Here is a 71,326-nt window from a genome sequence, read left to right on the forward strand (position 1 = left end):
ATCAGTGTGACTGTTCTTCCCAAGCTATAACCTATCTATGGCTTCTCATATTACACAACTCTTGCTTATATTTTCCAAGAAATCCACCAGAGTGGGAGTGGGGCAGGGTGGGTGGACACCCATACAGTGTACTGGGGGCCTTCATCTCCTAAAACTGGTGGCGTACACAGGCAGTTTGTTATCCCTTGCTCCTTCCACTTTATTTTCTTTTCTGGCTATGCATCTCTCTGGGGAACCTCCCTTAAGCTGCTTTTCTCATTTGATAGGAGAAGCATTGATGTTACTTGCCATATTGATAAGCTCAAAACAATGCTTGGCAAATCAAAAGTGACTTCAAAAGGTTTGACTGAAAGATAAATTGAAGGAAAGGAATAGTACACTTTTGTAAAGACCCTTGTGATCAATTTTTTGAGAAATTAAAATTTTCCTATTTTGCTTTGGGCAGCACTTCTTGTGGTACCAAAGAACCAGAAACCAAATAGATTTTTATTGATCAAAGAATGGCAAAACAAATTGTAGTACATGGATTTAATTGATTATGACTGTACTGTACAAAATGATGAAAATGGAGAAGCATGGAAAGACATAAACTGATACAAAATAAGTAGAATCATGAAAACAATATGTATAATGATTACAAGGTAAAAAGAAAGAACAAGAATCATGAAATAATAAAATCTGAATGTGGTGAAATTATAGTGACTAAGCTTGACCCATGGAAAAGATAAGATACTTCTCTCCACTCCTTGTGATAGAAAATCCCTGGGTACAAAAGACTACATACAACAAAAGACTTTTTTTTTTTAACAAGTTGATTGGTTTTGCTAATTTTTTGGTTTTTCCATTCTTTCTTTAAAAAAATTCTTTATTATAAGTGATGACTCTTTTGGAGAAGGTAAGAGGAGGGACAGAAGGAAGAAATGCAGGTGCATATTTTTTTTGAAAAAAAGAAACTGATGTTGGAGATTTGTTAATTTTGCAATGCTACATCAAGAAAAAATTTCAATTAAATTGACAGGTTTTAACATTATACTGCCTCTAAGATACTCCCTAAGTTGACACTCACATTTATAGGCTGGGTCACAAGAGGGTGAATACCTCAGGTTCTAGGGGCTACCATTTAGGTAACCAAACTAAAACTATAGTTCACAAGCCCCCATTGGTCTGTTTATCAATTAGCTCAAAGCAATGACACATACTAGATATAGTTAGAACAGCATCTACAAAGCATCCCTACCACCCGCAAACATGAGTCACACTCTTCCACCAAAACATACAAAGTGCATGGGAATAATGAGCACAGATTTGGGGTACAGCAGTATCAAGGTACACATGAAAGGAACACGTGTCCAAGGTTCTTCTCTCTTCTTTTACTGGTGTCTGAGTCCTTTCTTTCCTCTCACAATCTTCACAAAAATCCTCTGTTGGGTCAGTGTCTCTGCTGGGTGGGTTGTTCAGCTGGGATCACAGCATTTATCTCTTTCTGTACCCTGAATTTCAATTACTAGGGCTAGCTCTCTTGAGTAAAGAACTAGTTACATTTCTATTGTCAGAGGACCCCTTATTTGAAGCTATTTACTGCCTTCAATGACTGTCTGTCTTTCTGCTTCTGCGTTTGTACCTCATCTGTGTGTGTAACTCTCTAGAACTGCCTCTACAGTTGCTGGACCTAGCGTCTCCTTCTGTGGGAGTGGTTCTACTGCTAGATACCAAGGTAAATGTGAGAGAAGGGAAAGATAATATCCTCCTGCCCCAAGGCGGTGGAGTTGCATCCTTCACTCAAAAGATGGACCCTGCCTCAACTCTCTCTAAATGACTGAACTGTATTTTTTAAGGGTTACTGGATAGCATGCTCAATCATTGTTTATCCAATGACATGGTTCCTTTCTGATTCACTTGAGAGACCTTGTTTATTTTTTTTAAGAGAAATCTCATAAAGTGATCACCTGATTAGGCTGCTTTTTCTTTTTTGACTAGGACTTCCTAACATGTACAACCTGGCTATTGGTGGGCCTGATCCCCCCTAACTGGCATGGAAGTTTTGGTCTACTCCATTTCTGACCCAGGACAGTTCATCTTCCTTAGGCAACAATCAACTATCTCTTCCTGGGGGCTCACCATGTTGGTGCCAGATAGTGTAGACGTTCAATTGATTTTAACCTTATTGTAGTTTAGAACCCATGAACTCAAGAAATCCACGAGCCTCACCCTCCCCAGCAGCAGGGACTTCAGATGTGAGCCACTGTCTGGTGCTGTAACAGCATTTTTACAGTTAGTTATCATTCTCTTTTCTGTTATTTGGTCCTGGGTCAAGAACCAATTCCTCTTCATTAAAATGAAAATTATATAATGTGGGAAAAGTATATTGGACTCTGCCTTGATGGAGATCCATTGATGTCAGAAAGTCTACATACACTAGTTTAAAAAATATGTTTTCTCCTGCAATTTGGACACATTGCATCTTTCACAATCACCTAAATCAAGATATATGAATGAAGAGTTACATATGCAATTATTTTTGATGTAATGGTGAGCCTCCTTTGGATTTCAGAAAAGCTGAAGGTCAGAAGAGGCAAACAGAGAGACAACATAATGGAAGCATTCCTCTCTCAAGGCCAATAATGACAATGAACTTGTTCCATGGTACTAACTGCCTCTAAACTTTTGTTCCCCAGCCACTCATCTACGTAATCCCCCAACAAGAATTTGGAAAATATAACTGTCTGATCACCAAAAGTAAGGGTAGGACTCTTTACTGAAGGAATGATTCTCTGAACAATAAAGAATTATTAAATAGGAAAGACTAGACTTCTTCCATGTCCTGTTTGGAGGTGACAATCCTTAGAGCCAAAGGCCCAGGGGAATCATTGACAGGGGTTTCTGACAATCCTAGACCAAGGGTCACTGCCCTTCCTAAAAGAGAAAAAGGCAATCTAGTTAAAAGAGTCCAGTAATACCCAGCTAAGTCTGAAGTCAGAGATAATGGAGACTACAGTTTCCCTTGAAGACTAAGCCCAGGAAGTTAAGCTAATCAGCAGAGATAACCTGGGAAGAGTATGTAGTGTGGCAGCATCAGTTGAAAGATCTGCTTGGACCGACCTGATAACGGATTCTCTCCTCTAGTGGAGATATGGGGAGAACTCATGAGGACACTCCTGAGAAAAAAAGGATGTTAGGACCCAGCTGTTTCACAGTTGTGAGTTGCTTGGCAACACATGTTCCCTACATGTGTGTACTACTGATTGCACTAAATCTGTGGCCCTCCCCCAGACTCCATGTGTATTTGTGGAGACTGCAATCCAGAATTTAAGAGGAAAATTTTTGTATTTATTGTTTTTGAAATGCCAGTTGAATAAATGCCTTTTCTTAAAGTTAATTGAGTCTATTATCTAACTGTTAAAGGGAAGCATAGCAATGAGAATTTGAGAGTTATAGGAAGACATTACAAAATTGTGTACTGACATAGAAGCAGAACATAGAGTAATTCTATATTACTAGGAAATATGCCAGCTTTCTTGCATCCAAGTGCATGGAAGGTATACTTGAACTAAAGGAAGAAAACATTATTTTTCTTAATGCTAAGAACAGAGGTAAAGCAATTCATTTTATAACAGTTTTTCCCTTGAAGCTTATATATTTGATGGATTTGTTTTTAAAAAGCTGAATACATAAAACAACTGTTGTAGTTCATTTGTCTTTCAGTCATGTCCAACTCTTCTTGACCTCATTTGGGGTTTTCTTGGCAAAGATACTGTAGTGTTTTCCATTTCCTTCTCTAGCTCATTTTACAGATGAGGAAGCTCAGGCAAACAGGGTGAAGTGACTTGGTCAGGGTCACAGAGCTAGTAAGTGTCTGAGTACAGATACGAACTCATGAAGATGAATCTTCCTGACTCTAGGCCTGGCTCTCTATCCACTACACCACCTAGGTGACTATAAAAAAATACAACATTTTAAAATTCATACTCTGCCTGAGAAAAACAATAACAGTTAATGAAAAAGAGCTAAGGATAAAAAAATCTGTAAAATAGTATTTTTGATATGTTTCCCAAATTTAAAAATGCCTCACTGGTCAACAGAGGCAATCCTCATCTTATTTTAAAGACCTTGATATGCATAAGGGAAGTAGGGGGGGAAAGAACAAAGTAAAAAGTTATACAGCAAAGAACAAGAGAAAACCTATAAGGAAGCAAAGAAAAGATGGACAGCTCTCAATATAACATGTAATATTTATTATACAGGCATTCTTGAAATGGAAATTTATTGCTGCATATTTTGAATCCTCCCTTACGTTCTACTGTGTACATGACATTTTTTCTTTCCTTATTTTGTATTTAATATTTAAGTTTATAATAGATTTTTTCTTTTCTCATTATATATTTAAGTTTCAGCATTGAAGCCTAAAATAAAAAAAAGATTAAAAAAAATAAAGACCTTGATTTGTCCAAATGAAATCCATTTGCCATTAACAAACATGATACATTTGTTTTTCCTTTATCTGTTCAAGAATAGTTAATAGATTGATCTTGTTATATAATTTTTATTTGAATCTAGATATCTCATAGTTAAGGCAAAGTTAGTTATATAGTTATAGGCAAAGAATTCAATGGTTTATCAAATGAAGTGATAAAACTTTTATTAATTTTTATAACCTATTTATGAAATGGGGTTTTGCGGCTTTATCTGTCTATAAAGACAAAACATAGATTTCCATTTATGGCTACTGAAATAAGGAGTAGTAATATCAATGACATTTTGGAAACTTTTCCCTGAGGGACAAGCCCTCCCATCATATTAAATATTATTAATTTTAGGGATCGAGATTGGACCTGTGACTTCATCATCATGGAGATCTCCCAGGTGAATAAAGGTCAGCACCTTCTCTGAAATTTAAATCCAAAAAATAGCCTTAGGGCACTGAAAGGTTAGGCGACTTGCCCAAGGTTACAATGTAGCCGTGGGAAACCGCAAGGGGAAGGACTTAGCCCAGGTCTTGGAAGCAGGCATCGCACGGAAATTGGAATAGATTTTTTAAACGGTCACTGTCTATGACATTGTTTTATTGCGGTTAAAAACGATTCTCCGTTATTTTAAAAGCATAATAAATTCTTGATTTTATTTGGATACATGTGAGATAAATTATCTGTGAGGATGACTTTTTCCGAAAGGCCAGGGGAGCGCCGGCGCTCCCCTTTTTTGTTTCAAAGGTGGGCATCACCGCAGAACGTTTGGAAATGACTGGATGCGACGCCCCCGGGGCCCCCAGACGTCTGAGCCGTGACCCCAGCCGTTCGCAAGAAGGGGGCGCCGAGCCCTAAGGCGTCACCGGCTTCGTGCGGGCCCCCCGGGCTTGGCCGAGGAAGAGAACGACATGGTCATGTTCAGCAGCCTCTCAACTGCATTTTCTGTTATTACGAATTTAAATTAAAAAGCTCCGCAAAACCAGAACATTCCAGACGAAGGTGACATTAAAGGGATCACTGACAGCCAAAGACGGTCCTCACCTGACTCTCGTGCCCAAAGGGTCCACGCGTGGAAGAGGCTCTCGTTAGCCCCCTTCTTTGGACAGACCGGGAAGCTGAGGCTTTGAGGCGGGGTGGGCCTTGCCCCGGGGGCCCGTGCCCTAATTCCTCTGCTAGCAAAAGGCACCCCCCACCCCCCGCCTCGCGCCCGCCCCGCGCCGGGAGCGAGGCGCGCGCACACCTCCTCTGCGCAGGGAGACTCGCGCCAGCTCCGGGCCCTTTAAGAGCGAGGGCCGTCCGGCCTCGTCCCGGGCACGCAGGCGCGCGCACGCGGCTCCCTCCCCCGGCCCCACCCCCTCCCGCCCGGCCCTGGCGAGGCTCTAGCGGCACCTGCGGGGGCAGGCGGGGGCGCGAGCCCCGGGCCGGCGGCGGAGCGCGCGGGGCCAGAGACAGGCGCGCGGGCGCGGTAGGGGGCGGGGGCGGGCGCTGTGGCCCGGGAGGAGGAGGCAGGGGCTGCCCCGGCGGGCTGGAGGCCTCCCCAGCATCACCATCCGGAGCAGGGGGGCAGCGCGGCCTGAGGAGGGCAGGGGGCCCCGGGCCCCGTGGGGGGGGCTCCCGAGCGCGGGGGGGCTCCCGAGCGCCGAGGGGCTGAGCGCCGCCCTGCCGGAGCAGCCGCGGCTCAGCCGGCGCGGGCTGCTCAGCTGGGAGCCGCAGCAGAGGCGGGGGCTGAGGCCCGGCGTGCAGGAGCAGGGGGGCGTGAGCTCAGGGGTGCAGGAGCAGGGCGGGGTGGGCGCGGGGGTGCAGGAGCAGGGCGCCCCCCGGCGGCGCCCCAGCCTGCCGCTTTGGGGCCGCTCCGGGAGCTGGCCGGCGGTGCAGGAGGTGGGCTTGGGTCCCAGGAAGCAGCACCAGGAGAAGGGAGGAGGGAGCCCCGCGGTCCAGGAGCGCGGGGAGGCCAGGGCCGGGGTGCAGGAGCGGGGCGAGGGAGCGGGGCTGCTGAGACAGCCGGCGGAGCCGGAGGCCGGGGGCGGCCCCAGCGAGCAGGGAGAGGAGTGCGGGGGGAGCCCCGGGGAGCCAGCGCTGTGGTGGGAGGGTAGCCCTGGGGAGCAGGGGGGGCCGCTGGGGAGGAGCTCCGGCAAGCAGGCGGGGCAGTTGGGGGGAAGGCCCCCCGAGCGCTTTAGGGAGAGCTCCGGCAAGCACAGGAGGGGGGAAGTGACCCAGCGGATCTGGAGAGGCTTAGAGCTGCTGGGGGGAGCCCGCCTGGTAGGACCCCAGGGACCTGAAGGAGAAGGGCGGCTTGGGGTGCAGGAGGCAAATTGGAGGCCGGGGGTGCAGGAGGGAGAGGTGAGGTTCTCTGTCCAGGAAACTTATTTCGAGAGAAAGGGGCAGGGCCTTGCCCAGGGCGCAGAGGCCACCCCAGAGGGGCACAGGGTCAGGAGGAGGAGGAGGAGGAGGAGGAGGAGGTGGTGAGCCAGCTTTGGGGGGCAAGGAGCTTGCTGGGGAACCATAGGATGTAGTGGAGTGGGGTGGGGGAGAAGGGGGGTATGAATCAGAGAGAGTTTGGACACTGGAGTCCAGAAGCAGAGTGTATCCTGTTTGACCCTCTCCTCTCACCACTTTTTGGGGAGCCTGGAAGCTAGTGTGGTTTGGGGACATTCCTCCCCATACCCCTCTCTCCCCACATCCTTCAGGGGCAAGGCGGCAGAAGGCTGCAGGTAAGGGCATTACCTAGATCTCAGTTCTAACTTGGACACCTGGGTCCCTTTGTTGGTGAGGCTTCTTACAGCCAGTGGGAAATGACTACAGTCCTATAAGGTCAAGGGTCTCCACTCTGACCCTGATATATTTTTTATTTGGTTTCTCTCTTTACCTTCCAGTTTAACTGGTCAAGGTTGGGGGTGAAAGATACTCAGTAATTGCCTGATGAATCTTGGACCATTTGCCCAACAGACTTGGGGAAGGCTGACACAGATAAGGCCATGAGTATAATCCACAAAACCAAGAGATGATCACACAGCCTTCTGTTTTGTATCTTTTGTTGGAATGTATTTCACTGTCTTGCGGAAAAACAAAATGTTTCACACCTGGCAAAAGGACAGCAGAGGGATAGCCTTCCCTCTCTTCACTTCCCCTTTCAAGAGGCCTTTTATGGGAGATGGTGATGGGTGTCAGTTTGTAACCAGTCCACAGAATTAGAAATCCTTTGATGCTACAGTTGCTAGAGCATATTAAAAGGAAAGCAATGGGATTCCAGGCCAAGCTATTATGGATTAAAAGAACTTCAATATTAGTAGTGTCATATTTATATGGTGCTTTAAGGTTTGCAAAGGAGATTCCTGCCCTTCCTGTGGTAGGGAGAAGTAGGTTTGGACCAGCAAGCACCTGGCATCTTCAGGACTGTGAGGTCAGTGATGGACTTGATGCCTCATCCAGGGAGAGAGAAAAGTTCAGTCCAAATGTGATTTGCTCAGAAAGCAGAAAACTTACCCTGTGACTTTGCCATGTGGGCCAGAGGTATGAATGTAGCACCTGCCCTCTCTCCACCACCCCACCCCCCATGACAGGAATCTCATTATTATTAGCCCTTGGGTAAAAGGATGAGAAGTAGGCGGAAGGGTGGTAGGTATAGATAGTGAGAATCTTACTTGGGTCTAGGCGAGACTGCAGATAAGGTTGCAAGAATTGAGTAGCTCACAATTTTCTTGTTTTTTAAAATTAACAAAACATTTTGCTCACAGTCCTGTATAAGACTTATAATTAATGCAAGTGTTATTATCCCATACTTGGAACATAGGAAGCACTTAACCAATGCTTATTAATAGATTATCCTAGTTTTTACATTTGAGAAAACTGAGACCTATGGGTCAAATGAATTGCCCAGGAGGGTTATATAGCTAAAAAGTATGAGAATTTGGAATTTGAACTCAGGTCTTAGAGTTTCCAAGACCCATGCTGTCCTCTTGGAGTAGGGGAATAGCTCTTCTATTTCTTATCTGTGGCTGCCCTCAGGGGAGTCCTAACACAGAGGCTAAATTTACACCAGGATGAGCTTCGGGTATTGAGCCAGTATCAAAACTGTAGTTCCCTGTCAATAGGTGAGGCTTGTGCCACTTCAGCTTTTATCTCTCTTTGGCTCTGTTCCACCTGGGGGAGAAGGCAGCCAGACAAAAATTCTGGCATTGGGGGTGTCTCCTTCTGCAGCCACACCCAGAGCTTGGTTGGAGGTGATCTCTAGCCTCCAAAGATGTTGTATGATAGGGGAGAAGGACTTGGGAGAATTAGATTTTTGAGGTCTGTTACTTCCATCTGACTGGTGGCCAGGATCTGCCTCAGTTTCCTCCCACATCGCCTGTGTTATGCTGCAGCACTTCTTTTCCTTAGCTGACCATAGAACAACCATGGAAGGGAGGTCAGAAACATTAGAGTTCTTGCTTCCCAGCTTCCTTGATTGGAGAGATGGGGAGAGATGGGGTAAGGAAGGTGGAGTCTCTATTTCTTCCTAGTTATAAACAAGACACATTGTGGTCTTTTCTGTCTCAGGGAGGATCTGTAGCCTTGTCTCCTGTTATGACCTGTTGGGACCCCTCTACTGCTGTAGTATTGCTATACTACAAGCCAATGATGGGACATCCTCTTTGGGACTTGATCCCTAGAGGGAGGGGAATGAGCTGCCCAAAGGAGCTCCTCCCTATTTCTTCCCCTGTAGAGCAGAAGGGCAGCCAGCTGTGCCTGAGCCGGTTAGCCCGCTCCAAACCCAAACCCGTCTGTCTGCTTCCCATCCCACGCCTGCCAGGCTACGGTTGGAGAACCGTAATTCTACAGTGATGACGTGCCACCCCTTAGAACCCACACCCCAGAAACCTGGCACCAGTGAGTGACCCTGCGTGGCTCCTGTGCCCTCCATGTTGGCTTTGGGTGATACTTGTGGCCGTGGGGGTGGGGACTTTTGGAGAAAAGAGGTTTGAATGGTAAACTAGTAGCTTTCTTGTTAGCTCTGAGCGAAGTCCCTGGTTACTAAACACAGCCCTGTCTGAATCTGCCCTCTGCCATCCTGTGTGTGCTATAAGGATGAGTGTAGTGTAGTATGGGAAAGAAAAACTGAACAGTCAGCTTTGGATTTGGTACCAGAAGACCTGGCTTCAAATCTCTGGTCTGTGACATTCAGTTTCTTTTTCCCCACCTGTCAAACTGAAGAGTTGGAGTAGGAAAAGGAAACGTCACTGTCTCTGTCTCTGTGTTTGGTTTGTTCCCTTCCTCCTCCCCAACAACTTGCTGGACTGGACAGGCCTCGTAGCAGAGTGTGATGGGAAGATGGAAGGAAGGAAGGAAGGAAGGAAGGATGGATGGATTCAGTTGTGAGTGTGGGCTTTGGAGCTTAGAACTCTTGAAGGGGCTGGCCTGATACTCTTTAAGTGGAAGTGTGTAGGCTGGGATTTTAAATGCCATCTCAGGGATGTCAGTCAGTGAGCATTTATGAAGCATTTACTTTGTGCAAGTCATTGTGCTGAATGCTGGGGATGTAAAGAATGGGGGGTGGGGGGAAGACATGGCCCTTAAGAAAGTAATGTTTTAATAGGGGAAAATAACTGTGCATACAAGGTATGTACAGTATAAAGGGAAGATTAGGCACTGGAGCTGGAAAGGGGCTTGGGGAGAGAACTTGGAAAGCCCCCCAGAGGATGGGATTTGAGCTGAGTCCTAAAGGAACAGAGGGAGAGTGAAAAAGCGTTCTAGGCATGGGGTGTCAGGAGTTTCCTGTGGGCAATAGGAAGACCAGTGTAATGTATAGTAAGGTCTTGGAAGGGGCAAGGTTGTGAAGGCCTGTAAATGCTGATGAGATTATAATAATAGGTAATAGCTAGCATTGATATCATTCTTTAAAATTTACTTTACATTTGTTATCTCGTTTAGTCCTTGGCGAGATGGGTACTGTTAGTATCCCATTGTGCAGAAGAGGAAACTAAGGAAGAGGGAGGTTATTTAACTCAGGTCAGGGATCTGAATATGACCTTTTTGTGTCACTGTCTGGTTATCCGTTTTCTCCACCCTCTCAATATTCCCGATTTCCTCTGTTATTAGTTGTGGCTATACCATTGGGGAGAAAGGAGTAACTGCATAGGTGAGGTGTATGTTAAAGATAGTTAGTATTCTTTTCCATCTTGAGTTGCTAGTTTTTGGTGATGGGCATGTATTAGAAGTGACTAAATTTAAAAACAACAACAAAAAAACATTTAGCCGTCTAAGAAAGAACCTCCTACATTTCATTTCTATCAATATTTTTTTTAAAACTGCATTTATGTTCTATGGAGTGCTGCATTTATTCCTTTTTAAAAATTAGTATTTTATTTTCCCTCAATTACATGTGAAAGCAATTTTCTTTCTTTTTTTTTTATTATTTTTTAATGTTTAACAATCACTGCCATACAATTGAGATTTTATCCCCCCCACACCTACCCCCCACTACCCCCCTCCCTCCCCACGACTGCATACAATTCTGTATAGGTTCTACATATACTTTCCTATTGAGTATATTTTCACTATAGTCATGCTATGTAGTCAGACTAAAATAAATGAAAGAAATCATATAACAAATCAAAACATGATACACAAACACATACACATACACAAACATGATCTGCTACATTTTGTGAATGACTTCCATATTTCTTTCTCTGAGTGTGGAAGGCATTTTGCCTTGAGGACCATCTTTGGGATTTTTTTTTTTATAAGAAGTTTTTGTGTTATTACAAAATTCCAAGTCTACCAGAAAAAACTCTCGCACACTGTGGTCGTTGCTGTGCACAAAGTTCTCCTGGTTCTGCTCCTGAAAGCAATTTTCAACATTCATTTTAAAAACTGAGTCCCAAATTCTCTCCCTCTCTCCACTCTCTTATTGAGAAGGAAAGCAATTTGACATAGTTTATATTTATGTAGTCATGTGGCATTTATTTCTAAGCTGAATATCAGTTACTTTTTAAATCAGAAGAAACCAGAAAAGGAACTCTGGAACAATATTTTTAATAATAATAACTAATTCTAGTTAGTGCACGGTTATGTTTAAGGTTTATAAAGTAATTTCTTCACTGAAGCCTTTGAAATAGGTTGTGCAATGCAAATATTGTTATCCATTTATTGAGGGGAAAACTGAGACTCAGAGGACTTGCCCAGGGTTTCACAACTAATAAGTTATAGAGCTGTTGTTCAAACCTAGTCTTAAAATTTTCTAAATTCAAGACCAGGTCACTTTTTGGCAGCTAGGTGATGTGGTGGGTAGAGTGCTGGGAAAGGAGTCAGGAAGACCTAAGTTCCAATTAGACCAGTTACTTGTTAGCTGTGTGTACTTGGACATCTCATTTAAACCTCTTTCTGCTTGTTTCCTTAACTGTAAAATGGGGATAATATTAGTACCTACCTGCAACTGGTAGTGTTGTGGGGATCAAATGAGATATTTGTAAAGTACTTAATGCAGTGCCTGACATTTCATTTATAAATGTCAGTGAAACATTTGTTAATCCTCAGACATATGGAGAGTATTATGCTAGGAAGGTTGCAAAGTTTAGTCAAATTTAAGATCTCTGACTCCAGTAACAGGACTCTTTTTTTTTTCTTTCTTTTTAAAATCATACTCTTGTAACCACAAGAGTTGTTACCTTTCTTCTGCTGTGGATACCAAGGGAGCTAAAACCTAGGCTCTTTATCTTGAGGCTTTCCAATCCCAAGTATTAACTCCCTTCACCCTGATGACCCCACCCAGGGCACAGTGGTGGAACCTGGGTGTCTCAGTTGTGGGCTGATGGTAGGAGACCTTGTTATTGCTGCTCAGCTGTGTGACCCTGGCCTGGTCTTTCTGGGCCTCAATTTTCTTGTCCCTAATTTATGGGTGTGAGAGGGGGAGTCTCTTCTAGTTCTAACAGTCTTAGCTTCTGTCATCTAGTGCATTGTCCTAACTCTCAGCTGATGCCCATCCTTAGGGTCACTAGGGAGAGGGAAAAGGTCATAGGGTGCTTCCAAGAAATTGATCTCTATGTCTTTTAGAATTACTAACTTTGATTAGTTGTACCAGAAGTTAGGAAGACCTGAGTTCAAATTCAGCGTCAGACACTAGCTGTGTGATCCTGGGCAAGTCACTCAACTTTTATCTGCCTCAGTTTCCTCAACAATAAAATGGGGAAAATAACACTTACCTCACAGGGTTGTGAGGATCAAATGAGATTATAACTGTAAAGTACTTAGTATGGTGCCTGGCACATGATAAGCACTATAGAGATGTTAGCTAGTATTATTAATGTTATTATTGTCTGTAAGATGGAGATAACAGCATCTACCTCCCCGGGTTGTGAGAAGCAAATGAGATAATATTGGTAAAGCATTTTGAAGACCTTAAATCACTATTTAATGCTAGCTATTAGCTATTATGTGGAGGGCTGAAGAAGGAAATTAAGCATGATGGAAAGAATCTTGAGTTAGATATCAAAAGACCAGGATTGCCCTTGGAGCAATTTTTTTGGGGAAGAGGTCAAAGGTTGTTCTCCTTTCTTCCCTAGACTGGGGTGATAGATAATAGGTGATAAATCCTTCCCACTTCCCTCCCCCCCCAAAACCCTAAGCCATATGCAGACTCCTCAGTCAGGCACTTAAGACATGGGAACTACCTACATTTCCAGAATTATTTCATACCACTTCCTTGACAAAGTGTATTCCCACCAAACTCCTGTCTGTTTTCTGCACTCCATTAAGCCCCCTCTCCCCCATGCCTGGAATTCTCTCCAGCCTCAGCTCTGCCTCTTACAATCCTTCAAGGCTTAGTTCAAGTGACATCTTTTCCACCTGGAGGACTACCCCCTTCCCTGACACCCCTAGCCCTAGGGATGTCTTCCCTGTCTAGGACAGCACCACACTGAGTGTACATAGCCCCTTGAAACATGTCCAAGAGGGTAATAGTAGGTTTGGACTTACAGTCCAGGGAGAGGTCTGGACCTTAGATCCATAAGTTTATAGCCCCTCCCCTGCTTCTCCCTTCTCAACCCCTCCTCAAGCCCCTCTCTTCCCACTGTGAGGACTCTGGCCTCTGACTGAGCATAAAGAAGAGTGAGTACGGGCAGGGGCTGATTAGAACTCCTCTCTGCCCTTCCCTCTGCCTGGTTCTGGAAGAGATCTGAGGATTGGCAGGGGAGGCAGGAAGTAGGGTATTTTTTATTTTTGTTTTTTTTGCATCATAATAACTTTGAACTGGTAGATTTATGCCTTTGAGTGACATATTAAATAAATATTTGTCTGGGCTCTGTTCATAGCTCTTTCTGAGCCTCAGTTTCCTCCATGAGAGGTATGGGCTGTTGCAGAGTGTCTGGGCTCTTCTTGTTGTTTAGTTCTTTTCAGTTGTATCTGACCCTTCATGACCCCATTTGGGGTTTTCTTGTCAAAGAACCTGGAGTGGTTTACCATTTCTTTCTCCAGCTCATTTACAGATGAGGCAAACAGGGTTAAGTGACTTGCCCAGGGTCATACAGCTAGGAAGCGTCTGAGGGCAGATTTGAACTCCAGAAGATGAGTCTTCCTGACTCTGGGCCCAGCACTCTCTCCACTGCCCCACCCAGCTGCCCGAGGGCTCTAGTACTTTCTAGTTGTCTCTCCTCCCTGCCATCCACCCTTGACTTTCTGGTGGAAAGCAAAAAGACTGTTGAGGTGAAGTCCTCAATAGTCCTTGTCAACATGGTTGTACAACTTCACAAGATTATATATTTAGAGCTGGATGGGACATAAAAGTTCATTTAATCCAGCTTTCTCATTTTTCTGCTGAAGAAATTAAGTCCCAGAGAGAGGAAAATGACTTCTCTAAGGTCACCTAGAGAGTAACAGGCAGAATTTGAATTTAGATCTTCTGACTCCAAATACAGACTTTTTCCCCCTCCATTCTATCAACTTGGATCCTTAATAGTTTTTTAGGTGGGCAGAGGGTGTCCTTCCAGGAATGTTTAAAAGATATGGAGAAATAACCCCCCACTCCCCAACGCTAACAATGTGAACACTGTCTACAAGGTTATCACAGGCATATAGCTATATGCTATAGCTAGGTGAAACAGTTTCAAATATGTTGTATACGTAGGTGGGAGTTGTGAATTCTGTTGGGGGATTTTTGTCTCCTAGGTGAGAGCTGCGTCCTATCTTCACAGCCAACCCTTAGTCCAGGATTGGGCAACCTGTGGCCTCAAGGCCACAGGTGGCCCTCTAGGTCCTCAAGTGCATCCTTTTGACTGAATCCAAACAAAGGTTTGCACTTGAGGACCTAGAAGGCCACCTGTGGCCTTGAGGTCTCAGGTTCTCCACCCCTGCCTTAGTCCCTTTGGAGAGTATAGTTTCTCCCTATAGTGTCCTGATAGAGTGTGAGGGTGGGTAAGGAGGGGGAGCCTCTTGCCCTGACTCAACCCCTGCCACAACATTCTAGCCTTTCCCAGAATGAGCCAAGTTGGGTAAATCTTTGCCTCTTCTAGATCAACCCCTCGTGAGATCCTTCATCCATTTACCAACTTCCCTATCCTGGTGGGGTGGTGGCCTTAGTGGTATCAAGATAGTGGAATGTGACAGGAGGGCAGAGAAAGGCCTTTGGAGCATTTTCCCTTCCTGTTACCATGGAGGGGGCTGAGAAGGAGAGAGAGAGGGGGAGGGAGAGGGACAGAGAGAGAGAGAGAGAGAGAGAGAGTTCATTTAAGACTGTGCTTGCATTAAAGTGATGCTGAAACCATAAGAGATTTGTGATTTGTAATAGCCAGGGAGCTGTTATTAGGCTTGGAGTAGGAATAGCAAGGATCCAGTTGACATTCCCAGAGGGCATCATCATCTCTCCTATTTGTCCCATGAAGACTCTGGCTTTTCTGGATTAAAGCAAAGAAGGGTTTGGGGGAGGGGATCCCTGAGGCCTACTGGATTTGGTCCTGCTTAATCATTCTTTTCAACTAGAACAGTGACAAGATGCCGACTACTTTCAGTATAAAGGTAAATCTTCCCTCTCTCCTGTAGTTGCTCCCTTGTTCTTATCATGAAGGCTGTTAGAAGAGTGTAGGGCTATTGAGTTCACAGACCTCTGGGTTTCTAGAGCTGGAAGAGGACTTAAAGCTTTTCTGGTCCAACCCCTTCGTTTTACAGATGAGGAAATTGAGGCTTCAAAGGGTGGGGCTAGCTTTGCGCTTGGTTACACCACTAGCAGTGATGGCAGGAAATTTGGGCTGGGATTTCCTGATTTGAAGGTCTGTTCTCACCACGGCATGTTGCCTCTATTTGGATGGTCTCACTGTCTACCACTTCCTTCTTATTTTCCTCCAAATCATGTTGCAGAAAGGAGTATAGACTGAGAGCCCAGGATTTTGTAATATGTTGAAATCTTCATTCTGTATTGAGCTTAAACTGGTCTTCAAAGCACTGAGAGGTCGTGATAGGAAAGACTTGTGAGTTCTCTTTCTGCCCTGGGGTTTATCATATAAAGGGCTAAAGGTTTATATTTGTCTCTTTGTGTGTCTCTGTATCTGTTTCTCCAAATCTCCCACCCCCAACCATTCAGCATATTGCCTGGGACACATTTCTGTCATTTGGGTTCTCAGGGAGAACGATGAGGGGGTCCCTCCATGGCACTTGAAGTGGAGGGGAATCAGAATGCAGAAACAGGTGTCCAGCATCTGCACACTTATAGCCCTGAATCCCAGAGGGAGGGAGTGCCAGGGATGGTGTGGGTTTTGGAAGAAGAAGGGAAGGCTTGCCTCATATTGTTAGCTGTTAACAAGGGATCTGTTCCAGACTTGGGAACATGTTGTTATTCTTCAAGGCCCAGTGGTGAGGAGGTAAGAATTAGTCTGGCTCATAGGTTGGCATATATTCCTTAAATTATGGTAGATTGTTTTGTAAAATCCTCATGTCCGGAAATTGCATAGCTAGTCTATTCCTCTGTGTGAATTTGTCATTTTAGTGCTGCTTTGGGGACCTGTGGGGGTGGGAAGGTGGGCAGAGATCCTAGGCACAAATCCCTTCCTTTCTAGGGAATGTGGAGCAAGAAGGAGGCTAGGTGTGGAAGGGGAGGGGGGAGCTGTTTCCACTTCTTGCCAAACATCATTTGGATACTGGAGACATCCTATGGTAAGGGGGTAGGGGGGAGAAACTTGGGTCATTTGAATGATATTTGGTTACAGTCATTACTTCCCACTAACCAGAAGAGGACTTAGACAAAGTAGGAATCCCTAGTAAAGTATCCTTGGAACAGTTTCTTCATAAGCTATCTTAACTGTGGGGTAAGAGAGGAGCAAAGGCACAAAACTTCAACCTGAAGGTCAGGCATGGGACCTGGGAGTACTGGGCGCCCAGCATGACATAAACCATCACCCTCCATCCAGCTGGCCTTGGGTTCCATGTTGGGGAAGATAAGGAAGGAGAGGAGATAGTTACTAAGAGCCTCTGAGTCTCCCTTCCTCCTCCCATCCCGGTTTGATCATTTCCCAATAAGGACCTCCCTGAGGTTTTCCCAGGGACAAGTAGAGAATTGAAGCTTCTTTTGGGCAATAAGGGTGAAGGAGGAGGGAGGCAGGAGCTGGCTGCCAGAATAAATGAGGGCATATCTCCTTTGTGTCAGTCCTAGACTGACTGAGATGTCCCCATCACAGCCCCAAATACCTGGTAAGGAGTCAGTGGATGCTTTAGATGCCAGGGGAATGAGAGGGTGTGTGTATGTGGAGGGGGGGGTGGTTAGAGGCCCTGGAGGATGAAGAAAGAGGAGGAGTCTCTGGAAGAGAACTTCTTTAATCCAGCAGTAGCCCTGGGGTTGACAGGAGGAGAGCACAGACTCTTGGGGAGCAGGTTGGAGCTATGCCAGGCAGAGGTGAGCCTTAGGCCTATACTATGGATTCTCTCCCCTGTCACCTCCCCTTCTCCCTTCTTTCCTCCTCTCTCTCCCATCTCCATCTCCTTCACAACCTCTACCCCCGACCAGAGTTGTGGGCATTTGTTTTGCAGGGACCATGCCTTGGGAATTATATCACTAGACTACTCTAAGTAGTCAGGGACAATGGGTTCCTTGGTGGGAAGGTGAAGCATTTGGGCTTGGGAGATTTGTAAGGGAAGGAGGGTGGAAAAGAAAGTGAGCAAGGGGAGCTAGGTGGTACTCTTGAGGGTAGAGAGTATGGGCCTTGCTTCTCTGATCAGGTGAGGACTCACCATTTGTAAGAGGACTCTCCCAGGACCCTGAATTCGAGGGCCTCTTCTCCTTGGGAAAAGAAAGCCCTGTGAATAAGATAATCAGGTATTCTGAACTAAATTCTGATAGGGGAGTGGGAGGGCAAGTTTGGCCAGAGCATCAGCTACTCTGCTGTGCCAAATGTGTCTCATGAGAAGAGGTGACCCAGGTAGCTTCCCCACCCTTAAGGGAGGGGAGATAGAAGTGGAGGATGTCTTCATATCACATGGTACTTAGTATCTCCAAGTCCAAACTGAGCCCTCATTCAAAGGGGCCTTTAACCCCTGAAGTTTTGATGAGATCTGGGGTCCCTTCTTTGGGAAGCTGGGGTAAAGGGGCTGTGATTGGGGGGAACCCCAACTTAGTGGCTAAGATGAGACCTCCTAGGGCAAGATTTCTTTCCCTGGGATTCTTAGACAGGTTTCAGGGGGTCTATGGACTTGGATAGGGGAAAAAAAATTGCATCTCCATTTTTGCTAACCATTAGTTTCCTTTGTTAAAGGTGTTCTATTTTATGCATTTAAAAACATTATTCTAAGAAGGATCTCTAGGTTTCTCCTCTCTGCCAAAGAAGTCTGTTACATGCAAAAAGGCTAAGGAGGCTGTGGCCTAGAGAGTCATTCCCCCTTCTTTGGGTCTGCCCCCACCTCTCCAGGGCTCTTCTCTTTCCTCTTCCTAAGCTGAGAGCGGTGGGGGAGGGCCCACTGGTCTGGATGGGAGCATGAGCATTAGCACTGCTGAGGCTGTGTCGCCAACAGCGGAATGGAAGCTGGGAATGAGGTTAGGGGGAGGGGACAGACAGGACAGTGAGGAAGCAAACCCAACCTCCGCAGGTGGGCTGGGCAGTGGACCGAGCAGCTGGCTGCCCGGAGTGCCTCCTTCCCAGATGGGTGGTGGGATTTGGGGCCTAAAGGTGAGAAGGGGAAAGGGATAACAGAGGGAGAGAGAATGGCAGCTCTTCAGGGAGCCCTTGATCTTCGGGATCATGGATGATTTAGGGATAATCTGGGAGGTTGCAGTGGGGGAGGAAAGGCCTTGGGGCCAGGGTCCTACCTGTGGGGGTCTTTGATCGGTAAAGATGCTCTGGCAGAATGGGGAAGGTAAAGAGGGGAGGTCTGGTCAGGCCGATGGGCTTTGGCTGCCTTCCTGGTCCCTTTTACCTGCTCCCTGGATCTTAGGATCAGAAGCTTGCACTTTCCCTGCCATTTGGGCTCTGCTAGGGATAAGTTAATTTATCATTGCTTAACAAATGTTGAGGAGGGTGGAGAGATAGACCTTGGGGGTGGAGGAGGGAAGGGGATGAGATAAATGGGTAAAATTAGGCAGGTATACCGTTTCCCTTTCCCCCTCATCCCTACGTTTTCCGTGGGGTATGTGAGCAGGTGAGGGTGGTACATCTGTGCCCTTCAGAAATGAGAAAGTAGTGCTTTCTTGGTGACAGAGGGCAGTGCTGAGGATTTCAAATAGGGAAGGAGATAAAGGGGGCGGTATGGGGGAGGGGAGCTAGGTGCATCCACACCTTGCCTGATTCCTCTCCAGAGTGGGTCACCTGTAGAGGTAGTTGGCTTTGTCCATTACAGCCCTCCTTAGCAGAACCGTAGAGATAGAATGGGAACAGAGGTCCATTTGGAAGGGCATTTCTCCACTCCCTCCTGGTAGATGGCTGGGGTTTAAAAGGAGAGTTGCTGAAGCTGCCTCTCCATGTCGGTTCTCCCCCTGGGGAGGGCTGGGTTGGTGTTTTCTCCTAGAGCCTGCAGGGGGCAGCGGCCACCCGGGTAAAGTCAGATCTCAGAGTTTATGAGAAAAATGGAGGCAGGATTTCAGAGGACATCTGAGTGCTCTCACTAGATCTGAATTTAGACTATAGTTGCTGGAATGCCTTAGAGAAGGATGGCAGGAGGTAACAGTGAACTTGACCCAAGGTGGTTTTCTCCTCCCCAAATGTTGGGAAGCAAAGTTGGCTTCTGCTTTTCACTCAGCGTTAACCCTTTCTTGGCTGGCCTGTCCATGTAGCACTGACCTAGAAATTCCTTGGGTTGAGTACAAACTGGGTAGTTTTGGGGGACCACATTAGAAGCTGGCAATCCCTTTGCTGGAGGAGGGATCAAGCATAACTCTTTCCCTTCGTTCCTTCCATCCATCAGGCACCACCAATGCCTGACCCAGAGAGAATTTGTGCTTTGAGGGTGAGACTGGAACTGAAAGAAGCCTTGAATGGTGAGCGGTGGGGACTGGATGGGGAACTTTCTTAAACTGGATGGGGATAGTGGAGCTGAGGAAGAGAGCCGCCGAGGACTGTTATCCACCCCTTTGAGGGAGAAACCCCAGAAAGAGAGAATCTGAGGATCCAGATTCACCAAGCCCTTTCCTGCCAGCCTTCCCCAGCCAGCTGGTGTCCCTTACAGCTGTTAACCAGCTGGGCTGGGACAAGGGACTTGTGTATTCCATTCAAGAGGGGCTCCCTGGGTCTGACTGAGAGGCGGGGGGAGGTGGAGAGGGGTTGGAGAATTCTTCCTGCAGCTGTCAGGTGTGTCTGGAGGATGTTGAGTTGGGGGTGGGAGCATCTCTCAGTCCCTTTTCTGAGCTGGGGGCGGGGGAGGGTGGAGAGGGAGGACAGGCTGAGAGGATTGAGAAGGCGACCAGAAGGCTGGAGGTGTTTGTATCATGACACTTCAGGGGTGGGGAGTGGCAGAAGTGATGAGAGGGGATACGTGTGGTAGGGGAAAGAGGATATTTGTAGGACTTGTACTGGCTGGTTTGGTGAGGGGGTCTGGGTGTTGTGAGCTGAAGATAGGGTTTCCCTCTTGAAGACGGGAAGGAGAAGTCCCCTTGTTCCCCCACCCCCACCTCATCTCTTGACTCGGCTGTCCCAGCTCTGCCTCCTGGCTGGCTGCCAGCCCCCTATTTCCGACGGGCACCAGAGCAACCGGGACACATGGGGTCTGAGCCAGGAGCCACATAACTAAGCGTGGGGGCAAAGGGGACAGAAGAAGGGTCTCTGAGGAGCCTGCCTTGAGGGAAGGGGTGTTACCTGAATCTCGGAGACTGGGAAAGGGGCTGTGGAGTTCTCTGCCTCAGGGCCAATCACTCATGGAACTGAAAGATTCTGTTCCTTTGGGGCCTGACACTACCCTTCCCCGCCCCCCAGTTGTCCCCACCCCCATCTAAGGGGCTGTCTGGAAGAGCGGGGGCTGGGATGGGAGGCAGGAGACAGGGGGCCTTGTGTACAGTGAGAGAGGGAGGGGAGCCATGGGTGACTGGGAGGTCCAGAGGAAGCACACACTCTCCTCTTCCCCCCTCCCATTCCCACCGCCCTCTTGGCTACAGTTCAGAGAGGTCTTTTCTCAGCCAATGCCTGAGCTCCTCTGGGAGGGGAGCTACAAAGGAGTGAGGACTGGAGTTGTGACCATTGAGCTGGGCGGTGGGAGAGACAGAGACAGCCTGAGGACAGCTAGTTGACCAACCCTCTTCCCCAGACAGCTCTGAAAGAATCCTGAAGCAGGGACAGGGCAGGAGAGCAGCACACCCACCCTCCTGTGAAGTAGCTTTTGGAGAGTGGGAATGTTGGGAGCTTTTGAAGGAAAACCCCCAGTTGCCTTGTCTTTGGTAGAGAGCCCTGGGCTTGGGGGCCAGGAGGCTCCCACATCTTGCAACTCTTATCAGCTTAGGGTCCTGGAGTCCCAGTGACCTCCTCACAAGCACTTGTTTTTTTGAGGGTTGAGTGGGTTAGGGCCAGCCTCAGAGATGCGTCGCAGGTTCCCTGGTCTGGAGTTTTCCTTCCCTTTCCTGACTCGGCTTCGATTACGTCTTTACACAGTGAGTAGGGGGACAGCAGAGAAAGTGGGCATATGCTCCCCAATAGTACATAGCCCTTGGGTGGTGGACAAGAAGAAAGGACTTGGAATTCTAGGTGCTAATGTCAATTTGATGTGAGAATGAGAATTCTGATCTGAGGAACTTCTTGCCCCTAGTACTGTTTTCTCCTAACCCCTCCATCCAGTACTGGTTTCCCTCAGTGGTCATAGAGAGGGTGGGAGAGTGTTATTAGAAAGAGGTAGGGGTGTGTGTTTGTGTATATGTATGTGTCTGTACATTAATATATGCAGATACACATATATACATACATACATACAGATTTTATGTATATATATGTGTGTGTATATATACATATATACACACACACACACACACACATATATATATATATATATATGTATAAAACATGTTTTGCATGAGGATATGTAGCCGTAGATGTGCTAGCTTTCGGGGAGTGGAGATGTTGTCTCTCCTCAACAGACCACTTTTACCCTCAAATTCTGTTCCCTTTTTCCTCCCCCTCCACACACAAGTTCCTCCCCTGAGGTTGAGAAGTCATTCTGGGCTGTCTTGTCCAGCCTTGCGCTTCATTAGAGGGAGCCTTGAACCGTCTTCCTTTAAGACTTAATACAACAAGAGGTTTTTTCAGGCAGAATGTGAGAATAAAGATTGAGGAAACCAAGCCAATCCCAAAGGCTAACGGATCCACAATGATGGATTGCTGCTGGTGCTTCTCAGAGATTACCTTCTGCCTGTTGTTCAGTCATTCAGTTGTATCTGACTCTTCGTCACCCAATGTGGAGTTTTCTTGGCAGAGAATCTGGAGTGCCTTGCCATTTCTTTCTCCAGTGGAGTAAAGCAGGCAGAGATTAAGTGACTTGCCCAGGGTCACACAACTAGTGAGCGTAAGAAAGGCTGAATTTGAACTCATGTCTGACTCCAGGCCCAGCGCTCCATCCACTAAGCTGCTTAGCTGCCTTCAACTTCTGTGTGCTCTGTATCATCTTGAAAATACATAGTTGTCATTTGTGTGTTGTCCCCTCTATTAGAAGGTGAGCTCTTGGAGGGCAGAGTTGGTATTTTTTGCCTTTCTTTGTATCCCTAGAGCTTAGTATATTGTTTTTCACATAGTAACTGATAAATTAATGCTTGTTGATTGACTGATTGAAAGTATCTCGTTTGGTCTCTGACCAGTGTTTTGTAGCCTTACTCAGTCAGCAGCAGCTGCTGTCTTCCTTGATTCTTGCCTCCATCCCAAAAGAGAGCTACATTGTCCGGGACTGTGGGAACAGGGAGGTGGAAAGCCTGGGAAGGCTTTGCTGTCTCAGCTGGGACAGAGGAGGGGTGCTGTGTGTCTGTTAGCAGCTGGAAACATGGCAGACCTTGAGACTGGACCAGGGCAGTTCAGATATTCCCTGAGAGCTTTGCTGTGAGAAAATAGATAGTGATGATGGGAGCACTGACTATCATGGAATCAAAGAATTTCAGAGCTGAGAGTTTAGAGACTGTCTAGTCAGTGCCCTGATTTGAGAGGAGAAAACTGCGTATTATACTTGGAAATGAAATGATTCTTTTCACATAGTTTATTAGTACCATTTGTTCTTTTATATCAACCATTTCCCAATATAGTGACCTCCCTACTCCCTGGAACAAAGAAAAACAATTAAGCAAAGCCAGCTGATAGTGTTTGCCACATTCCACCCCACTAGCCCCTCCTCTCTACTATAAGAAGTACATTTTATGTCTTCTCTAGATCCAAGGTGGGCTATGGCAATGCATCTGAATTCAGCTACCTTTGGTGGTAGTTTGGTGGTTTTCTTTTTAGTATTGCATAATTTATTGAATATAGCTTAGTATATAATAAGTAATGTATATAATAATTTAAATATAATACAGTAATATGTAACATGTAACTTACATATATTTCTTTTATAATTTAACATTATTTTGTTTAATTATTTTAGTATTATTTCTTATCTCTTCTGTCTTTGCTTTGGATAAAGTCATACAGATCTTTCCAGGGGTCTGAGTTCCTTGTATTCTTTACTTATAACCCAATAATTTTCCACTTTATTCATGTTACCGTTTGTTCAGCTGCTTTTCAATTAGTGAATGTCTGATTTGTTTCCAGGTTGGTTTGTTTTTTTGCTATCACAAAAAGGGGTTCTGTGGAGATTTGGGTGTATATGGGATCTCCATCTTTTGATTTCCTTAGATTATTATGTCCAGTAGTGAGATGACTGGATCAAAGAGTATAAAAATTTTAAAGTGACTTTCCCATCAAAGGTGTACATCAAATTAGGGGCACAACTGGGGTCAATACTCAAGTCTCCTTGCCATTAGTCCAAGACTATATATTGTATCACTTTGGGAACATTTGAAACTTGGGAGAGAGGGAATAGTGTTGGTGGGAAGGCTGAGAAATCTGGGAGTCCAAGGCTGGTGGACAGGTTCATTCATAGGACCGCAGAGGTAACATGTTCCATATCTGTAAAATGGATATAAATTATAACCTGGACATAATTGTCCAGTAAGCTGATGCATGCAAAGTGCTTTGTAAACCCTAAAGTGTTATATTAATTATATACAATATAATTTAAATATTAATATATAACATACAAATATGTAACATAAATAATTTAAATTAATATACAAAATAAATATTAATATAAAGTGTTAAATTAATGACAGTTGTCATTATTACCAGGCAGCCAGTATTAGACTGAGTGGTCTTATATTTTTATCACAGAGGCCAGGTGCTCCTTAATGATGTATGATGTCACTGACTGGTTTTCACTTGAGTGGCCCTAATCTTGTACAGGTGATACTCTTACAAATGATTGGTACAAGAGGATGAAGCTTCCCTCATTGTGGATCCATTGGCCTTAGATATTGGCTTGGCTTCCCCAACCTTTATTCTCACATTCCTCCATCTGGTGTGAGAAATGTCATTCCCTGGATAGGGTGGGAAAGAGACTTAGGGGGAGTACAGCTCATATGTAGCAGAGAGCTAACCCTCCTCCCACTGAAAACCAGGGATTTGTTGCATTTCTCCTGTGGGAAGCTAGAAAGATCCTCTGAATCATCAAAACTAGAAAGGAAGTCAGTCACCTTTCTTGCTCCCACAGACCTGGCTTGGGTCTTAACTTCTGTGCAGGGAGGATGATGCTTGAGGAGTTTGGAGAGGTGGCACTGATAAAAGACAAAATTGGTAGTGAGATGGTAGTTAGGGAGTTATCCCTGTTAGGGTACTAGTGAGCCAGGGTTTCTTGGCTTAGCTTGGGAGGACCTGGGAAGATGGGCAAAGTCACTTCTCTGGCAGGGAAGAAGAAAGGCCCCTTGTTCTCAGGCTCCTCTGGAAAACTCTTGTGTTTGGGGGTGTGGAGGTGAGGGGTGACATGTAGCCCTCCCACTCCACAGAACTTCCAACATGGAGACCTGGCTTTTCCCCTTTATTGCCCATGTATTATCAGGTCATTTGAGGAGCCAGAGTGAGTACAGTAGGGAGAGAACCCTTCCCATTCTTCCCAGCACCCCTTTCTTCTTGAGCCTTCATTGGTTCTGACCCCTGCTCTCCTTCCCCACAGAGACTGGAGGGAAGCAGTATGCAGGCAGAGGAGGGCACTGGTTGGTTGCTTGAGCTATTGGCAGAGGTCCAGTTGCAGCAGTACTTCCTTCGTCTCCGAGATGACCTCAACATCACCCGCCTATCCCACTTTGAGTATGTCAAGAATGAGGACCTGGAGAAGATTGGCATGGGCCGACCTGGTACGTAGGGACACTGCTGTTTGTTCTTGACCTTGGCCTATTTTCCATTCTCTGATTACATTCCCCACCTGACTTTTGGCCTCCTTTACCCTCAGAACTGGCCATTTTTCAGCCTGGTTCCCCTCTATTTGCTGTTGGAGGTAGTCAAGAAATCATGGTGTCTCAGGGGAAAATTGGGAATGCTATCAGCACCTCCTGGAGAGACTAGGTCCTTGGGCTGGGTTAATTAACAAAGCAATCAAGCATTATTGAGCAGCCTTCTGTGTGCCAGGCACTGTGTTAGACACTCCATCCTCCGACTCCAGGCATTTCCACTGGCTTTCCCCTGTGTGTGGAATGCTCTCCCACCTATCTCTACCTACTGGGCTTCCCTGATTTCCTTTAAGTCCCAGCTAAAATTCCAACTTGTACAGGAATCCTTTTTCCATCCCTATAAAAATGCCCTCTATTGATCATTGCCAACTTTGTGTATATCTTGTTTATCTGTAGTTGTTTGCATTGTATGTCTGTCATTAGATTGTGAGCCCCATGAAACTGTTTTTTGCCTCTCTTTCTATCCCTAATACTTAGTACAACTCCTGGCTCATAGTGAGCACTTAATAAATGCTTATTGACTTGGCTAGGGGAGACAGCCCATCGACTTGGGGTGAGGTCCTTATAGATAAAAGAATCACAAAATTGAAAGGGTTTTTAGAGGTCATGATGACCAGCTCAGACTTATGCAGGTGTATGACTGAGTGTAACAGATTTCTAGTAGCTTTGGGTTAATAGGGCATCTCATAGAAGATTACTGGAATTAGGTCCACCTGGCAGTTCTGGCTACAGGAGCAATCTTATTGTCACCAAGACATGAGGAAGTTTTTGTGCCCAAATCATGTCCTATCAAGGGATCATCCAGCCTGCCTTTCTTAGGGAAAGGTACCCATCCTCTCCCAAGGAAGCACATTTTACTCTGGCTCAGCTTGTGTTTCCTTACTTCAAGTTGAAGTGTGCTGCTCTTCGACCACCCCCGCCTCCCCCAGTCCTAACTTGGTCATCTTGGATCAGATTGCCTCTTTTTGTATCCCTAGTGCTTAGCACTGTGCCTGACACATTATCGAGTGGTTTTCAGTCGTGTCCCACTTGGCAAAGATCCTAGAGTGGTTTGCCATTTCCTTCTCCAGGTCATTTTACAGATGAGGAAACTGAGGTGAACAAGGTGAAGTGACTTGCCTAGGGTCACACAGCTAGGAAGTGGCTGAAGTCAGATGTGAACTCAGGAAGATGAATTTTCTTGACTCTAGGCTATCTACTTCGCCACATAGTAGGTGCTTAATAAAAGTTTTTTTAAATTGAATTGAGTCAAAGAGACTAAGTGTAATCCTTCTTTCACATGATAACCTTCCAGAGTTATTGCACCAAGCTTGGTCCCTTTGCATGTAGTATGTGCCTAATTGGTATTTGTTAATTGTTTTGGTTGGTTTGTGGTGAACATGGTTTTGGTTTGCAAAACTAAAAAGTCTGTATGAAGCACATATATGTTATCCAGGGTGTGGGTGTGTGTGTGTCTAGGTGTGTGTCTAGATGTGTCTAAGGTTCAGGAAGGGTGGGAGTGAGGAGCTGCCATGTACTTGAGGTTAACTCTCAAGTAGGAAGGGAAAGGAAAGTCTGTTGGTAATCCTTCAGTCTCCCTGTTTCTGGGAAGGGGACATATCAGTGGCATCCTGCCTGAGGGCCAAAGAAAATCAGTCCATGTGCTTTGCTTGGCATGTGTACAGGGGGTTGCTGAGCCCTTACTGTAAGTGATGGGACTGAAGGTGTAGTATCCTCAGGATATACCCCAGGAGGGAGATTTTAAAAAAAAGATCCCTAATTTAACTTTTTTTTTTTTTTAACAATTTGCTTCTTTGTCTTAAAAGTGAAGTGAAAGAAATCTAAAACTTGATTAAACAGATTTGATTGGCATTATGGTATTATTGTTATTATTAAGTGAGGCAACATGGGGCAGTGGATTGAGCACTAGTGGTTGTCAGGAGGCCTGGGTTCTAATTCTGTCTGCTTCTTTACTAGCTGAATGACTTTGGCCAAATCACTTAACCTATCTGTTTCCTCTCCTCTCCTCTCCTCTCCTCTCCTCTCCTCTCCTCTCCTCTCCTCTCCTCTCCTCTCCTCTCCTCTCCTCTCCTCTCCTCTCCTCTCCTCTCTCCTCCTCTCCTCTCCTTTCCTCTCCTTCCTTCCTTTTCTTTCTTTTTCTCTTTCTTTCTCTCCTTTCTTTTCTTTCCTTCCTTCCTTCCTTTGAAGTTGGGATTAAGTGACTTGCCCAGGGTGACAAAACAAGCAAGTATCTGAGGTTGGATTAGAACTCAGATCCTCCTTACTTCAGGGATGGTGCTCTATCCACAGTGTCACCTAGCTTTCCCTGTCCTATTCTTTAAACACATACTCCTTATTTTTATTGATAGTTTTTGATTTTACATAATTTTAGTTTTTGAATATATTTCTCCTTCACTGTCTTACCCATTGAGCCAAGCATTGTAACAGATTTTTAAAAGGAGTAAAAAAAAAAAGGCAGTTAAAAATCCCTAATCAAGAGGTCGACTTTATCTGACAGCACATTGTCTATTCCACACCTAATGGTCTCCCACTTCTGCAGATCAGAAACAGAGGTTCTTGTTCTTAACTTTTCTCTGGGGCTAACCTTAATCGTTATAATTGCAAAGTGTTTAGTTTCCATCTTTTGGTTCTTTCTGTTATGTGTTGTCTATTTTCCTCTTCTGTAAAGTTATTGATGATTCTTCCACCATTCTCTTTGTTATTCTTATAGTACAAGACAGCTTCTAAGGGGACGTTTGTAAGATATTTTGGCCCACCCCATGCCTTAAGGGGTCTTCAATAACTTTGCTGCAGTCCTTGGGGTGGGAATCTCAGCCTGCCTTTCGCCTAGCTCTTTCTTTTGCTATTCTTTGGTGATGCATGGCAATGTTTCTATGAAGACCTTACTAATCTCATCTTGCTGCTGGGCAGCATCCCCCACCCCCGGGGATGTATATGCCCTCTTGACACTGGTGCCAACTCTCTGTAGGTCAGCGGAGGCTGTGGGAGGCTGTGAAACGGAGAAAAGCAATGTGTAAACGAAAGTCTTGGATGAGCAAGGTGAGTGCGTTGGACTGTGTCAGGGGAGGGCTTAGGGTGTGTAGGGGGTTAGAGTAGAGTCCTTACCAGAGACCTCCTTCTCTCTTCCTCCCAATGGCAAGAGTCAGTCAGTCAAGTACGGTGAGAACCATGTGACCTCTTGTGTACCCTATTCCTATCCTCAATTCCAGAAATCTCGGGAAATTCCACTATAATATTTTTCTTAAAAACAACTTTCCCTTTTTTTTTTCGTACTTACAATCTTCTCTAGTCCCTGGGGTAGCTTCTGCCTTAAATAAATGTATCCCCTTTAACTACCTCCTCCCAGTTCCCTGCTCTCCAGCTGCCATCTTAGCTGAACTTAGAATTCATTCATTCTTTGGCCCTTTGCTTGTTGTCCTAAAAGACACTGAGAAAGGAAATTTGTGTAGGCCTGTGTTCTGCTATTAGAAATGTGTCTGGCTTTCCTTCCCTATCTCTGTCCTGTGGGCCCCGTCCCAGGGGGTAGGGGTGGCATCGGGGGTGCTTTTCCTGGATTTGGCAACAACAATTTCCTGCATGGCCCTACAGCAAAGGGCCCACTTGAGAGCCTGATAAGGGGCAGCTGCACCAGGCCACGTGGTCTCCTTTGGTGGATGTTGCCCTGGCCCTCTTCCCAGACTGAAGGGAGAAGGGAGGGGGAGAAATGAGGAGAGAAATGAGAAGAATAGAGGAAGAGAGAAGATTGTGTGAAAAGGGAAGTAGTGAGGTCTAGGCCCAAATCCTGAACTAAAGAGAAAAGCCAGAACTCAGTAGTAAGGCAGCATGCAGTCCTTGGTTCTTGGATCTGAGTGGCCAGTCTTAAGGAGGTCTTACTGGGCCAGTATGGGTTGGGAGCTAATGGTAGGATAATGGGGTAGGCTGCTGCAGAGGGGGGCATTCAGTGGGGGCCTGCTCATGAGCAGGAAGGGATGACTAGGGCTCTTTTGGCAGGATTCCATTTTATTTTCCTAGGAGGGGGCATATAGTTTCCCCTTTACCTGCTTGCTTTCCTGCAGATTTAGTCCTTAGATACCTTTAGCCTTGCTCCTCTCTTGCTTCCATTCCCAAAACTCAGTTTCTCTTTGTGTTCCTTTCTGAGTTTCTTTCTCAGCTCCAAGATACCATCTCAGTGCATTCCCCCCACCCCCCCCAACACATACACACTCTCTCTCTCTCTCTCTCTCTCTCTCTCTCTCTCTCTCTCTCTCTCTCTCACAACCTCCAAAACTAAAATTATCTTCTCCCCTGGGCAGGACAGGGGACACAGTGACTCCCTGGGGAGGGGGCTGGAGATAGGCAGCACCAAGTGGCTATCAGAGGGAAGGAGCCAAAGTTAAAATTAGCAGGGGAGGTAGGGAGGGCCCCTCACTGCTTGAGAAGGGGTTAGGGTCAAGGGAGGCCCCTGCATCTTTCCTGGCTCTGATTCCATGCTGGGAGGGTGTAAACAAGTAGCTGAAGACAGGAGACAACTCAGTGCCTGCAGAGTGCCCTGGGAAGCACAGAGAGCTGCTCTGGACTGCTTAGACTGTTCCATTAACTCCCTTCCCCCTTCATCACCATGTCTAGCTGGGGCCCTCAATTCCATGAGGAGTCCTGCTCCAACTGGCTCAAACCCAGAGCCACACTCAGACCTTGATCTCCTCTAGACCATGGGCTTCTCTCTGACTCCCTTTCTGCCTTGCCCTCCAGGTGTTCAGTGGGAAGCGCTTGGATACAGAATTCTCCACTCCCCAGTCACAGAATACCTTCAGAAAGACGTCACCCATCCCGGGGGTTTCAGCTGGGGAGGGGTCGCTGCAGAGCCTCACTTGTCTCATTGGGGAGAAAGACCTGAGCTTGTTCGAGAAGCTTGGAGATGGCTCCTTTGGAGTTGTGCGCAGAGGGGAGTGGGATGCCCCCTCAGGGAAGAAGGTGGGCAAATTCACCTTCTAGACTTCCTGGGAAGGTCAGAGAGGTGTTAACCTGGGGTCCATTCACTTGGATGGAAAAAAAGTTAGATCTATTTCAATACAGTTAATTTCTTTTGTAATCATATGTCTTTTACGTATTTAATGACACTATTCTCAGAAGAGGTCCATAGGCTTCCAGATTGCAGAAGATTCCACCATACATAAAAAGTTAAGAACCTCTGAACACCTTGGTTATACCCAGGTTCCAGCAGGCATGGCAGAAGTCCCTGGAGTGGGAGTTGAGGGCAGGATTATCCACATGGTGATTCTCCCCATCCCTTTCTCTGAAGAGAGTGCATTGGCCTTCTCTTTGCTGCATACCACTGGATCAGGGAAAAGTCAGGAAATGGTGGCCTTTGAGGCCTGTGCAGAGGGTTTAACTAGGCTTGATTAATATTTAAACTTGAAGATTCCCCAAGAACTGACTGTCATACTGATGGTCACCCAGGCATGTTCATGGCCATTGCCTTCTTTGGGATGCATGTCCCAGCTCCCTGTGATCTCTCTGTCCTGGACAGGTGAATGTGGCCGTCAAATGCCTGAAGCCCGATGTCCTGAGCCAGCCTGAGGCCATGGATGACTTCATCCGGGAGGTCAATGCCATGCACTCCTTAGACCATCGGAACTTAATCCGTCTGTATGGGGTAGTCCTTACCCCACCTATGAAAATGGTGAGTGGGGTCTGGTGGGCACTGGGGAGGAGAAACATGAACCAGAGGAAAAAGAAGGCCCTCATCTTCTGTTAGGTTTCTGCCAGTCAGTCTTGCATGGAATCATCTTCTTTCCTCCCCACCATCCCATTTCTCAGAGTGAAGAAAGAGGTCCTCCTATCCCCCTCCCCCGTAAGAATATTATAGATTTTATAGTAGGGGGTAGGGAGAAGAAGGACAAAGTAGAGAATTCTGATATTAGTACCATCTTCCAAAATAATATGGTATATAATCCCAGACAGCCCAACTGGATTTTCCCCTTCAGTCACTCTCTGAATTTCCCTCTGTATGACTCTCCCACACCCTTTTTTGAGTGCTCAGGTCTTAATGTTGCAATCTTAGAGTTTCTAATCTAAACCTCCCTGAAGTTGCTGAATGAATGAACAATGGAGTGAACATTTATTAAGCACCTACTATATACTGAATATGGTATATTCAGTAAATATAAAGAGAAAAGATGAAATAATCCCTAACCTCAAGAAAAGCACATTCTAATGAAGAAAAGCTCTGAGCAAGTCTAGGTGGGTGGTCTTTGTGGCTGAGGCTGAGGAGATGGGCCAAGGGAAATCATAAACTTTGAGCTGGAAGGGACCTCAGAAGTCATCTAGTCAGTCAGTCAGTCAACTGCTTGTTTGCTAGTCCAGTCAATTCATGTTATAGATGAGGAAACCAAGGCCCAGTTGTCAGGACAAGAAGATGCTGACTGAAGAGGAGAGAGAAATCACCAAGGAGTCCTCGTGGGTCAGCTGGCAGGGAAGGCCTAGGCTGGCTCTGGCATGCCTGTCCCGATGGCAAGCATTCTTTTCCTGATTCCCCCTTCCCCTTGCTCCTCTGGCTGTTCCAGGTTACAGAGCTAGCTCCCCTGGGGTCTCTGTTGGACCGTCTGCGCAAACACCAGGGCCACTTTCTTCTGGGGACTCTGAGCCGCTATGCTGTGCAGGTGGCCGAGGGAATGGGGTATTTAGAGGCCAAACGCTTCATCCACCGAGACCTTGCTGCCCGGAATCTGCTGCTGGCCACCCGAGATCTGGTCAAGATTGGGGACTTTGGACTGATGAGGGCCCTGCCGCAGAATGACGACCACTATGTCATGCAAGAGCATCGGAAGGTTCCTTTTGCCTGGTGAGGGTGGGGGGCTGGGGCACCATGGCCCTCATCTGTGCTTCCTCTATGCTGGTACCCTTAATGTAGGCTCTCCCCACACCTTTTATAGCCCTTGGTCCTGCTTGGTTGGTCTTGGTGCCTCTGTGAGACTGTCCTGCTTGCCTTTCTAGGCAGCCAGCTGGCAGAGGAGATAGTGTGCTGAACTTGGAGTTAGGAAGACCTGAGTTCCAGTGTTGCGTCACATACTTCCTAGCTGTGTGACCCTGGGCAAGTTGCTTAGCTGTTCTCAGCCTCAGTTTCCTTATTTGTTAAATGGAGATAATAACAGCTGTCTCATGGGGCTGTTAGGCTCAAATGAGATAATGCATGTAAAGTGCTTTGCAGAACTTAAAAGTACGCTATAAATGCTAGCTATAATGATAATTTTTTATTATATTTACTATATTAATATATTTACATAAAGCATTATTATTTTTTCTCCCCTTCACATGCCCTCTGCATTATCCCAGCCCTGTACCCACCCTGGATTAGCCTGATCTAATCCCTGTCCTGCCTACTCTTCCTAATCTAGGGTAGTAATATTCCCTCCTGGGGCATCTGATAGCCAGAGAGGACCATAGGAGGAGTACAGGCCGTTTGGTTTATTTCCCCAGGCTCTGGAGCCCTGGTTCAAAAAGACCCCCAGGTCACTTTGTTACAGCTACTCCTGCTCAGTTTGCCTGTTCTTGGAGGTGCTGGTGAAATGAGATGAGATACCATAGGCAGCTTACATAGTAAAGCTGGTAACTTTTTCTTGCCTGGGCTCTCCCTTCCCCCAGGTGTGCCCCAGAGAGCCTGAAGACACGGACTTTCTCCCATGCCAGTGACACCTGGATGTTTGGAGTGACCCTGTGGGAGATGTTTACCTATGGCCAAGAGCCCTGGATTGGCCTCAATGGAAGCCAGGTGAGAGTCTAAGTTGATTGTGTTCTCTTTCACCCTCCCACCTTCACAAAATGGGGCTGGGACAGTCTCCTTGTCTGGTCTTCTAAGGATGGATGCCTAGGTACTAAGCACGAAGGAGTGAGGCAGGGACTCCTGATTCATTGGCAGGGGACACCTTTTAAATAATCAGGAAACATTTATTGAGCACTTACTCTTTGCCAGGCACTGGGCTAAATCCTAGGGATACAAATAGAGGCAAAAGACAATCCCTGCCCTCCAGGAGATGGGGGAGATAATCGGCAAACAGATTATACAAAGCAGGCTATATCCAGGATAATTAGGAAGTAATTAATAGAGAGAAGGCACTGGAATTGAGAGAGAATAGCAGAGGCCCATGTGCACTCTCTTCCATCTGTTCATCTCTTTACATCTCTGTGATCTTAGTCAATCTTCAAGTGGGGATAGCTGGTCATGGGGACATAGGTCAGAGAAAGAGAAGTAGCATTTGGCTGCTTCTCCCAAGTCCCATGCTTAGAGCCCATGCCTGGACTGACTCTGGTCACAGAAGATTCAGGTTTCACCCATTAAAGCGGGGAGTAATCAAATTCGTCTTTTGTTGGGAGATGGGTTGGAAGGTTTGGGGGGAGAATGGAGTCTCTGTTTGCATTCAGACCTTGCCTTCCCTTCCTCAGATCTTGCACAAGATTGACAAAGAGGGAGAGAGGCTGCCTCGCCCCGAAGACTGTCCCCGAGATATCTACAACGTCATGGTCCAGTGCTGGGCCCACAAACCTGAGGACAGACCTACCTTTGTAGCTTTGCGAGACTTCTTGCTGGAGGTGAGGGGCATGGGAGGCTGGAATCTGACCCTGGGTCAGTACAAGCTGAAGGTACTTCGGGAACCCTGGCAGGGATGGGGGAGGAAGCTGGCACTGGGGTGATACTCTCTGCTGTTGGTATGAAGGAAGGCTGAGGGTCGAATTGACCTGTCCTTGACCAGTGCCCCACTTCTGCCCTGTCCCACAGGCTCAGCCCACAGACATGAGGGCCCTTCAGGACTTTGAGGAGCCAGACAAACTGCACATACAGATGAATGATGTCATCACTGTCATTGAGGGAAGGTATGGCTGGAGGTGGTCCCTGGGCTACATTTGGGCATGTTGTTGGAGGCTATGAGAGAGCCAGCTCTGATCTTAGGTGGAGGCTTGTGTGAAGAAAAGAGATAAGTCAGGACCTGATCCACTTTCAGCCTCTGTGGTCTTTATCTAGGTAGAAGAGGTAAGGGACAAGCCCAGAGGCCAAGAGATTTGAATTATATACTCTTTAAAACTTCATCTTTAATTATATGGAGAACTTCATAGATCAGAGCTAGAGGGAATCTCAGAAGCCATTCGATTTAACCTTCCCATTTTACAGATGAAGAAACTGAGGCTAACAGGGTTAAGTAACTTAAGTAACAGCTTCTGAGTGTGACTCCAGGCCAGAAAGTCTATTCATTCTACCACTGCAGTGGACAGTTTTAATTGTTAGAAAAAGTCTAAATGGTTCAGTGGGTAGAATACAGGACCTGGAGTTAGGAAGACTGACCTCAGACATTAACTGCTACCCCAAGCTGCCTGCCTCAGTTTCCTCATCTTTAAAATGGAGATAATATTATTATCTATTTCCTAGGATCATTGTTAAGGTTCAAGTGAAATCATATTTGTAAAATGTTCCACACCATATATAGATATATAGTACATTAGTGGGTGCTTAATTGTCAGAAATTTCTTCATTCTCCCTGACTCCTAAGACTTTACCAATTTTGTCAGCTCCAGGCCCTAACTGTGTAAGTAAGGTCCAGACCAGGGGTGGGGAACCTGCAGCCTCAAGGCCCCACGTGGCCCTTTGTTTGAATCCACTGACCTACAGGGCCATGTATGGCCTCGAGGCTAGATGTTCCTTACTCCTGGCCCAGACAATCGTCACAGGAGATGAGGGGAATATGAGGTGTAAGAATTGGCTGGGGTTGATCGATCCCATGGCCACTGTGACTATGACTAGAATCCCATGTCCTTGTAATAGTGTTTGGAGAGAGTTGGGTTTGGAGTTCGAAGGCTTGGAATTCAGTCCTAGCTCTGTCACTTTATTCCTGTGTGACCTTAGGCAAGTCACTTAGACTCTCTAGCCCACTGTTTCCTAATCTGCATCATGAGATTACTTTTTATCTTCCCCAGAGACCCCAAGATGGGACAGCTAGGTGGCACCATAGTGCACGGAGTGCCAGACTTGGAGTCAAGAAGACTTCTCTTCCTGAGTTCAAATCTGGCTTCAGACACTTACTAGATGTGTGACCTTGGGCAAGTCACCTAACTCGGTCTACCTCAGTTTCCTCACCTGTAAGGCCTCTAAGAGCTGTGTGATCCTGTGACTTGCCTCTGACACTTAGACCCAAGGAGGTTAGACCCCTCCTGACTTCAACACAGAAATCAGCAACATGCCTTACCAGTAACGTCCCTCTCTGTTATCCCTAATCCTTGATTCCCACTGATTCCCTCACAGATCTTTCTGATGATCAGTTTGCTGAATGATCTGTCCCCCAATGCAATAGAATATATAATTGCTTTCTCTCTTTTTTAATTCTCTTAGAATGTATAATTGCTTTCTCTCTTTTTTAATTCTCTCCGTCCTGCACGTATACATTCCTCCACAGAGCAGCCATGGCTGAGTCTTCCAACCATTCATTGCCTTCCTCACACCCACACACCCCTGCTTCACCGATCCCCACCCCTAAGGCTTCCCGGCTGGGCCCTCCTTAGCCCTGACCCTGGGTAACTGCCACTGCCCCACCCACCACGTGCCTCTGCCTCTAGGTACCTCCTGAGTCACCGGCTTCTCTCCCCTCCAGCCCCAGCAGTGCCAGCGAGCGCCTGTGCCAAAGGAGATGGCCCCACCTGCTGTTATCTGATACCTTGGAAGTTGGAACTGGTTGGGGCAAGGGCAAGGTCAGGGTTAAGGAGAGAGTAAGGCAAGAAAATCCCCCTTAGGACTCTCTTCCCTAGTCCTCCCCTTTCCAAACCCCTCCATGCTCTCTGCCCATCCAGGCTGCTTGTGTTGTGGGGGAAGAGAGTCTTCCAACATATGTGTTCACTAGAAAGCTGTCTTGGAGTCTGTGTTGTCATTTTTTTCAGTCGTGTCTGACTTTTTGTGTCCTGCATTTGAGATTTTCTTAGCAAAGATACTGGAGCAGAAGATACTTTTCCAGCTTATTTTATAGATGAGGAAACTGAGACAAAGAGGTTAAGTGATTTACCCAGGGTCACACAGCTAGTAAGTATCTGCGGCCAGATTTGAACTCAGGAAGATGATCCTTTTGATTCCAGGCCCAGCACTCTATCCACTGTGCCATCGAGCTGCCCCATCTCAGGGTCTCTGGGGTGGATAAAAAAGGGAGACATAACCAGAGCCTTCTGGGCAGGTTGGGAGGAATTATCCGGGTGCCTGTGGAGTGATGCTGGTTCACACAGGAACACGTGCATCTGGGATCTCCTGGATTTTTGAGATTTCCTCAGCAAGGTGGTGGGAGGAAGTGTCTGTAGCTGTGAGGTCCATCCTTGAGGAAAGAAGCCAGTGATACCTGGCCAACTGTGGGTTGGCCTCTTGTAGGGCATTCTCAGGATGCCTGTGGACACCAAGTGATTGCTCCTGCTAGGATGGATGAGTGACTTTCTTCTAGTAGAAAGGGGCAAGAAAGGAGATATGGGGGAAGACTGGGCACCCAGAGGCCCTGAGGAAGAGGAGGACGTGGCAAGAGAAGAGTAGATACAGAAGGGGAGAATGTGTAAACTGGAAAAAAAAAATGAGATGAGGGAGGATCATAGGACTGAAGGGTATCTGTGCCGAATGGAGTTGGATTCCAGAGAGGAGAGCTGGAGCTAGGGTCTGTTGCCACCGTATCCATTGTCATGATCCAGTTTTTGCCTGGATTTACACTCTCCTGTGTGGTTGGGATAGATGTAGTTCAGAACCATGAAGTTGTGAACTTGGCTATAAAGCCTGGAGACACTAAAAAGGTACAGATACCGAGAAGAAACCCCTTGGGCCTTGATGCCAGTGCTAGCAATGCCTTCTGGATGCTTTGGTTCTCTCCCTGAGAGGGCGTCCTTGCATGATTTTCTTTACCGAGATACCCCGGGCTACCTCTGAGCTAAAATACACCCCTAACACCCAAACTACCTTTCCTTTGTCTTCCTGGATTCCTCCCAACCCTCTTTCTTTGTAGGAGATTCTGAGAGCTGAATCATGGTGCTTGACCAGGGAATGGTGGTTTTGATTATTGGTCTCTCTCCTTTAATTATGGGATTCTAGTAATTTCTAATTTCAGAACCGAGAACAATAAGGATTGATTCCCTGGGTTTGGTTGTTGTTGGCTCACCTTCCAGTAGCTTAATAGAGCTGAAGAGAAGCCCTCCGATCCAGCCCCTCTATTTTACAGATGAAGAAACTGAGGTCCCAGGAGGTTAGCTCAGAGTCGTCTTCTTTCTTATGTCCATCGACATGCCAGACACAAGTCTAGGAGAAGGGAAAGGCCTCAGACATTGGTACCTCCCCTCTCCCAACCCAGTCCTCTCTCACTGACAGTATCTTAAATATTTTCTCTTATTTCATCCCTTATTCTCATCTCTTACAATACAACCAGTGGTTCTGGATATACTTTTTTCCCTGCAGTCCCTCTTTCCCAGCTCTGCCTCACAGATGTGAGTCAGGGTCATCCTCTGTGGGTAAAAGGAAGGTCTGGGTACATAGGGCCCACCCTGCCAACCCTTCCCCAGGGGGTGACTCAGAATCTTTGTGTGTCTTTGGGGCCTGGCTCTCTCTGTCACTGCCAGAATAGCAGGAGTGGAGGGGTGGGGGGAGAAGATGGGAGGGCTGTTAGGCCGCTCCCTCCTGGGAGGGCAGTTGTGGGATCACTCTGCCCCACCCTTCCCCGGCAGCTCCAGCTGCCTTTGCTTGCTGCCTGGCTGCCTGCAGCGTGGGCTTGAGGCTTTCCAGGGAGCCTCCAGGACTGGCCTGGACACAAAGCCCCTTGCATTTAGCTCCTGGATCACTTCAGAAAGTGGGAGGTAAAGGGGACTCAGGCCAGAGCAGCCAGTGAGACTATTCTCTGTGTTTGTATTTGTTTATCTCAGTGTCTTTGACGCTCCCTGTCCCTCTTGGGTTGTTACGTATGTGTTTCTTTGCCTTCTTCTCCATATCTCTGTGTTAATGGCTTTTCTCTGTCCTTGGTACTGTCTGTTCCTGGGTCTGTTACTCTGTCGTTCAGTTTCTTTTGGGAGGGAGGGAGGGAGAAGTGGGGGTAGGAGTGGGTATGGATTTCTCCAGGGGGTCTTTCCCATGTTCCCTGTCCTGGAGTCTGGGATGCTTAAAGAACCAGGGTCCAACTATTCCTTCAAGAGAAAATTTTTAAGGGGCTGGGTATGTAAGAGTTGTTGGTGGGGAGGTAGAAGAATAAGACAGAAAGAGGATTATCTTCCCAGTTGAATCCATGAGGAACTGAGCTGTGCAAAAGAAGGGTCTGGGGAAGAGTTTTTTGGGTAGGGAGTTGGACATAAAAAGAAAAAGTTAGCAAGGCTGGAGGAGGCAAGGGCTGTGGGGTCTCTTGAGTGTCACGGACCTGAGTAAGCTGTCTTGTGGACCATAGGGTTGGAGTCCTGTTAGGATCCAGGAGAGAGACACAGATGGACAGAGAGAGAGAGAATATGAGAATGAGAATATAAAGAAGAGAACATTTGTGTAGGTAACCCCGATTCAGTTCAGGTTGGTGATGGAGAGGTAACAGGGCATACACAGTGTGTGACAGTCTGTTCCTTAACTTAGCTGAGAGCAAGGTGGTCCTTAGGTAGTTTTCATCCCGTGCCTCAGTTTCCCCTTATTTGGAGACTGCCTCAAGATCTGTCTCTAGCCTAGGGTAGTGAAGGGACCTGACCTGGGATGGGGGAGAGGTAGTCTGATTAGATGGGAGGTGCTGGGCCATTTTCTTACTCAGGGCCTCTCTGTCATTTCGGCAATGACACTGCTGGCTGGCAGAGCTAGCTCTCTAGTTGCCATGGAAACACTGATGGCTGAGCCAGTCACTGTGCTGGCCCACTTAATGGGCCATGGGTGGCTGGAAGGACATGGAGATGGTAGACAGAGGGAAGAGAACATGTCCATTGGTATTGCAGGAATTTGATTCTGCCCTTCTCTGTCCTTCAGGATCATCTGTTCCCACTAAACTCCAGACAACCTAAGTGGGTGAGCATCTTGAATAGATAGACTTGAATTTATGTTGCTCTTTGAGGCTCATAAAGCACTTTCAGTCCCTTTGCTCTGTCATTTGGGGAGTAATTCCTTGAATGCCCTTTGGGAAATAATTCCCATAATGATCCACTGAAAACCACCCTCCACCCCTACCCCCAGGGCCAGTGAGCAAGGTTTAGGTTGAGACTAGTTCAGTTCTATGTAAGGGTCTCTCAATAGTGAGACTGGGGAACCAGGACTCCTGTCACTTGGTGTTTTGACCTCTACTGAGGGGAGAGGATCTCTCCTCCATCTTCCCTGTTGTAATGTGGCAGGGGTGGGGCTAGGGGGAGCACATTGTTGTTGGGGGTACCAAACCTCTCTCATGGATGGAGCAATGAAGAATTGGCCTTTTGGGATGTACTGTTGTGACCTTAGCTGAAATTATGACTAGAAGACGGGGGGAAGCCTGGCATACATCGTTGGAGTCGGGATTGTCTGTTTCTGGGAAGGAGACTTGGGGAGAGATATGATCAGAATTAAAAAAAAAAAATAGCATTGAGATTTTGTTGAGGCTGGAAGAGGGGGTGGAGTGAGGTGGGGAGAATGGGCCTCGACCGAGACAACCCTGGGCCTAAGTGACCTGGAGCAGCGGAACAATCTGACATCTCTCTTACCCTTCCAAAAAATCCCACAAGGGTTATTTTTTTCCTATCTTTTTTTTTTTTGGCTTCCTTCCATTTCTCACATGTGTTAATAAATAACTTTAAGGTGGTGTAGACAGCAGGGTCAAACTTCCAGGTGACTCATTGGCCTAGAGAGAGACAAGGGGAAAAATGGGGGTGGGGACAAATAAGTGAGCTCTCAGTACCAAGGGGTGGCATGGAAAAGACAAAAGAAAGTCTGTGAACTTCTCAGAAACAGTCGTGCCTCACCCTTGGTTTTCATGTGGCAGTCTTACGGCCCTGGAAAACTATGGGGTGGTCTCTCCCCTGCCTGTGTTTGGGATGGTTGGAGTGCTTTCCTCTGCCTTTGTCCTTTCTTACTCTCCTACCCTGAGGACTGGAGTGTTAATCTCAGGGTGGTGATGTCTAGGGACTCAAGATGGGACTAGAGGTGGGGAAGAGGCTAGCTTATTTCTTGTGTGATGGAAAGAGAACATCTGGGCTGCTGTTCTGTTGCTTATAACCCAGGATGCCCTTGGGCAAGTCACTTAGTCTGAGTCTCAGTTTTAAATGGGGAGAGGGAGAGTTAATATCTATCCTGTTGACCTCATAAGTGCATTGAATATCAAGTAGAACAAATGTATTCAGAAGATGTTTATAAAATAGTATGTATAGCAGATGTAAGTTCTTTCTCCTTTGGTACCATTTGGGCTGCTCCTGGAGGGCTGCTTCTGACTTGATTTTGTTCATTAGGGAATAAGTCCATTATGGAAGTAACCTTTCCATGGTTATGAGGACATTCATTTTACAGGTATTTAGAATAAGAAGACCTGGGTTAACATTCTAGCATCAACACTTGCCATGTATTTGCCCTTAGACAAATCATTGTTTTGAGACTGAGTTTTTTCATTTGTAAAATTGGAGGGAAGTGAGGGTTGAACTAGATGATTTAAAGTCCTTCAGCTCTGAGTCTTCTGATGTCATGGATATCTGTGAAGTGTTTGGGAGGTTTTGCATAAAGGATTTGGAGCCAGAAGGGACCTTAAACTTTGTCTAATCCAATCCTAGCATTTTTACAGATGTGAGAAAAAAGCCCAGGGAACTGAATTGATTTTCAAATGTAATGTGGGTGTTGGCATTGTTTTGACTGCTCACCACTAGACCCCAGCTTGGAGAGGCAGGGTAAGAACAAGTCCTTGGTCTCTTCTTCAGATTAAAAAAATATGTGTGTATGTGTGTGTGAGTATCCATATATATGCATATTGTACACACACACACACACAGTGTTGCACATACAGGCGCACACATTTATATATACACATATAAACACAGGGAGATTTAAATACACACACAGACACCCACATACCCACCCCCACCCCCGCAGACCTTCCTTTGCCATCCATCATCAGTGGTCACTTCTGCTTGGAAAAATCTGTAGGTGATGGGTTTAGCTACGTGGTGTTGTACATAACAGAGCTGAAGAAGACTTAAATTCAAATACGACTTCAGGCCTGGGGAAGTCACTTACATTGTCTGACTCAGTTTCATCAGTTTTAAAAATGGGGATGATAATAGCAGCTCCTTCAAAGGGTTGTTAGAAGGATCAAATGAGATAATATTTATAAAGTGCTTAGCAGAATGCTTGCCACATGGTAGGGGTTTAATAATTCAAACCCCCCCCTCCACCCAACCCCTCCAGCCATTCCCAATCTCTTCCTTATCATTAAGACAAGTTCTCAGGTGCCCTTCTCTACCTTCTGCTCTGGGCTTCTCTCCAGGAAATCATCAGTTTAATTATTCTCCAACTGTGTGACCTTGAGCAAGTCACTTCTCTTTGGACTTCAGTTGCCTCATTTATAAAATGGGAGTCCTCTGACCTCTTGATGTCCCTTTCAGCTGTCCATTCTGTAGCACTCACATGTGCTATGTAGAAAAAAGGTGACAAAATGGTCGTGGCTTATTGGTAGTGTGTCTCCTATTTCTTCATTCCCTTTCTTCTTTCTTTCTCTCTCCCCTCCTTTCTTTCCCTCTTTTTCTCCCTCTCTCCCCCTTCTCTTTCTTTCCTTCTCTCTCTCCTCTTGTCTCTCCTTCCCCCTCTCCCCCACACCCATCATTCTATGAAGACAAGAACTCTGTCTTGTCCAAACTTGTTATCTTTCTTCTCAAGTACTCTCAACAAATTAGATGATAATTAAATGTGCGTTGAATTGCCTGAGTGCCACATCTGGAAGTTGTGGGTCCTTATGGCCACCCAGCTGCTGGAGTCCCCGTCTCTTCTTAGGGTTTATGGTCACTGGGGCGAGTGGTAGTGGGGAGTGATCTGCCTTGGTGGGCAGAGTTACCTACGTTCAGTATCTGTGACTTAGTAGAGAAATCCTAGGGAGTTGTCTGAAGCATTGAGAAATTAAATGTCTTGGCCAAGGATGTAGAACTAGCATATATTGGGTGGAATTTGAACCCGGGTTTTCCAGACTCCAAGCAGAACACTCTTCACTATACCACTCTGGGTCTAAAACAGGGGTTCTTTGAACTTGTTTTGTTTTTGGTTTTTTTTTATAACTGTGTTGTTCAGTATTTCAGTCATGTCAGACTCTTCATGACCCCATTTGGGGTTTTCTTGGCAAAGATTCTGGAGAGGTTTGCCATTTCCTTCTCCAGCTCATTTTACAGATGACTTTTTTTTACAGAAACTCAGGCAAATGGGGTTAAGTGACTTGTCCAGGGTCACACAGCTAGTAAGTATTTGAGACTGGGATTTGAACTCATGAAAATGAATCCTCCTGACTTTAGAACTGGTGCAGTATCCATTGCAACACCTAGCTGCCCTGGTAACAGTATTTCAGTGTAACTGGTTTTCCTCAGGAATCTTTTATTATATTTTAATGTAATATTTTATTTTATGTATTTATAAAGATGATTCTGAAAAGGGGTGATTGTAGGCTGATCCAAAGGGGTCCATGAACAAAAATATTAAGAACCCTTGATGTGGAGGATTCCTGTATCTTGGACAATCCCTGTTCCTTCATAGGGGTATGAAGACCAAGGAAGACCCCACACCTTGTTTCTCTGCCACCCAAATCAGGCTGTATTCATAGAGTAGCCTCAACAAAATGGAGGTGATGGTTTTGCTAAATTGTGCTGTGGTCTGACTTTCCTAATCTATAGTATTGTTACCAGATCTTTTTACGTTTTAAATTTGTCAGGGTAGGGTGATCAGGAAGGGAATGATCTGGAAGTGATGTCATATGATGACTGGATGAAGCAGCTGGGGATGTTCAGCCAGGTGAAGAGGAAACAGGAGTTTGTGGGCATGATAGCTGTCTGCACATATTGGAAAGTTGTCATGGGGAAGGTAGGGAGTTAGGTTTGTTTTGTTAGATCCCCGAAGAGTAGAACTAGAACAGTTGTTGGATATTACAGGATATTACAGCTTTTTGCTCAATGTAAAGAACTTTCTGAAAATCAGATTGGTCCATCAAGAGTGGAATGGCATACCATTCCATGTAAAGTAATGAGCTCTCTGGCGTTGGAGGTATTCAGGCAGAGACTGGATGACTATTTGTCAGGGATGTTATACCCCCTTATACAGGAAATTCCTCTGTTGGATGGAAAGTTAGTCTCATGTGGTATAGAGGAGGAAAAATGAAAACAAAAAAGTACCTACTATGGGTCATCTAGGCAGCTTGTGGGCACTGTAGATAGAGCTCTGGGCCTGGAGTCAGAGAAACTTGATTTCAAATCAGACGCTAGCTGTGTGACCCTGGGCAAGTCACTTAACTCTGTTTGCCTCAGTTTCCTCATCTGTAAAATGAGCTGGAGAAGGAAATGGTAAACCACTCCAGTAAATGGCAAAGAAAACCTCAAGAGGGGTCACAAAGAGTTGGACACGACTGAAATGACTGAATAGCAATATGTGCTTTATATTATACTAAATGCTTTACAAATGTGATCTCATTTGATACTCACAAGAATTCTGGAAAGTAGGTGCTGTCATTATCCCTATTTTACAGCTGAGGAAACTGAGGCAGACAGAGGTGAAGTGACTTGCTCAGGATCACACAGCTAGTAAATTGTCTGAGACTGTATTAATACTCAGGCCTGCCTAACTCCAGACTTGGTGCTCTGTCCATAGGACCACCAGGCAGGAAGAATCCTAGATTTGGAATCAAAAGAATTGGGTTTGGATCCCAACTCTGCTGCTTAGCCAGCTCTGTAATCTTGGACAAGTCATTAAAATTTGCCAGGTCTCAGTTTCCTTATCTGTAAGATGAGGTAATTTGATTACATTCTGTCTAAGGCTTCTTTCTGCCTCTTCTGTCAAGAGTGACCTGTAAGGTCTCGTTACTCTGAAGTTCTGTGAGTCTTGAGTTCTGAACCTTCTGCTCTACCTGATCCTCACGGGAGCTTCTAGGGGAGAAATGTGCCAGCCATTGCTTGGAGTTGACAGGGGATGGGGGAGTGGGATAGTGCCCAGGAGGTAGAGGGAACCTTTCTTTATGTAAGTTATTCTTAAAAATGAAACATTCTCCAGCAGTTTTTTTAAAAAAATATCTCAGGGGTACAGAATAAGATTGAGTGGTCACAATAGGCCACACCTGTCCTGAAAAGTTGGCAGGGTGAGGTATTTGTGTGTCTTGACTTTCCTTTTGGGCCCTGTGGCTACAGGGAGAAAGGGTGGTGAGTCGGTCAGCAGCTGTTTCAATGCCTTATTCCCTTTGAACCTGTGTTTGGGACAAAGCTGAGATGGAAGTAGCCAGAACTGTCTAATTGTCCCTGCTACCTCTTGGTTTTTACCATGTCCCTTTGGGCTTGACAGGGCGGAGAATTACTGGTGGCGTGGGCAGAATACAAGGACACTGTGTGTGGGGCCCTTCCCAAGAAACGCAGTGACCTCTGTGGCTGGGCTGTCAGCCCATGACATTAGCCAGCCACTCCAGAACAGCTTCATCCATACGGGCCATGGCGACAGTGACCCCCGACATTGCTGGGGATTCCCGGACAAGATCGATGAGTAAGTACCAGCCTGAGGATGGGACCTACCCCTCACCCTCAGCCCTTCTGCCTGGGAGAGAGAGGGAGTGTGATTCACTGGCATTTTATAGTTAGCTGAATGCTTCATTATCTCGTTCCTTTACTGTGATTAGATTGGTTAAAGACCAGCTCCCTAATGTACCCCTCCTCTAGGATTCTGTTTTACTGTTTTCCTGAATGTCTTCATCTCTTCTCCCTCTTTTTCATTGTCTTTCCCCCGGTTCTTGACCCTGGGTCCCTTCTTCCATCAGTAGTTTACTCCTCTCTCTCTCTTTTCCCTTCCCTATTCAGTTTCCAGTGCTCAAAAAAGGAGATGAGCACTGGAAGTCCCTCTGGTTAGCCCAGAGGAGGAGAGGGAGGTCACAGTAGGGATTTGGAGTCAGGAGGTGGGGGGGGAGGGGTGGATGTCAAGAGAGCGACCATACAGCTTGCATAGTTTACTGAAGTCAGGCAATCATAGGGGAAGAGTGGAATGACCAAAAGGTCTGCCCTCGCCTGCCCAACAAAGGTTCTGACCCCTTTCTTTCCGGAGATTCTCCCACTCTTCTTTCCTTAGCGCTTAATTTCCTTTTGATAGTACTCAACCCCAGACAACAGAAGCCCCGAAGAGTCAGTCCCCCACAGTCAGGCTTTGGGGGGCAGACTTGTGGAGTGCTAGAGTACCCTGAGTTCATAGAAAGACTTTTGTCAGTCTGGATGTTGCGGGGCAGGGAGTGCAGTGTGAGTGAGGGAAGAGAGAGAAAGATTTACCACATCCTGGGTGGCATGGCAGAACCATCCAAGGTGTTCATGATCTGAGTTGTGTCTCAGGCTCCTCTGACTCCCTCATGGGTCATTCACCTCCTCCTTTTACAGATGAGAACTCTTAAGAAATTAATTTTAAGATAAATTAAGTGGTTTGCTGAGGTTCACACTGGTAGTAAGTGACAGAGCTGGAATTTGAACTCAGGTCCCTCTGAATCCAAACCCAGCTACTGTGGCTTCAGGATCCTAGGATGCTATGTTTCTGGTTCCCTTTTGGCAACTGACCTCTACAAGGTTAGTCCCCCAAGACTTGGTTAGCTGTGACTCACACACATACACACTCTTTTCTGTAGAACATGTGGTATAGGGTAGAAGGACTGGGAGAGTCCTGAAAAGAAGGGGAGACAGCCCCTGCTGCACTAGTGCCCTCTGCCCTATGCCTCATGTGGCGTGGCATGCCAGGGTGGACCCAGCCCCATTCCTTAGGGCATTAATCAGCCTTAGTGACTAAGGCCCAGATACTGACAGGCGGGGATTGAGGTTGAAGTGGGGGCAGGGGAGAAGGGAAGCTGGCCCCCTGCTTCCCTGTTCCCGTTCCTATCTGTTAGTATTAGTCATGGAATCATAGCTTGTCAGAGAAGGGAGACCTTCTAAATGGTGACTTGTGAAAGATGACATAGTTGGTGAGGGAGCTGATGCCAGAAACTATATCCCTCTTTCTTTTACTATAAAATTCTTTACCTGGGTTCATGAACTTTTTTTTCTTTTTGAATATTTTGATTAAAGTCTATTTCAATAGAATTGATTTCTTTTGTAATCCTTTGTATTTTATGCTTTTAAAAACATTATTCTGAGTAGGGGTTCATAGGCCAATAGGCCAGATTGCCAGAGGTGTCCTCGATGCACAAATAAGGCTAAGAAGCCCTGTTTTTCTGGGTTTGGGGGAGATCCTATCATGCCTATTCCCCAGGTCTTTCTAGGCCCCAGTCCCTTTTAGTCTGCATACTTTGTCTGCTGCCTTACCTGGTCCTTCCCTAGTGTTCCTATCAGAGAAAGAATGAGAAGATGGGCTTCCTGAGGGCTGCCTCTCCTCAACAGCACCCGGCTCTGGTTTTCTCTACAGACTCTATCTGGGAAACCCTATGGATCCTCCTGACCTGCTATCAGTGGAGCTGAGCACCCCCCGCCCCACCCAGCTCCTAGGAAGGGTAAAAAGTAAGAGTCAGTTCCTGCCCAAGAGCGCCCCCCCAATCCACCCCCTGGCACCCTGGCTTTTGGATAGGAAGGCGTGGGCAGCCTCTTCCTAAGGACGCCTCCATGCTGGTCTGCTTGGCTCAGGGTTGGGGTAAGAGCAGCAGGTGGGTTAGCTTTGTCCCTGATCCCCCCGACTTGCAAGTGGGGTGGAACATGAGGGGCACCTGGTGTTGGCTCCTCTTGTATCCGCCAGTGGTGGGCATCATTTGGATGTGGCCCTGGATTAGCCCTGGACTTGGTGCCAGCCCCCTCCCCCATGCTCTGTGCCCCTCCTCTCCTCCCCAGCTTAGCAGGACTCCATTCCCTGGCTCTTCATGTCGCTTTTTAATCCCTCACCAGCCTACCTAGGGCTTCTCCTTAGGTGCCCAGCCGTGTCCCTCATTCTTGAGTCCAGTGTTCTGCTGCTCTGCCCACACAGCTGTCTTCCCTTTGCCTCTTCAGATGCGCATTAACCAATCTCATTTCCTGCTCACCTTCTTCCCCCTCTCCCTTTATCTCCCCGAATTTCTTCCTTCCTGCTTTCCTCGTTCCTCTCCTTCTGCCCCATCTCCTTTCTCTCCCTCTGTGCCCCTGCCTCTTTCCCCTCCCTCCTCTCCTTTCTTCCTTCTTTCTTCCCTTTCTCTCCCCCTTTCTTTGTTCCTCTCCCTCCTCCTTCCTTTCTTTCCCCTCCTTTGTCTCTCCTCTTTTCCTCTCCTCTCTCCCTTCCTTTCTCCTCGTCCCCATCTCTCCTCCCTCTCCTCCTTTTCCTCTGCCCTCTGTTCGCCTTTCCTCTCAATCTCTATTTAATTTCTCTCACCCTCTTTCCTTCCTTCTCCCATCTTCTGCCTCTGCCCCCTCCTCATGGCCTCTCTTCCAGGGGAGCCTCCGCCTCGCCCGCCTCAGCCTGCCATCTTCACTCAGAGTAAGTGGGGCCACTCTCCTCGATGCCCTGGGCCCTGCCCCTGTCCCCTCTGTTCTCTCATAACTCCTCTCCTCCTTGAAGGTACACAGCAGGGGGCTGAAGGGGGGAAGGGGAGGGAGTGTGCTGTGAGCTTCCTGCTGCTAGCCCCTAGCATGACTCAGCCTCTTCATATACCTGGTGCTTGTAGCTCCCCATTGGCTAAACACCAGCTTCCTCTCAAGGAAGCTCCTCAGCCAGACTCCCGAGACCCAAAGCTGAGATGCCAAAGACTCAGTCTGTTCTCATGAATGAAGTCCAGCCTGAGACTAGGGATGCTGTTTTCTTTGGTTCCTATTTCTCTTGTAAAGCCCCCCTTATGCTGATTCCCCTTCTCCACCTTGCACTAACTTGTGTGTGGTGTTTGGGTGGGCCAGAAGATGTGTATGGTGGGAAAACAGGTAGTGGTCCTTGGGGTACTGCTGACCACATCTCTAGGGAGAGATTTTCAAAGGCTTAATATTGGCAAAGGAAATGCCAAGGGGTGGTATTGGGGTGAAGATGCTGTCAGAAGTGGCAGAGGTAGAGGTGAGGGCAGACTGGAGGCTCCAGCTCTGGTTCCCCCTTATGGGATCACTGTGACCATACTTGTGTAGATGGAGGTAGGGGGCAAGGGTGGGATAGGATGGGTTAGATTCTCAGTGGTGGTTAGGACAGGGTTAATGTTGCTGCTTGGGGAGAGGAAGCAGCTTTTGTTTTCCTCTCTTTCTCTTCAAAGGTGTCAGAGCTAATCTCTGACACCACTTTCCTGGGGGTTCTGTCCTCTCCTGTCCCACAGAACCTACTTATGACCCTGTCAGTGACGATCAGGACCCCCTGTCTGCCGACTTGAAGCGTCTATGTCTTAGGAAGCCGGGTCTACCCAGGGGACTGTGGCTGGTGAAGCCCTCAGCCCGCGTGCCGGGCACCAAGACAAGCCGGAGTGGGACTGAAGTGTCTCTCATTGACTTTGGTGACGAGCTCACAGCACCTCCCCTGGCTAACCCTTCCCAAAAGCCCATTGCCCCCTCTCTTGCCCAGCTGGCCATGGATGCCTGCTCCCTGCTGGACAAAACACCCCCGCAGAGCCCTACCCGGGCCCTTCCCAGGCCCTTACACCCCACACCTGTGGTAGACTGGGATACCCGCCCACTGCCTCCACCACCAGCCTATGATGATGTGGCACAGGATGAAGATGACTTTGAGGTCTGCTCTATCAACAGTGCCCTGGTTGGTGCCAGAACCCCCGAGGGGCCTCCCCAAGGGGAGACTAACTATGCCTTTGTGCCTGAGGCTGGACGGCCCCCTCCACCCCTGGAAGACAATTTGTTCCTCCCACCCCAAGGAGGGACCAAACCACCTAACTCCCTCCAGACTGCAGAAATCTTCCATGCCCTGCAACAGGAGTGCATGAGGCAGCTGCAGGTCCCATCTACTTCTCTGGCCTCCTCTCCTAGCCCTGGCCTAGGTGAAGATAAACCCCAGGTGCCCCCCAGGGTGCCAATCCCACCTCGGCCCACTCGGCAGCGAAGTGAGCTGGGCAGCCGCTCAGGGGAACTGTCGCCAGCTTCAGGGGGTGAAGAGGAGCCAGGACGGTGGCGGGGGGCAGACCTTCCTCCACAAGTCCCCCCAAGGGAGCCGTTCTCCCCCCAGGGCTCCCGTACTCCTAGCCCCTTGGCACAATCTGGTGGGTCTCCCTTGCCCCTTCGCCTTTCCAGCTCCCCTGGGAAGGCCATGCCCACCACCCAGAGCTTTGGCTCTGACCCCAAATATGCCACGCCCCAGGTGATCCAGGCCCCAGGCCCCAGGACAGGGCCTTGCATCTTACCAATAGTTCGAGATGGCAAGAAGATAAGCAGCACACATTACTACCTGCTTCCGGAGCGGCCCCCGTACCTGGAGAGATACCAGCGGTTCTTGCAGGAGGCCCGGAGCCCTGAGGAGGAACCCCCTTCTATCCCTGTCCCTCTGCTGCTGCCACCCCCCAGCACACCAGCCCCTGCTGCCCCCACGGCCACTGTGAGGCCCATGCCCCAGGCTACCCTTGACCCTAAGGCCAACCTCTCAGCCAACAATAGCAACACAGGTGCCCGTGCCCCATCCTTGAGGGCGTCCAACCGTCTGGTGAGGGGCTGCCCAGGGGATGGGCTAGAAGCTGGGCGGCCCACAGACAAGATACAGATGGTGAGTCCTGGGAATGTGATTGTTGGGGCGGGAGGACATCAGGGGAGTGGGGCCTCTGGGCTTCTGGCCTTTCAGCAGGGTTCTGAAAAGGAGCACGTGGAGCAGGGGCCCCCTGAAATTGGTGCCCAGCCTCATGAGCAGTCCTGACAGAGAGTGGTGGGGGTGTGCCCAGGTCCAGGCCATGGTGCATGGGGTGACCACAGAGGAGTGCCAGGCGGCCCTGCAGAACCACAGCTGGAGCGTTCCAAGGGCGGTTCAGTATCTGAAGGTACCATCCCTTGTCCCCTCACCTCCTCTGAGCCTCAGGAAACTGGCTCACACACTACCTGATTCCTGTGCTCTCTTCTTCTCCTCCGACTTAACTGATTACCCTTATGCCTTAGTCCCTCCATGTACCACTTGGCACTTGTCAATGCCCATTTTACTCCTCACCCTCCCAACAGGTGGAACAGCTCTTTGGCCTGGGTCTGCGGCCAAGGCAGGAGTGCCATAAGGTGCTGGAGATGTTTGATTGGAACCTGGAGCAGGCTGGCTGCCACCTGCTAGACTCCTGTGGTCCCATCCACCATAAGTATGTGTTTCGATCCTGGTCTACCCCTGTTCTTCCTGTCTTTTCCACCCAGCCAGGTGGATCTGAGGGAGCTGGGCCCTTTATGCCCAGGGACCCAGCATTTCCCAAAGGCTAAATATTACATAGCCAACAGTCCCCCTCCCCAAGGCCAGGGAAATTCCAAGCAGCCACCCAGTCCCAGAAGCTGAGATTGTGAGGTGGCAAGTGTCACAGAGAAGTCCTGGGAGTGGGGTCCGTGGGACAGGGGAGAGGTGCACCCTGAATGCAAGGTAGCTGCTCAGCAGTGATCTCTCCCAAGCATGCAACCCCCTCTCTTCTTGCAGGCGCTGATGGCAGGTCTGGGGAGCCGGAGAGTCTGACTTAAGGGGGGGTCCTGTTAGTCTGCCTGAAGGATCGTTTGAGCCTGTCCTGCATGGCGGGGGCCAGGGAGGGGCCTGGGGAAACCTGCTGCTACCTTCTCCCCCATCACCCTTGCTTCTTCAGATAGGCAGAGAGGAGTCAGGAGGAGCAGGACACTTGGATGGGACCGCCCTTCCATAGTGCTAGCTCTAGCCCTCTGTCCATCTGCTCCTCCCATGGCCACTCCAAAGGGACAATGGAGAGGGAACATTGGGAAAGGGGTGAGGAGGCATTCAGAGCTGGGCTGAGGGAGGACTAGACAGTCCCAGGCACAAGTGCCCCCTCTCCTCACCCTTTCAGTCTTCATCTGCTGTGATGCCCCACTTCTGTTTAGGGACCAGATTGTAGGGAAAATTCCAAGCCTGTCTGCTTGTGTTTATGGCATTTCTTACTCCTACAAAAGCTGAAGGAAGGTGGCAGTGGAGGCAGTGAGGGCAGGAGTGAGACTCCGAAGCTTTGCTCACCTCAGTGGAACCTGCCAACTTCCTGGCAGGTGCAGTGCCATGAGAAAGGGCTCTCAGGATACAAACTGAAGTTGATCCTGTACCTGGGTTGGGGTAACTGAGGGTGGGGTTGGGGACTGTCACCCAAGGTCGAGAATTTCAGGATGTTGGAGGTAGGGAGGATGCAAACCCAGTTCCAGGGCGGGGACAGAACCCAGGGATGTGCAGAAGGGAACAGATACTGGCAGCTAATGTGGAGACCGGCGCTCCAGCCCCAACCCACTGCTGTTTTGTGTTTTTCTTCAACAACCTCTGTTGCCAAAGTTGCTGCTCTTGTCCTGCCTCCACACATCTGCTTCTTCCAGAGAAATAAAGTTAGTTTCTATTTTACATTACCGAGGGCTGTTGGTGCAATTTCTTTGCTTCCTGGGCAGTAGGGAGAAGTTGGCACAAGCCCTCAATGCCATCCTTTGAACTCCTCTGTGGGCTGATGGAGAAAGTGTGAGACCAAAGGATCTCATTCTGTGGAAGGTGATGAAGGTGTCCCATTGGATTGATGAGAGGACTTGACCTGGGCAAGGGAAGCTCTCTAGCGGCAGGGGTGGTGAGGGAGACAAAATCTCATTGAGAAAGGCTCCGGGAAGGCCAGCTACTAGATAGCCCTAGCCCAAACGGCTTCCCACAACAAAGGAGACAAACATGGGATCCACAGAAAAGTCCTGAGTGTGGCCTAAACCAGATAAAAATGTTGGGAAATATTTAACATTATCTTGTTAAAAATACAATAAAACATAGATAGCATTACATTTGTAAACTAAGTCAATATGAAGCCTGTAGCAATCCTATTAACATGATTTAGTGACTCCTGCCTCCATCTGAGTCTGACCTCTGCCCTATGGCACCTACCTGGGTCAAATTGGGATGGAACTTAAACGTTCTTCCTCTTGGTGATGTGGAGTCTGGCTTTCTCCTTGCCTTTGGTGCGGTAGAATAATCATGAAGCTGAAAGAAGGCTCTGGTTCAAGTCTCACAGCCCAGGAACTAAGCTAGCTGGGTGATCTTGGGAAAAATCACTTGACCTTTCTGGGCCTAAAGTGGGTATAAGAATCCCTTTCAGCCTTGTGAAACTGTCATGGACTTAGGTCTGAGACAGTGTATGTGAAAAGTATGTTCTAATGTTTCCTTCCATTAGTGTGTTCTCCCTCATAACAGCACAGTTATATACATATCTTTCTGTCTATCCTTCAGTGTATATTGTCACCTGTCCTCCTCTCACCCTGTGTAACTCGCCTGTGTTCTTCCACATATCCTCCACCATGGGTCTGCCCCAACGTTGTTGGGGCTTTCCTTTTAACTCTTAACATCACTCAGGTAGCAGTTAAGCACGTGGCCCTCCTTGTTCACCCATGAGTGAATTCTTGCTCGGGATTCACCTTGGGTCAGAATACACGGCAACTTATTCATACCCAGCAAAATGTCTCATTGTCCTTTGGATGACTCACAAATTGGAGTCTTAGGTGGCTGCGGCACTCCATGATTCACTGCTTTTTAACATCCCTAGAAGGATATTGGTGTTTAAAAGATGGCTTTCAGAGAGACTCGACTGTGAATGACTCCAGTATGAAGTGGCGATGGTAGGGTGGGAAGGTTGGTTGGACTGGGAGCCTTACCGTCACTGATCTCATAAATATTAACAACTGTTCATGGCATCATCAGCCCTTCTCCCCAAACAGAAGGGATTGTGGTAGGATATAACGTAGAACTGGATCACCATGGCAACTGATGACTGAGTTCCATGCCTGTCCCAGTAAGAACCAGAAACTTAATCTACTCACTATTTGGTACTCACTATGATATAGTGGAAAGAATCTGGACTTAAGAGTTAGGAAAAAGGAGAAACTAGGTGGCCCTGGATATAGCAGTGACCCAGGAGTCAGGAGGACCCGAGTTCAAATCTAGCTTCAGACACTAGCTGTGTGACCTTGAGCAAGTCACTTAGTCCCAATTGCCTCTAAAAAAAGAAAAAAAAGGAAAGATCTAAGTTCAAATCTAGGCTCAGATGATTCTTACAGAAGTCACTTAAACTGCTGCCAAGCCTTATTTTCTTTATATGAGATCATTTGTGTGCCTTCATGTGCAATGAATATTAGCTCTTATTTTGTGAACCCCAGTGGCCTTATCAAGACCTCACCTCATTCTGAAAATCCAAAATGATGTACCCAGCTTGCAGACTAAGAAGTCTGGGGCATGCTCTCCACCTTACACTAATGACTTCATAAATCTGAAGGAGTCGCCTGAGGCACACAAAGAGGTTAAGTATTTTTCCCAGGCTGGTGCATACAGTAAGTATCAGAAGCAACATTTGAACTTGGGTCTTCTTGACTCCAGGAGTATTTCTTCATCTTCTATGCTGCCAGCTGCCTCTTTATAAGGTAATGAAAATTCCAATATTCTCTCTCTTTTTGTAAATAAACATCAGAAAACAAATGTACTGTTTTGGTCTAGAGTTTGATTATAGGGGTAGGAAGATAAATAGAAATAGATTACAGGATGGGGAAGTCTTAACATAATGGCAATTAATGGCGGTTGGAGGAGTAGGATTAGAGTGGGAGGCATTTAGGGTTAGGGCAACATTCTGATATTGGAGATCTCTGAACTCAGGGAGGAAGGCTCAGGGACCAAGAGAGGTGACAAGGGTGCCTCAAACTAGGTAGAGATGATGAGGTGTCTCAAGTCACAGTTTTGAGAACCTTGTATACATTTATGGGAGGAGTTTAGATCTCCAGACACTGGACTTTGGATCAGCAAAGTCTAGAGGTTCATGGCTGGATCTTGCATGTACCCTCAATTCTAAGAGCTTCCCCAAATGCTCCTTTTAGTCAAGAAAATGCTAATGTGAGCTGCAAAAAACCATGCCTCTTAGACCCTGATGAACATAATTAAATTTACTGGCAATCTCATTAATAATTTGGCCAGTAAGATCCTTGAGGTCAAGGACTGTTTTCATGTTTGCATCCCCAGTGTCTGGCACATAAGAATTTCTTTTTTGGGGTGGTGGTCTTTTTGTGTGTGATAAAATTTTTTAAAACATTCATTTAAAAAAATTTCAGTTCTTAATCTTTTCCCTTCCTCCTGTCCCTCCCTCACCCACTGAGAAGACAAGAAATGTAATATCAATTACACATGTGAAATTATGCAAATCATATTTCCATATTAATGTGTTGCAAAAAATAAAGCAAAAATAAAGTGAATAAAGTATGCTTTAATCTGCACTCAGAATTCTTTCTGGAGGTGGATAGCATTTTTCACCTCAAACCCTTCAGAATTGTCTTGGATCATTTGTATTAATCAGAATAACCAAGTCATTCACAATTGATCATTGCAGAGTATCACTGTTCCTGTATACAATGTTCTCTGGTTCTGTTCTCTTCATTTTGTATCAGGTTTTTCTGAAATGATCTTGCTTGTCATTTCTTATGACACAATGGTATACCATCATGATCATGTACTACAACTTATTTAGGCATTCCCCAATTGATGGGCATTCCCTCAATTTCCAGTTCTTTGCTACCACAGAAAGAGCTGCTAGAAATATTCTTGTATGTATAAGTCCTTTTCCTTTAGTCACTTTGAGATACAGACCTAGCAGTGGTATCACTGGGTCAGAGTTATGCACAGTTTTATAGCCCTTTGGGCATACTTCCAAGTTGTTCTCCAGAATGGTTGGACTAGTTCACAATTCTACCAACAGTGCGTCAGTATCCCAATTTTTCCTCATCCCTTCTAGCATTTGACATTTCCCTTTTCTATCATATTAGCCAATCTGATAGGTATGAGGTGGTATCTCATAGTTGTTTTGACTTGCATTTCTCATAGTAGATTCTTAATAAATGCTTTTTGATCAACGATAGTAGGACAATCCAAATTTCTAATATTTTGTTCACTTGTCCTCAAAAATTATTGAAAGTTCTGGCAATCTCAGTATCTCCCCTAATAGTCACTGAATAAACCAATTAATTTTTTCAACAAGCATTTACTAAGTTTTTACTGTGGACAGTGGACAGTCTTAGGCACTGGGGAAACACAAAGACATTGTCCTCAAGGAATATTCTAGATCTTTAGGATTAATTCCAAAGTTTGGAGGGATGGTAAAGCTCCCTTGCTCTTTCCCTAACAGGAGCAAATATTTTCTTTTTTCTTGTTGAATTTTTAGTTTTTGTTCATTTTTCTACTTCTTACATCATCTTCATATCCAAATATTTCTGATCATTTTCACTTTCTTCCTCTTCCATAAAGCCATTCTTTGGAACAAAGGATAAAAAAGATTCAATAAAACTAACCAACTCAGATGAGTCCAGTGGCATTCTGTATCCTAGTTCCTCACCTTTTCAAAGAATAGAGGAAGGTAAATTTTTTCATCTCTCTTTTGGGGTTGTTTGGTCATTGTAATTATATGACATTGTTAGGTTTTTGTTATTCATTTAATTTACATCCTTGTGATTACTGGTTCTGTTTCCTTCATTTTGCTTTAGTTCGTGTGAGTTTGCTCATGCTCCTCTGAATAGATGCTTCCTAAATGGTGGTTGTATGGTAAATGTGGCTTCCATGACATTAAAAAGTGAAAGCAGAGCCTAACACATATTCACATGTAATTCACATATATCCCAATGGAGTTTATTGAAGGATATATTACAAGTGAGTAGATCTCAGATGGATAGCAAGTGGATAGCATAAAAACAGTCAGGATCCCTCTGTGAATGCTTCCAGATGAGAGCACACATGCTTTTCTGAGCCTTGTCAGAATTCCCAGTCCACTAGATTTTGATACATTTCTCTAAAGGCTACAGGAAGAATTTGTCAGGAATGACATTTGAAGCTGGATTGCTCTTGCTTAAATGTAGAAAAAGTTCTTTTGACATCACAACAGTAACCCTGCTTTTCAATTGGTCCAGAAAATTTAAAAGTGGTGATTTGCCATTGGACGAACAGCAGAGTTCATGGACGATCTTGTTTTTTGATTGCTCCTTTAAGAAACTTTGGTCTTGACACACATTCAAGACCCTCAGGGCCTATGATATATGTGGCTGATCTCTGAATAGAAACTTGAGTTGAACCCAAGAACCTTAGGAATAACAATGTTTCCAGTCCAGTGCCCTCCCTTAACCAATCCTGGGAAGCAAACCCTGGGAGATTTAGTCTGGCAATTTCTACAATTGTTACAGCCGCATCCACTAAAGACCCAAAATAGAAAATTCTTCTCACCAAAATTCTTGCCACTGAATGGTTCAACATCTGAAACTGCTAATTTTATCAGTGGAGAAGACATTAAAGCAAAGGGATCAACATTCATTTTGCTGCTGTTGGCAGCATAGGAATCCTAAAAGCCATGGGAATTTTTGTTTTAGCTTGTAACTGAAACCCTGCACATGTATTGTTTCTCCCACCTTAGAATGTGAGCTCCTTGAAAGCAAAGGATGCGTTATTTTCTTGCTTTGTATTCCTAGCACTTTGCACATAAAAATCACTTAATAAATTATTTTTTCATTCATTCTCATAATTAGTCTAAGAACTAAATGTGATATATATAATTTCAGTAACTTTGGAAGGAAGTCCGCCCAGTTCAGGTACTAATAATTATCCTGAGATTGACCTTGGAAGACATTCTTGTTATCCTAAAATATTACAGGAAATGGCGCCACGATGCAGTGGCAAAGCCTTTTACAAAAGTTACAAAAAAATCTATTATAATTTTAGCATGTGAACAGAGAAAAATAAGTCAATAAAAATAGCTTATATTTATATAATGTTCATTATGTGCCAGATACTTCACAATTATTATCTCATTTGATTCAGTTGGTTGGTTGTCCTCTGTTCTTGAAAAGGACCAAAATGATGTCATCATGTTGGGGTCAACATCCAACTGTGGCTGATCAGACCAATGTGAACTTAGAAGGCTCCATCACAAGTCAAGCATAAATAATACATATTTTATAATAATTTGATCTATTACTTAACCTAATGTCTACAGGTAGAATTCACATATCAGTAACACCTTGAGTTATTCATTGGGTCACAGCAGTCAAAATAAGACAGTGGCTACAGTCAAGTAGGCAAACAAGACGTAAACCTGGATAACTTCATCAGGATTGTCAAAGAACCTGTCATTTCATCTCCCAGTATGAGGGTTCTATTTCTTCCTAGGGAAGTTGCCCAAGATACTGAGAAATCGTGACTCACCCAGAGTCACAAAGCCAGTAAGCGTTGGAGGTAGTGTTTGTAATCTGAGTCTTCCTGACTGCAGCATTCTATCTCCACTTCCTCTCATAACTACAGCCAGGTACTGATTAACATGAACAATGAATCTCCTGAAATGGTTATGTATAGTCAAAGTCATACTATTCAGAGTTATAATTATGTAAAATATGGTAATTGGCTCTGACTTAATGAGAATATGTAGTGTGAATTAGAATAATCCAAAAGGATTCACTATTTTTAGTACTCAGGACCTAGTATTACTACATGCTAAGTGGAGAGTTGGGGGCCTGAGGGATGTCCTACTGATTGGGGGGGTGGGGGTGGGGAGAGGAAATCAAGAAATGTTTCATGGAGGAGATGGCTTTGAGTTGGGTTCCAAAGCTATGAGTCAGCTTCACAATAAAAATATCTCACAAATTATTAGGAGTCATAGAAGATGGAAAAGTACAGGTTGAAGCAACATGGCTACTCATAAAAATGGGTCCATATTGACACATATTATACATATCTATAGTGTTTGCCAATTATTATTATTCTACAAAAATCCTCCAGTGTTTCATCATGAGTTCTTGAAGTCTATGCTGATAGAGCGCAAGCTCTGGCAGGTTTTGCATGCTGGAAAAACCACTAGGTGATGAATAATTTGACCATGGTAACCCATGAAATAGAAAAATACAAAATGACTCTCAGTCCCATGCAGCTTCCTCTGCATCTGTAGGGAGCATAGGATAATGGAAGGAAAGGAGGTGAGATGATGATAAGAATGAAAGTTTTTAGGCATTCTCTAAACATTAATTTAGACTTCCTTTCTCATTCTGTAAAACGAAACTAACAGTTATCCTAATAGACAGGAAACAACTGGTTACCGATGTGGGAGTCATTTCTGAATTAACCAAACAATCAGATTATTAAAGTTGAGATCAAAATCTGCATGAAATTAGTAGAAAGGAGAAATGTCTAACTTGACCTATTTAGAGTTAGTTTCTACAAAGGGAAGTGGTGATTATAAAGAGCTTGGTGGAGAACATGTCAGGCCAGATTCAACTTTTTCTTTTTTTGACAGGATTGTCCAAATGGTGGATCAAGAGAATGCTCAGTTTACCCACATATTAGCAAAACATTTGATTAGGTCTTTATGCTATTCTCTTGGAAAAGATGGAAAGATGTAGGCTAGGAAAAATAGACAATGAGGTAGATTTGGAACTGGTAGAATGACAAGCCCTGAAGGAGAATCATTAATTGTTTGACAATGACCTGGAAGGAGGTTTTCACTGGAATCCTCCAGAGATGTTTTTGTCAAAAACAAAACAAAACAAAAAAAATTTTTATCAATGATTTTTATAATAATATAGATGGTATATTTTTTGAATTTGTAGATGACAAAGCTAGAGAGATAGTGAAAACAACAGATGACATAGTTTTGTGGCAGCTAAGTAATACAGTGGACAGGGTGTAGTCCTGGAGTCAAGAAGATCTTAGTTCATATCTGTCCTCAGACACTTACTAGCTACATGACCTAAGGGCAAGTCACTTAACTTGTGTTTGCCTCTGCTTCCTCATCTTTAAAATGGGAATGATGATAGCACCTATTTCTCAGGGTTGTTATGAGGATCAAATAAGATAATAGTTGTTAACATAGTGCCTGGCACATAGTAAGTGCTATATAAATGTTAGATATTTTAAAATAAGTGCAAGCTGAAAGATATACAGCTTCCTCCAGCTTGAATGCATCACTAAAGTTTAGGAATATTCCTGGTACCTGAACCCAGGATGGAGCAACACTGTGGGGGAAAACAGTGCCTGCATCAGGTTAGGCTCAAACTAAATTCTGTCACATGTGGTTCTTGGTCTAAGGTTCCTTTTTCAGCCACAGTCCCCAACTCCACTCCTCTGAAAGAGGTGGGTCCCTTCCAGGTATCCCAATCCATGTGGAGTAGATTCCCAATTCCAGCTGTCACATCCCTAACATTTTGGGAGACACTGGGGCAAAAGGGACTTTGAGGAGCAGCAGTTGTTGCTGCTTAGACCTATGATGAGACTTCTAAGTTCAATCTCTGTATCCTTAAATAAAGCCTATGAAAGCAAACCAATTGTAAGTTCTGTTGCTCAAACCACATGAATCTTATGAACCTAGTAGATAGTGCTAGACAGAGAGTCAGGACGTAAAAAGATCTTTAAAAAGGCCCAATCAAATAGGATGAAATCTAATAGAGATAAATATATAGTGTTACACTTGGGTTCAAAAAATTAACTTCACAAGTACAAGGTAGGTGGATACAGCTAGATAGCAGTTCACCTGAAAAAAGACATAGTCCATAGGATGGTATGGTGGCCAAGAAAGTGAATGTCATCTTAGGTAGCATTAAGAATGGTACGGTATTCAGGAAGAAGGAAGTGACATCTCATTGTGTCCTCCCTATTTTGGTCCAACAAAATCTGGAATGTTGTCTTCAGTTTATGGCACTATATCTCATTCTGTGAAGAATCGTGATAAGCCAGAGAGGATCGCAAAAGAAGGTACAATGATTTTGGAGAGCCAGGAGTTCATGCTGTAGAGGATCAGCTGAAGAAATTAGAAGAGTCGGGGAGGGGCATGATAGCTGCCTTCAAGGATCTGAAGGATTGTAAAGTGGACAGGGGATTAAATTTGTTCTACCTAGCCCCAAAAAGACTAGAGGCAATGGGTGGAAGTGGCAAAGAGCCAAAATTTTGACCTAATAGTAAGGAAAAACTTAACTAACGGGTGGAGCTAGCCCAAAGTAAAAAGGATTATCTCAGAAAACAACTGGCTCTCCCTCACTTAGGGACTTCAGGCAAAGATTGAAGGACCATTTGCCAGGCTTTAAAGGATCTTCTTTCAAGTACAGGTTGGATTAGGTAGACTGTGAGATGCCTTCTGACTCTGAAATTCTGTGATTCTGTGAACATCTATTGGGACTAAAAATGGGAAATTGATAAAAGAACAGATATAAGAACTGTTTACATTTCATTTGGAAGTTCAACAAATATGGAACAATTGCCAAAATGGAGAAGATAAAGGAACTTTGAAACTGTCTTTGCAGAAAACTTGGCACAAGACCCTGTGAAGCCAGATTATCCAGATAGCATTTGAAGTTCAACAATGCTAAAGATATGCCAACATTTCTTTTATTCATCAATGATAATGAAGTCACCACATTAGGATGATAATCTCACAATCTGTAATGATGGAACAAGTACATGGAAATGACCATAAAGAGCACAAAGATGAGAGATGAGCTGGACCAGGGAGGGAGAGTCTGCGATGGAGGGGATGCCATTTTGGAGGACTGAAAGATAGATTCTCAAGATTTGGATAAGTCAAGTGACTTAATATCTCTGAACCTCAGTCTGCACAATTGTAAAATAAAGGAGTTGCCCTAGATGGTCTTGGAAGTTACTTCTAGATCCTAATCTCTGCTGTCATGATGCTAGGGGAGGATACCAATAAACTGGTCCATTCCATCTCTGACATTCCTTTATTTAAGGTCATGAAAAAACAGACATAAAAGGGACAGAAAAAAATATGTGACGTGTTCGTGGCCATATAGTGACCCGGGAGGAGTAGATGCTCCCCATCTAGAGGTTTACAAATTTTCTTCTTTCTCACTTGAAAGCCACAGGGAAAAGATGGAGCATTCATCTGATTGTACCTTTTGCATGTGTACTCAGGTCCAGCTCAGAAGGTAGTCAAAAGACTTTCTTTCCATCATCACTCAATAAAGCAATATGAAATAGTCAAAGGATACTTATACACAACTCAAAACTGGGGTAGATGCTGCATATTACACACCATCACACATTTCTAGTAGGCTCACCAAATCTCTTATCTAATTGCCAGCAGGAGAGCATAGTGTGCATGCTTCAACCCCCATTGCATTCCTCCCTCTGTTTGAAAAAATTCCTGTCCTTGGTAAGCTGGCTAGGGTGCATTTGAACATACTGTTCATGTTTCCAATTCACCACAGTCCTCTAACAGTCCCTATGCATAAGGAGGCATATGAATTGTCCTTTCATTTACTCCTCCAGTGGCATACAAAAAAAAAGTCTCAAAACAGTCAACATTGCACAGATCCCATGTAGTCTGGCATGTACAGGACATTATGATTGCTCCAAATAAAGTTCTATGTCAAATTAACAAAGTACATTTTATAGTGTTTTTCAGATATTACCACTTGCTTTGTACTAACAAGAGTCTGTTTTGCTCTTCTCCAGAACAAAGACAATAAAGAGAAAAGCAAAGAAAATCCAGCTTCCTAACTCAGAAGGAAACCTAAGGAGCTTCCCAGACCCCATGGGTTGAATCTAAAGGGATACAGCACCTGGGATTCTCTGGGTCACCCTCTAACCCTTAGTTGAGTAACCACATCAGTTTGGCTTGGTGCTTTTGTATGTACATTCATTTGGGAACTGAGTGCTGTAGCAAAATGATACTGGGTCCTTTGGGAGAATCTTCTTCCCTCTTCCAAAAGAGACACCTTCTGTTCTGGCTTATATTCTCTTGGTCCCTGAAGAACATAGGGCCCCAAATTTTATCTAGGAATCCCTGAAACACACAGGGAATTCAACTAGAGTTTTGGACAAAATCTCTAAATGTCCCTTCTCTACATAGTCACAGCCACACAGTTGTCTTGAAAAGTGAATAAAATACAAGATCTTAATTATCTGCCAACTACAAAAGTATTGGATTTGGTAGAACAAAATTCTGCCTTAAAGATTCTCTTGCAATAAGGTGTGTCCCATCATATGCCAGGATCCAACAAGATTCCCAGAAAGATTTTGACAATCGATTATTAACATCAGATGATGTATTAAATAGGGAGAACTGTGGTTGCCAAAGTGTTGGTCACTGCCATCATGAAGGAGTTTCGGTGCAGAATCCAAATGGGAAAAGGATGAGCCATAGATGAGTTAGGTTTTCAGATACTTTTTTATGAACTGATTGTGTCGAGCACTGGAACAATCACAAAGCCTCCCAAACAGTATTCACAGCTACTCAAAAGTGAAGCAGTGTGCATGGGATAGTAAAAGAACTCTGAATTTGGAGTCAGCAAACTAGGATTTAAATCCCAGCTCCACCACTTACTGTTTGGGTGACCTTGAGAAAGTCCCTTACCATTGCTGGGTCATCATTTCCTCATTGTGAAAATAAAATGTTGTACTAAATTCTTTTAACAGTCTCTTTAAGCTCTAAATATATGACCCTATGTTTGAACACCAGGGAAAAAAAGGATGAAGAATGCTTATGGTACATGCTTATAAGCATGTGCTTATAGTAGGAAATATAGTTGGTGGTGATTAAATTAGATTTGATTATAAATTCCTTGAGAACAAGAACTATATTTTGACTCCTTTTGTATCTCTAACACTTAACACAGTGCCTGGCACAGAGTAGATGTTTAATAAATGTTTATCAACTGACTAACTAGCCCATTAGTACATATATCTTGGGTAGACACTACAGATGGACAATGAGATGGGCCAAGAAATTAAGGGAAGTAACAGGACTAGCTAGATTTCATTTGAGAAGTTGCTCAGCACTTCAGACAACCCCACTTTTCTGGCTGAAACCAAACCCATCCTTTCAACCCCAACATATGGGGCAGCTAGAAGATAGAGCACCAGGTTTTGAGTCAGGAAGACCTGAGTTCAAATCCAGACTCAGATACTTACTAGCATCATGATCTTGGGTAAGTTCCTTAGCCTCTGTTTGTCCCAGTTTCCTCAACTGTAAAATAGGGATAATAATAGCACCTACTTCTCAGGGTACAGATCAAATGAGTTAATAATTATAAAGTGCTTAGCACAGTGTCTGGTACAGAGTAGGTACTCTACAAATATTAGCTATTATTATTTTTTACTCCCAGTGATGCTATATATGTCTGTGAAGCATGGAATACCACAGTCCTCAAAGACTCAGAGCTGTGTCACCTAAAGAGCAATGGAGAGACACATGATAGGTGTAAGCAGATTTCCATTGATGTGTCAGAAGTGGCATCAAAAATACCAGAGATGAATAACGGAAAAAGAAAGTGGGTCCAGCGTGTCACAACAGTGAGGAATATCTAGTGGGTATCAACCTAATGTTAAGTGACTTAAGGGGGTGGTCAACAGTGTCAGATGCTTCAAAAAGGTCAAGAAGTACAAGAACTGAGAAAAGGCCATGAGGTTTGGGATAAAATGTCCCTGGTAACTGTAGAGAGCAACTGCAGTTGAACAGCAAGATTAGAAGTCAGATTGCAGAAGGTTTAGAAGAGAATGAGACAGGTTTCTTCAAGAAGAAAAACAGCACTAAAAGAGAAATCTAGAGATATAAAGGAGTTAAATAGAGTCTGTGGGTAAACTGAGTTAGGCTACAGAAAAACAGCACTAAAAGAGAAATCTAGAGATATACAGGAGTAAATAGAGTCTGTGGGTAAACTGAGTCGGGCTACAGAACAAATTACTTTTCTTACCATGGGCTAATTTTGGAGGAGAAATTTCCAAATTGCCAAGGTAACCAAGAATACTCAGAGTCAGAGAAATCTTCTCATTCAGTTAATGAGGGTAATAACTAAATCATTTTAGGGAATTTCAAACTTCCCTTTAGCTTCTATCTGAGGAATGTCAGATATTCAACATTATTATTTCATAAGTCGAGTTTTGATCAGATGAGATTAATAAAACAGAAAATAGGCTTTCAGTTGACTAAAAGTTCCAGGAAGTATGGCTCTGATCCCAAAACAATAAAAGGAAATAGGACATATCTCTCTCCTAGGCAAACATAAAAACTATGAAACGAAAAGCCGAAGCAAGGCACTAATGATCATCAATATTAAATAACGTCAAATGTCTTAAAAACTTAGTAACCCATTCCCGAAGTCCCTTTAATCATTACACTTCATCTTGGATCCCACATGTCCCAGATGTCCTATGTAGTCCTCTGGTCCATGAAAATATCTCTTCTTGGACATTCTGGAATAAGACTTGTTCTCAAGGCAGCCCTAAAGGAAGCTCCTCCTTGAACATCTGCTTCTTTGCTTCCAAGTCACTTGAAAAGATTCTGAAGTAATTCTGTTAAAATGAACAAGTTTCAATACAATTTAGTATAACCTCCTAAATTTGGTTTTCCAGTAACTAATTCATGTGGTAAAGACCAACTTAGACCTTATGGTTCTGATGTTATTAACATCACAGTTATAAGGACATCAAATTAGGAACCCATAATTTGCCTGAAACTTCAGAGGATTTCAGTGTAGTATGTTATTACATACCACTTGCTGTTTCTATCTTTACCTAAATCCTATTCCTGATTTAGACACTGCCAACAAAAGAATGCAGAAGCAAAGTGGTGCCATCGTGCACAGAGCCCAGGGCCTGGAGTTAGGAAGACTCATCTTTCTGAGTTCAAATCTAGCATCAGATACTTACTAGTTGCGTAATTCTTGGCAAGTCACTTTATCCTGTTTGCCTCAGTTTCCCCATCTGTAAAATGAGCTGGAGAAGGAAATGATAAACCACTCAGGTAACTTTGTGAAGAAAACTCTAAAGGGGGTCCCAAAAAGTTGGACATGACTGAAAAATGACTCAACAAAACAACAGATTAAAGAAAGATTCTTTTTTTGACATTTTAAAATTAATTGATTTGTTTTCAATTTTCAACAATCACTTCCAAAAGCTTTAAACTTTTCCCCCCTCCCTCATTGCTTCCTCCCCAAGATGGCATGCAATCTTATATGGGTTCTACACATACATTCTTATTAAACATATTTTCACATTAGTCATGTTGCACAGAAGAATTGAAAAGTATGGCAGAAAGCATGAATAAAACTAAACAAAACCAAACATGACAAGAGAGGAAACAGTCTACTTCATTCTATATTCTGACTGTTATTTTTTTTCTCTGGATGTGGATGGCATTTTGCCTCAAGAGTCTTTTGGAAATGTTTTAGGTCCTTGCATTGTTGTGAAGAGCTAAGTCTATCAGACACAATTTTCACACACTGTGGCTGTTGCTGTGTATAATATTCTCCTGGTTCTTCTCATTTTACTCAGCATCAATTCATATAAGCTTTTCCAGGTTTTTCTGAAGTTCTCCTGTTCATCATTTCTTACAACACAATAGTATTTCATTACATTCATATACTACAACTTGTTCAGTCATTCCCCAAATGATGGGTATCCCCTCAATTTCCAGTTCTTGGCCACCACAAAAAGAGCCGCTATAAATATTTTTGTACATGTGGGTCTTTTTCCCATTTTTATGATTTTTTTGGGATACAGCCCTAGCAGCAGTATTGCTGAGTCAGAGTATGCACATTTTTGTAGCCCTTTGGCCATAGTTCCAAATTGCTCTCCAGAATGGTTGGATCAGCTCACAGCTCCGCCAACAATGAAACAGTGTTCCATCTCTCCTACATATTCTCCAACATGTATCATTTTCCTGTTTTGTCATATTAGCTGATCTGATAGATGTGATGTGGTAACTCAGAGTTGTTTTGATTTACATCTCTCTAATCAATTGTGATTTAGAGCATTTTTTCATATGGCTATAGATAGCTTTAATTTCTTTCCCTGAAAACCGCCTGTTCATATGGTTTGACCATTTGTCAATTGGGGAATGATTTGTATTCTTGTAAATTTGACTCAGTTCTCTATGTATTTTAGAAATGACACCTTTACCAGAGACACTAGTTGTTAAAATTCATTTCCAGTTTTGTGTCTCCCTCCTAATCTTGGTTGCATTGACTTTTTTGTGCAAAACCTTTTCAATTTAATGTAATCAAAATTATCCATTTTGAATTTCATAATGTCCCCTGTCTCTTGTTTGATCATAAATTTATCCATTCTCCATAAATCTGACAAATAAACTATTCCTTACTTCCCTAATTTGTTTATAATATCAGCCTTTATACCTAGATCATGTACCCATTTGGACTTTATTCTGGTATACAGTGTCAGACATTGGTCTATGCCCAATTTCTGCCACATTATTTTCCAGTTTTCGTCAAACAGTGAGTTCTTATCCCAGAAGCTGTAGTCCTTGGGTTTCTCAAACAGTAGACTGTTATAATCATTGACTCCTGTGTCTTGTGTACCTAACCTATTCTACTGATCTACCTTCTATTTATTAGCCACTACCAAGTGGTTTTGATGATTGCTGCTTTATAATACAATTTGAGATCTGGTATGGCTAGGCTACCTTCCCTAGCATTTCTTTTCATTAATTCTCTTGATATTCTGGACCATTTGTTCTTCCAGATAACTTTTGATATTATTTTTTCTAGCTCTAGAAAATATTTTTTTCATAGTTTGACTGGTATGGCACTGAATAAGTAAATTAATTTATGTAGATCTGTCATTTTTATTATATTAGCTTGTCCTGCCCTAAAGGAAGATTCTTAAAAAAGAAAAAAATTCATGAGGGAATTCACTTTCAATGCAATTTTATATGTAAACTCCTTAATCTAATTTTGAGAACTCAGGACTAAAATGTACTTAAGGCCTGTATATCCCATTAGGAACATTTGGAACCCATGACTCTTTGTGACTCCATTTGGGATTTTCTTGGCAAAGATACTGGAATAGTTTGCATTCCTTTTTCTAGGTTATTTTACAGATGAGGAAACTGAGGCAAACAGGATTAGGTGACTTTCCCAGGGTCACACAGCTAATAAGTATCATGACTCTAGGCTAGTCACTCCACTCACTATATCAACTCACTGCCTAGGATCCAGACAGACAGACAGACATCCCTGTGTATGTATGTATATACACACATATATTGTATATGTATAGTGTATATATATATATATATATATATATATATAGTGTACATATGTAGCATATATATAGTGTGTATATATATGATGTATATATGTGTGTGTATGTGTGTATGTGTATATATATATATGTATATAGTAACTGCATGACAGGTCTAAGAACCCATAGGATATGGAATTGATTACAAATATTCATTACATATATGTATGTGTGTATACATACATATACATGCATACACACATATACATACATATATACGTGTGTGTGTGTGTGTGTGTGTGTGTGTGTGTGTACACCCTTCCTTTAAGAGCGCTGACTGATCTGACATAAGCAATAATGGGAAAAATTCCCTTAGCTTTGTGTGATTCCAGGTAAGAATCATACCTGGTAGCCAATCATGTAGTAAAGCTCCACATTATTCATAGGATATTAAAAACCTGACTTAGAATTAACCAGGTGGGGAAATTTCCTCTTTAGAAGGGAAACTGAGTCAAGAGGCTCCTATCTTAGCCCATGCCAAGGTCATCCCTTCAACTTTTTTCAGGGGCAAATATTCATCTATAGTAGTTCTCAGACTATAGCATATGGCATTATCCTTTAATGGTGAACTACTAACTTCATGACAATTTAGACAACCATACCTGGAATTAAAAACTCAAAACAATATCAAATTGTATTCCCAAGAGATTTTACCTCAAATAGTAAGATTTCACAATTCACAGTTTAGGACTTGGGTATTAATAGTATTGTCATGTTTCCCTAACAGTTAACAGTGAGCAAATATGAGGACATTTCAATTATCCTTCATTTATAAATTAACCCCATTCTGGAATTTTTACACAGACAGTGAATACTACACAGTCACCTCACTACCACCACTCCACTCCACACCCCAAACTGCTGGTCGTTGTAAGATTTCAGACTAGCAAGTATCCATATTGCTTATTAACTCCCTAAGGCAGGATAAAATCTGCATGTAAAGTGCATTTTTACTAAGTTGGTTCAAAGATGTAACTCCAATATATACTATTATTAATGTATATAATTTCATCACTTTCATAAATGACGGCCAAATAATCACATATGAAACTACAACTTGTAATCTTCCTTATTTTATTTATTTATTTATTTTTATTTTTTTAATCTTCCTTATTTTAGTAAAAAATTGATAGTTTAGAATACAATCTTATGACAGCACCCAAATAGAAGATTCCCAAGGAACCTCGTAGATAAGGATATCTTAAGGGGGTTGTGCAACTTTTCTCTCAATTATAAATTATTACTTTAAAGCAAATATACCCCTTTAAACACTGAACAGTTTTCAAACTTAAAAAAAAATCACATTCTTTTAACAGCTCAATTCATAATCTAGCAGCATCTGGATGAAAAGGCAAGTTACTTTTCTAACGGCATTTCTGATCCAATGATTTCCCAAGAAAATTTTAGAAACACAATAATAACATATAATAATATCATGTAATAAAAACATGAAACAAAACTTATTATTTATTATTATTAGATGACATCAATTCAGCCAAATGCATTTCTAAATTATGTTACATAGAAAATCATTCACTTTGGGCATTTTTACACTAATCATATCTAAAAACCCAGCGATCTAGTATGGAGTGATTATATTCAATTAAAGAAATAATAGTAATCATAATTATAATAATAATTATAAATAAATTATAAATTGTAAATAGATTGTAAAATAATAATTATTAATATAAAAAGTATATAAAATAATATATTTTAAGAATATATAAAGAAATAATGCTTACCATATACAAGGCTCTGTGTTGAGAACTTCACAATCCATCATATCATTTGATCTTCATTACAACCCTGAGGGGTGGATGCTATTTTTATTTCCTTTGCAGTTTAATAAACTAAGGTTAACAGAGGTAAAGTAATTTACTTAAGACCAACCACATGGTTCAGTGGATAGAGAGCCGGGTCTAGAGTCAGAAAGACTCACCTTCTTGAGTTAAAATCTGTACTAAGACATTTCCTAGCTGTGTGATGCTGGGCAAGTCATTTCACCATTTGCCTCAGTTTCCTCATCTGTAAAAAGTGATTTGAAAAAGGAAAGGAAAAACCACTCCAGCATCTTTGGCAAGAAAATCCCAAATGGATTAAACAGTGACCCACCATGTCTCCCAGTTTTGACTACATTAGAACCATAGTTTTGTGGTTCCTTCCAAGTCTGAAATTGAGTGATTCTAGGTTTGGAAAACATGATCAGTGTAATTTGACCACTTTGTTGATTTCTTCAGGAATTTTAATTTCCAGAAATTTCAGCTATGAATACAATGTCTGTTGGTGTGGAATATACTGCTGTGGGATCTCAGTTATATCTGGGCTGATTACCATTTCTTCAGTGAACTTTCTTTGATCCTGGGAACCAAGTGAGAGCATTTTCCACACCAGAAAACTTTCATTTTCATAACTTCTCAGAGTTTATGAGATAACATTTCCCTACCCTTAAATCCCAACAAATGAGCCCTGCCTTGTAAGAAAGAAAAAGAGAAGTAAAACTTGCCCAGTAAATGCAGCTGATAATCAACATTTTACATCCATAGTCCTCAATGTCTGCTCAGAAGAAGAAGGTATTTATGTATTTCTTTACAATCACCGAACATTTTGTTCTGTTTTAGTGAGTTTTATTTTATTATTTTATTATTTTATTTTATTATTATTTTATTATATTATTATTATTTATTATATTATATTATTTATATTATTATATTATATTATATTATATTATTTATATAAAATAAACTATTATTTATTATTAATATATATTTATTATTATTATTATAATTTTATTATATTATAATTTTATTTTATTATTATTATAGTCAAAGTAGTCAAAGTAGTCAAAGATGATAAGCTGGATAGGCCACTGGACCTGGAGTCAGGAAGACTTGAGTTCAAGTCCAACCTCAGACACTTATTAGCTGTGTGACCCTGGGCAAGTCACCTAATTTCTTTCTGCCTTGGTTTTCAAAGCTGCCCTGCTTATTTGTGTTATTTATTGATCATCCCTCTGTCCTGTTCCTTGTATTTAAAAAAATTCCAGTGGCCCCCTTTTCTTGTTTTCTTTCTTGTGTTCATTTTTTTATTAGATACTTATTAGCTGTGTGACTCTGAGCAAGCCAATTAACCCTACTTGCCTCAGTTACTCATTTGTAAGAAAAAAAAAGAGCCAGAGAAGGAAATGGCAAAACTCTCCACTATCTTTGCCAAGAAATCCCCAAATGATGTCATAAAGAGAAAGGCATGACTGGACAGAAATAACATGGCTATCCATTCCCTCTGTCTCCTATCACTTCCAAAAATTGAAATATAGCAAAACAAAACTCCTGTATCAAATATGCAGTCACAGAAAAGAAGTCCCAAGATTTTCCATGTCCAAAAATATATGTCTCATTTTGTACCTTGAACCCAACACTTTTCTGTGAGGAGTTGAGTAGACTATTTCATCATTGGCCCAATGAAATCATAGTTTGATTATTCTCTTTAAACAGGCCCTAGTACAAAGAAATGGTTTCTCTCACCACAGTCCAAATCAGCAAATTCATCCCCAATGGGTCCACATGGAGTCAAAAATAGCTAAAACGAGAGTAAGGATGGCCCAATGAAATCATAGTTTGATTATTCTCTTTAAACAGGCCCTAGTACAAAGAAATGGTTTCTCTCACCACAGTCCAAATCAGCAAATTCATCCCCAATGGGTCCACATGGAGT

The 71,326-nt window shown here is 44.6% G+C and overlaps 1 protein-coding gene and 1 long non-coding RNA gene across 16 annotated transcripts; one reads left to right on the forward strand and one right to left on the reverse strand.

The window, feature by feature from the left end:
* Positions 1-513: 513 nt before the first annotated feature.
* LOC140506474 (uncharacterized) lies at positions 514-5,731 on the reverse strand. Its single transcript, XR_011967942.1, has 2 exons — positions 5,505-5,731; positions 514-3,933 (listed from the first exon to the last, which is right to left on the reverse strand). It is a non-coding gene; the product is annotated as an uncharacterized lncRNA (long non-coding RNA).
* A 1,249-nt stretch (positions 5,732-6,980) lies between these two features.
* TNK2 (tyrosine kinase non receptor 2) lies at positions 6,981-51,933 on the forward strand. 15 transcript variants are annotated; one of them, XR_011967944.1, is made up of 17 exons: positions 17,149-17,316; positions 25,074-25,254; positions 28,316-28,386; positions 30,076-30,297; positions 30,854-31,006; positions 31,890-32,167; positions 32,968-33,094; positions 33,766-33,912; positions 34,100-34,194; positions 44,813-45,007; positions 46,895-46,986; positions 47,882-47,926; positions 48,741-49,628; positions 49,727-50,125; positions 50,298-50,393; positions 50,569-50,696; positions 51,020-51,933. XR_011967944.1 is itself a non-coding variant. In XM_072613685.1 (16 exons), the coding sequence occupies exons 2-16, from the start codon at positions 19,885-19,887 to the stop codon at positions 50,809-50,811; spliced, it is 3,333 nt and encodes a 1,110-aa protein (XP_072469786.1). In that variant the 5' UTR covers positions 6,981-7,174; positions 19,815-19,884; the 3' UTR covers positions 50,812-51,933. The 15 variants fall into 15 exon arrangements, 12 of the variants coding, with proteins under 12 accessions (XP_072469786.1, XP_072469787.1, XP_072469788.1 ...); XM_072613685.1 differs by lacking the exon at positions 17,149-17,316 and adding exons at positions 6,981-7,174; positions 19,815-19,887 and having other exon boundaries at positions 48,741-50,125; positions 50,569-51,933; XR_011967945.1 differs by lacking the exon at positions 50,298-50,393.
* The last annotated feature ends 19,393 nt before the right edge of the window (positions 51,934-71,326 follow it).

The sequence above is a fragment of the Notamacropus eugenii genome, chromosome 5 (genome assembly GCF_028372415.1).
Source record: "Notamacropus eugenii isolate mMacEug1 chromosome 5, mMacEug1.pri_v2, whole genome shotgun sequence".
NCBI lineage: Eukaryota > Metazoa > Chordata > Mammalia > Diprotodontia > Macropodidae > Notamacropus > Notamacropus eugenii.

Excerpts from the sequence above, each read along its gene's own strand:
- TNK2 (XM_072613680.1), top strand. The coding sequence starts at position 17,200 with ATGAAGAAAGAGGAGGAGTCTCTGGAAGAGAACTTCTTTAATCCAGCA. Across the intron at positions 33,095-33,765 it reads TTGGCCTCAATGGAAGCCAG|ATCTTGCACAAGATTGACAA; the intron begins GTGAGAGTCTAA and ends TCCCTTCCTCAG. Across the intron at positions 47,927-48,740 it reads GCCTGCCATCTTCACTCAGA|AACCTACTTATGACCCTGTC; the intron begins GTAAGTGGGGCC and ends CCTGTCCCACAG.